This window comes from Neophocaena asiaeorientalis, unplaced genomic scaffold (assembly GCF_003031525.2).
Source record: "Neophocaena asiaeorientalis asiaeorientalis breed wild unplaced genomic scaffold, Neophocaena_asiaeorientalis_V1.1 scaffold198, whole genome shotgun sequence".
Taxonomy (NCBI): Eukaryota; Metazoa; Chordata; class Mammalia; order Artiodactyla; family Phocoenidae; genus Neophocaena; species Neophocaena asiaeorientalis.
Genome location: NW_020175221.1, coordinates 7036788 through 7108876, shown reverse-complemented (window position 1 = coordinate 7108876; position 72089 = coordinate 7036788). Strand labels below are relative to the sequence as shown.

The following is a 72089-nucleotide window of genomic DNA, read 5'->3' as shown; positions in this document are numbered from 1 at the left end:
TCTCTATACATTAAGAAAAACCCAAGTAAAATAAGATACATGTTTGTTTTCTACTTAACACTGATAAATTCGAGAAAATACATTTGTATTTTTAAAACCGAGTAAGTTAGTCTTGTTTACCAAAGATTTCACTTAATTATGGGAACTTGGAATCTTAAAATATTTCTGCTTTAGCTCCTATAGGAAGAATTTTTTTTAAGTTTAATATAGTTAAAGTATTATGAGTCAATTTCTTTTATTTTCCAGGAATTTTAGGAGTATTTATCTCTATAAATTCTCTAATTTATCTCTGTAAACCAATCAGAATTGAGCTCCTTTAAGAGACTTTATAATTTGTTAATACTCTCCATAGAGTATTAACATAATGCTTATACATAGTGGTGGGTAAAGCCCTTTCTGAATTATAAGTACATGAAGAGCTTATAGCTTCATTTCTACCACTTCAGCCACAGGTAAAGAGTAAACACAGAAATACAAAAAAATTGCAATCTAACTACCAAAGCTAGAATTCTTTTTAGATTCTTAATTGATTTTAGTTCACAATGGACTAATAGTCAAAAAAGGCTAACAAGATGAATTGTCTATTATTTTTCACGCAACAAAATATGTAACTATAATTCATTAATCCATTTACAAAGATCACCAGATAGTCTGCTTATAAAACTAAATTTGCATTATTGCTGCCACCAAAGGGGTATAGCTTATTGTCTGAAGGAGAAAAAATACCAAATCAGTAGAGGAAAAAAACTAGAGAAGTGTCAGGGGAGTTAAATTTTTTATTACCATTTGGGATTCACAGTGGGAACCAAGAAAAGATGAAATCGAGGCTTTAAGCTGCACAGTAGTATTAGGTAACTGACTATCAAATTTATCAGTTTTGGCATTGGGCATCTTGTTGGATTGAAAGGTAATTTTTGATAAAACATAAAATCATTACTCTCTGATAAATAAAATGACTATGTCTCAAGGATATAACTCATTTATTACTGTAAGAATCAGTTGCTCTATTGATTTCCTACCTGGTTGTCTAATAGATAGCTGTGATTTACTGATAATTAAATATCACCTCTAAACCTTCCTTTCTTACAGTCCTCCTATCTCACTTAGTGTTTGTTCCATTCTTCCAGTTGCTCAGACAGAAAATCTGAGGAATCCTTGAATTCTTTCTCCAGTGTGCACATCTGATCTGTTAGCAAAATCCTCTTGTTTCTATCTAGCATCAAAGTATATCAGAACCGGGCTTCCCTGGTGGCACAGTGGTTGAGAGTCTGCCTGCCGATGCAGGGGACGCGGGTTCATGCCCCGGTCCGGGAAGATCCCACATGCCGCAGAGCAGCTGGGCCTGTGAGTCATGACCGCTGAGCCTGCGCGTCCGGAGCCTGTGCTCCGCAACGGGAGAGGCCACAACAGTGAGAGGCCCGCGTACCGCAAAAATAAAATAAAATAAAATAAAAAGTATATCAGAACCCATCAGCTGCTCAGTTAAAACAAAGATCAGATCTTTCCACTTCTCTTCTCCAAACCCAGTGGCTTCCCTTCTCAAAGTAAAGATCTTTCAATGGTTTTCAAGGCCCTTCATTCATGATATGGCCTCCATTACCCCTCTGTCTTCAAATCCTACTGCTCTCCCTTGCTCATCCTATTCCAGGCACACTTTGCTCGTTACTATTCCCCACACATAGCAGACATGGTTCTGCCTCATTGCCTTTGTTCTTGATGTTCCCTCTGCCTAGAATATAAAAACCGCATGGGGACCTCTTTTCTGTTTTGTTTTGTTTTTTTTTTCTTTGAGCACACCAAGAACACCCATACCTTAGATCCGATCCTTTATATTTGTTCTTACCCTCTGGCTTGTAATACTGTTTCCTCGGGTATCTGAATAGTTCACTTATTTTAGTAATATCTCTACTCAGATGTCATCTAATTAGAGAGGGTACATCAGTCCACTTGGGCCCTTTATTCTGATTTTTTTTCTTTTTTAGACTTAATGCATAATATTTGTTATTTGCCTCCCCACAGTGAGTGCAGGGGCTTTGTTTTATTGCTGTGTTTTCAACACCTAGAATAGTTACTGGCATCTACTAGGCACTAAATATTTGTTGAATAAATGAAGCCAGCTCATAGGAAGATGGGGGAGTGGGATTATGAAATGTAATACCTTCTTACTTTAAGGCTATAAATATCTTTCCTGTCTAACATTTTATAGAAAAGTTCCTTGTGTGGAAATGTCTCTGGCCCATGCTTGAATTTCAGCCAATTAAGTACTTACAAAATAACAAGTAAATATTCTTTAATGCGTTAAGGCCCTGGGATAATTTTCTGTATATATAAGATACTTTGGGGATTAAGGGGTTTGAATTAAGAGATAATGTTGGAACATGGAATATTGTAGAGTTTGTCAGCCCTGGGTTGGATGCCATTATTATGAATACCTCTGGTAGTCAAGGTAGAATAAAAGATTCTATGATCTTGGGAAGTAAAGAACAAAGGCATTTATTTATAGAGAGGGAAATGAAGGGCCTGAGACAAATTTGTGGAACTGTTAAGAGTTGGCAGGTAGATATCATTTATCTTTCCCTAAGTCTCTACTTCTTGGTTGGCTTAGGAAGGCAAAGGGCAAGCTGATTTTTTTTTTTTAGTCCTAAAGTAGGAAAAAGTCCTTGTCTCTCTATCTTTGACATTCATCCATTCAGGAAATATTTGAGTTACTATTACCTATTAGGCCTCAGTCTAGGTGCTAGGAATACAGTGGTGGATGAGACAGTTTCCTACTCACCCTACCCTTTTCTTTTCTTTTCCTAATTTTGTAGTTTGAATGTTAATCATTGTTTCATTGTCTTGTAGGAGATGAAAGAACTATGGTCTTTGTTGAAACCAAGAAAAAAGCAGATTTTATTGCCACTTTTCTTTGTCAAGAAAAAATATCAACAACAAGTATTCATGGGTGAGTAGATTGATATGATTTCCTAGTAAGGAGGTAACTATGTTTGTCATTTGTTAAGAAATGTCAGTATATTTAGTATAAAATCCTAGAATTAAGATCTCAAGATCTAAACTGTTATTCTTCATCTTCATTTTAAGTTTTTATAAGAACCAAGTGGCGGGGATGGGCGAGTTAAAGGTGTGTCTTAGACTTCTTATTATGAGGATTGGTAACTTCTCAAGACATCTATTTAAAAGGCTCTTTGATAGTTAGAGCTAGGTGTTTCTTCAGCTGAATCTAATCTTTCTGACTAATCAGTGAATATATAGAATTTGGAGATTATGCTCTTTAAAAAGCAGCAATTTTTTTTTCTTTTTTTACTGCTCAATCGACAGTACTGTATTATTCTCCATCTGAAAAAAAAATCACTCAGAATTAAATAAGAAAAGTTTCAAGACAAACTTTAAAAGGCACTCAACAACTATGTGGAATTGGCTTTGCCTCTGCAGGTTGTTTGGGTACATCCTTAATATGACAAAACTTGTCACACTCTTCCACGTTCTTAAATGTTGGTAAAGGGGCTAGACTAGAAAATGACATTCATAGTTGCCAAAATCTTTCTCATACATCAGGGCATGCCAACGACCCCACTTCTTCTCAGGTAAGAACACCACCTCCATCTTGGTCCTCTTTCGGGGGCTGGACTCCACCTCTCTCTCTGCCATGTTGAGCCCCGCTTGGAACCACTACGGCTCCCAGCGCTGTTGTGGTGGAACCTCTCGGGCCCCCGGCCCCCACCCACACTCAAAAAGCAGCAATTTTTGAGGTGGCATTCTGATCAAGTAGTATATTTTTTGTCAGGACTAGAAAGAGATTATTAATAGGTAAGGTTTGATGTTTGTCATATTTGAGTTTGTATCTTGGCTCTGTGTATTAGCTGTCACCTTACCTCATCTGCAAATGGGGTTAATTGTCCTAACCTCAAAGTATTATTATGAGAATCAAATTAAATTATGACTTGAATGGAATTAGTATAATACTTGGTATGTAAGAAGTAGACATTAATGTTAAATGTTGCTATTTTTTACTGTTATTAAAAAGAAATTTATGTGTCGAACTTCAATGTTTCTTTTAAATAATTTTCTTAAGTGCTGTCCTAATACATACTTTTATCTTCTTTCAAGTGATCGAGAACAGAGAGAGAGAGAACAAGCCCTTGGAGATTTCCGCTGTGGAAAGTGCCTAGCTCTTGTTGCTACTTCAGTAGCTGCCCGAGGGCTGGATATTGAAAATGTTCAGCATGTTATCAATTTTGATCTCCCTTCTACCATTGATGAATATGTTCATCGAATTGGGCGTACTGGTCGTTGTGGAAATACTGGCAGAGCTATTTCCTTTTTTGATCCTGAATCAGATGGCCATTTAGCACAGCCTCTAGTGAAAGTACTGTCAGATGTAAGTTTTTAATTTTTTTAAAAAATGTTATTTATTTATGGCTTGTTGTGCTATTGTGAAGTAACTATAACATTCAATAATTTACCTATTCCATTATTTTCATCCCTGGAAAAATAATAGTTCTCTAAAAGTTTTATATACATATTATATAGTATTGGTCTTAAAGGTGAGTTTGAGATTTATGCTCAGACACCTTCCTTTCCCAATTCTGCTGGCATTTTAAATTCTAATATGGGATCTTCTGAGATTTTTGTAGGAATTCTTTATTTTTTGAATTCTGACCACATTATTAAGTAAGAAAATAATAGAGGTGTGGTTGCATATCTTTTCTGTTGTCAGTTTATAGGCAACATCATTTTTATACAGAAACAGTGAGCATACTAATCATTAAATATTTATGCTTATTCATTGAAGTGAAGAGCTTTGTTTTTCCACTTGCCAAAACTATTGGCTTAAAGTTTTCTTGAAATCCTCTGTGCATTTAGGCTTTCCAGGTTTATACGTACCGTTTTTCAAATGGATTGGAGTCAGTTGGAATGAAATTTTTTATATATTTGGGGAAGACATGGTAGAAAGCTTGAATCTCAGTCTAGGCAGTATAACTTTAAAGCTACATAAAATTAAATGTTTGTTTGTTTGTTTCTTTTTTTTTTTTTTTTTTAAAGAATTACCAGGGCAAGAGCTCTTTGAACACAGCACGGTTTTCTTCTTCACAAGCTCCTAATCCAGTAGATGATGAGTCATGGGATTAAAGCTAAAACAACCTTCAAGTTTGTGGTACAGTTTTGATGCGGAGAAGAAAATAGTTTTGATTTTTGATTTTTTTAATAGAAGTATGAAACCTGACACTCTTGTTTCTCCTGTCTTCTGTTCTTACTCCCACCCTTAAAAAGACATCCTTGCTGACTAGTTATGTGAAATGCTAAAACTTACAACGTTGCAGTTACTGATACAAATGGTGTTAACTGGAAAGATTAAAGCATTCTAAATGTCTTGCTTATTTTTACTGTATTCTTCAGGAGTTTTAGACGTATTTTATGTCTAAATGCCATGTCTTAGTATAGTGTTTATTGATCCTATAACAAACAGGACAAACGATACACTTTTGGTTAAAAATTATTGAGTCCTATTTTTACTTAAAAGGAGCCTTTAAACAGTAGTGAGTCACTGAAATATAATGACATGATTTTCATGACAAATAGACAAGCTTTTAAAAGTAATTTTGATTTTATATCATCAGATACGTGATGAACATAGTTAAATGTTTGCAATGTGAGCTCTGTACTCAATGATACAACTGTTTGTAGTTATACTATATAGACATTCCTTGAAAATAAAGGATGAAACTCTTTTCCCCCTAAGTTTTCCGACAGCACTTTTAATTTTTCTTGTTACAGGTCATAGTTCTCAACTCCTGTCTTTTGAAATTTTATTGAGTCTTGTGAAACCAATGAAGTGAACAAAAAGTCATATAAGTTGAATATAATATACATTAATACACAGATGTAATAATGAATGTCATTCTTTGAACTCAAACTATATCAATAAAAAACACTGCTGTTCACTGTTATAATTTTTTGATATTTTAATATTGAGGGAAAGTACTCTGTTTTTTTCATTTACCATTATATATTTTAAACTTACTATGTCTAGAATGTAAGAAATTCTTAATAAATCATTAAATGAGTGAGCCAAAACATTAGGACATAAAACAAGTGAGATGTAAATATTTAGGGGGACAAAAATAACCAGTTTCAAATGTATGTTTTTATTGCTTAAAATACAGAGCAACATTTCCCCAACATATATGTCTTGTTATAGGAATTTGGTTAATAAATGAAGCATCACATATGAAAAGAGGAGTGGAATATTCAACAGGTTCTGTTGGGATAACTAGTTAGATGCCTACCCCATGCCATATTAAAAATAAGCCCTATGTGAATTACATAAAAAATTACAACTACAGAAAAATACAGTTAAATATTAAACCTTTGAATTGGGAATGAGAGTTGACATTAAGCTCAAAGGACAGAAATCATGATGGAAACAACAAACAGATTTGATCACAAAAGAATTAGTTGCTTATGTAAAAGGGTTAAACAGTAGACAAGGAAAAGTATTACTGTGACTACAGTGGATTATCAGTGTATAGTTATTTATATGTGGATATTTAGGAATTCTATTAGTCCAATGCGCAAAGAACAGGCAACTCAAAAAGGGAGGTTCAATTTTAAAAAACATGGGACAGGAATTCCCTTGTGGTCCAGGAATTCCCTTGTGGTCCAGTGGTTAGGACTCTGTGCTTTCACTGCCAGGGGCCTGGGTTTGATCCCTGGTCAGGGGAACTAAGATCCCACAAGCTGGAAAAAAGAAACAAAAGGGGAAATATTTAACTTGTACTGTTAATCTCACTTCTGGGAAAGGCTAATTTCCAGTTTGTTTTGTTTACAAAGAGCATTTATAAGTCATTTCTTTTTTTTTTTTTTTTCATTTCCTCAAAGAGCTTCTTGGTCATAGCCTGATTGCCTTAAAACTTTTTTGAATTTGCTTGATTTGTCAGATTTACCATAATAGCATTACTGAAACAAATGTAAAAAGAGAAAGAAAATCATACATGATCCTACCATCATTATAAACCAACTGTAAATGTTCCAGTGTTCAGTTACTTTCCTTATTTCTAGGTATAGATTTGAATAAGTTCTTTTAAAAATATCAGAGTAATGGATACACATATGACTAGAAAATAAAATTCTATAGAAAGACTAATAATAGAAAGCAATATTCTGCTGTCTCTCCCTTTTTTTTTTTTTTTTTTGCGGTACACGGGCCTCTCACTGTTGTGGCCTCTCCCGTTGCAGAGCACAGGCTCCGGACGTGCAGGCTCAGCGGCCATGGCTCACGGGCCCAGCCGCTGCACGGCATGTGGGATCTTCCCGGACCAGGGCATGAACCCATGTCCCCTGCATCGGCAGGCGGACTTTCAACCACTGCGCCACCAGGGAAGCCCGCCTCTGCCTTTCTAAATTGCTATTCCACATCCCACAAATACCTTTAATCATTTACAATGGTTGCCATCATATCTTTTGTTTTTGTCTCACCAAGTTCAGACTTCTATTGACTTCGTGTGTGATAGATAAAGATCACTCACCTCACTCTTACTTCCTTGGTAACTTTATTATGTTTTTCAAGTTTTATTGAGATATAATTGTTATACATCACTATATAAGCTGAAGGTGCATAATGAGCATAATGGTTTGGCTTACACTGTATTGTGAAATGATTACTGCGGTAATCATCATCTTATATAGTATATAAAATAAGAAAGCAAAAGAAGAAAAAAAATCGTAACTTTAATATAGTTAGAAGTACACTTTGTGAGATGATTGATAAAGGCACCCTTTTCCTTCCCTCTATTTCTGTTTTTATATTACAGCATCTGTAAACTATACATTTACATTTCCAAAGTTAATATTTGCATTCTATTCTATAACAAAAAGTCTCCCTTGTTATATCTACAGGTTGATTCTAAAATTGGAAATCAATAGACAAGGTTTACATTATACAAATATTGTTCTCTGAATGGGCCAGTTAACATAGTCTGATTATCTTTACTATTTTTCCAATTTTGTCACCTCTGTGTTTCAAGGGAGAATTATTATAATTATTATAAATGCCAGGGTCAAGTGAAAATTTATCAAAACCATTTCACATACCAGTTTGCTTTAACCTTGGGCCATACTCTTAGAGCAATTTATTTACCCTGTAGTTTGATTGTCTTTCTTTTTTCTTGTTGGGAGAAGAAACATGCCCTTTTCATCATATTATTACCTTTCTGGGTTCAAAGTTAGTATTGTCTGGAAGCTATATCCTCAAATATGTTGGTGGTGTTAACTTTTATGAATGGACATTTTAATTTTGGCGAGTACTTGGTGTGCTTTGCAGATCCCTGGGAGTGTGTTGTATTTCTTTGATAATTTTTCCTAAGCTTTCTCTGTTCTTTCTTTATGGAACTTCTATTAATTTTGCTAGAACTGCAAAATTAATCTCTAAATCTCCTATCGTTCATGTTTTTTCATCTTTTTGCTTATGTTGTGGTAGAATACTTACCATCTTTAAACGCGTTTAAAACATTTTTAGCAATTTTATTTCCAATCTTATTTTGTTTTTCTAAATGTTGCTTAATAATGAATGTTCTCCTTTACTAATACTTGTTTAATCCTTGTAATTTAACCTGAGAAATCTTTTTTTTTTGCATTAAGCATTTGTTTTCCTGCTGCTTGGCATCAGAAATCTTAAGCCTTTGTCAGCTTCTAAGTTGTATGTATATTGAATGCTGGCTTTAGTCAAATTCAGTAATCTGTTCATTTTTGTGCATTTCCCCCCAACCCCTAGAGTCTAGTGCCCTCTCCTCTCTCTCTAACTCTGTTCATCAAGGCCTCCTCTCAAGAGAAGGGATAAGTTGAGATGTGAATAATAAAGCTTAGATTTTCTTCTATTGAATTCTTTGCATTTTAAGGAGTCAAAGGTTCTGGCCTAAAGTGGGAAGCTCAAACTAAAGTGGGAAGCTCAAAATGTGGAATAGCAAGTATTAGCTGTACCAGTGAAGGGATAAAGATGAAGAATGGTCCTGATTTCGTACTGGGTACATGACTTACTGCATCTGTCTGTTAGGGTCTTGGGGTAGAATAGTCCTCGTTTTCTGATTTAACTTTTCAGCATTGATAACATTTCATCATAGGGCAGCAGCATAAGTTTACCCTTCCACATTTCCCCTAGCTTTACACTTTGAGCTGTTTTTATAATCTCTTTATTGGTCCCCTAATTCGGGAGAAGACAGCTCTTCATGTTGTTTGGTTTGTGTGCTCTTTATAGATTTTTAAATATGTTTAAAATGGCACTATTGAAATTTCAGCCACACAACAGCGTGCATGATGCTGTGGTCGACAGGGGTTGTCTGTGTTCAATGTAGGCTTTAGATTTCCCCGCTGTACCCCACGCAGAACAGGAAACCTAGTACCTCCTTTGTAAAAGTCCAGAATGGACTCGTATTATGTCCCACGGTGCTGGTGGTGAGATAAGGCGCTCGTTTTACGATCCGGCCAGCAGAGAGCCAAGCCTTGGCGGCCAGATGGCTGTGTGCGGCCGTGGCCACCTCGAAGCAGCCAGTGCTGGAAAGCAGCTTCGTCTGCGTCCCGCCTCCGGCTCGTGGAGGCGGCCCCCGGGGGCGGCCCTGACCTGGTGGTCCTTCCTCTCCCGGACCTGGCAGCGTTCTCTCCGCGGCCTCGGCTGGGGAATGCCAACTAGTACTGGGGGCGTGGGGCGGCAGGAGCCTTCCCCCCCCGGGGCGGAGCCGGAGGTTGGCCTCAAGGGATCTGAGGGACTGCGGCGATGAGCAGCTGTTACGAAGGCGTCCCTGCCGCCGAGAGCTCCGGCTGACCAAGTCCAGGTGAGTGTGGGGCGTTCGCGCGTGGTGGGCTGGCACCGCGGGGCTTTCCTCCGGCCTTCCCTTTAGAATCGCAGCTCCTAATCACTTTGGACCGCGTAGGTTATCGACCCAAGTTTTACTTCAAATCCCGGGGGATTTATCAACCTATGTAAAACCCATTCGTAGACCCAGTGAAAGGCCCCAGAACCGAAGATTGAATGACTCCTGCTTTAGAGACAGTTGGTGGTGCCCCGAGGAATTCCTCGTGAAGAGAGAATGGGGGTGGGTGGGTGTGGGTTGGAGTGGGGGAAACAGCAGGGTTAGCGTGCTGAAACACTGCGGAGGCTGGAAATTGCGGTGAGCAAATGATTTGTCTTAGAGCTTGGGGTCTGGCGATTCAGGTTAATCCTTTAAGCGACTCATTACTTATTTTACTGTAATTTAGGAGACTGCCAAATTATCAGCGTAGGACATTGAAATCTTTTCTCTGGGGGATTTTGCATGTGAGAATTCCTTGAAAGATTTTTTTCTGCTGTCAGTATTTTCTGGATTTGGAGTCTCATGTGTTTGTAGAATTCTTTTTCAGCATTCAGGAACAAAACCCAACTTTTTCTCCCCTTCTGTGTATATGAACTTGTTAATTCTCCCAAAGTCTTGGCTATATCTATTTAACCTGATTTTCTCCTTAGTTTTGGGAGGGGGTTACCATGTGGGGGGTAAATTCTCAACAGAGGTAAGAGCAGTTTAAAATACTCAAAAACTTGTATGTGTAGGATGAGAAGCTCCTGTGTGACAAGGTAGGTATGATGCTTCATTATAAAGAACTAGTTGGAGTAACCTTAACACTGGCTTTAATGTTGACTTGGTGTTGCCTAGCACTATCAGTGATCTGCTTTATGCCTCAGTTTGCTTTTATATAAAAGAAAGACAGTAACTGGATTTTTCTTCATTCGGTGTTCACCCAATGAAGATGCACACAGTCAGTGTATGCAGTTACAATAAAATACTTTTAAAGAGGCAGCTTTGTGTAAGAATGCAGGGTATCATAGCCAAATGCTGGTGCACTTGTATTTTTATGTTCATATTCTAATATTGAATTAGCTGATACATCTTTTTAAAAATTTTTAAAAAAAATTTTATTTTTTGGCTGCGTTGGGTCTTCGTTGCAGCATGTGGGCTACTCTTTGTTGCAGTGTGCGGGCTTCTTATTGCGGTGGCTTCTCGTTGCAGAGCACGGGCTCTAGGTGCATGGGCTTCAGTAGTTGTGGCGCACGGGCTCAGTAGTTGTGGCTCACGTCAGTAGTTGTGGCGCATGGGCTTACTTGCTCTGCCACATGTGGGGTCTTCCCAAACCAGGGATCGAATCCATGTCCCCTGCATTGGCAGGCAGATTCTTAACCACTGTGCCACCAGGGAAGTCCCTAGCTGATATATCAACGTTCAATAAATAGTTGATTCTCGAGAAATACGTCAGAGATCACATTTGCAACTATAGTGCTTGAATTGCTTATAAATATCACAGGGGCATGAGTGACACTTGTTAATTGACTATTTCTGCATCTTACTATATATCTCATCTATCGATTGTTTCATCAGTCATAGGATGCTCCACCACCAGAGCATCTACAGATACTAATCAACTAATGCATTTGTGCCAGTTAAATGCAGTGCAGGTTCTGACAATTTTAACGTGTTTGTTCTTCAGCTGAATTATCTTACTATATTACTAGTCATGGGGGATGGTGGAAAGTTTGGATTCAGTCATTTATTTCAATTCTGTAGACAGAATTACTGCTGCTATAGTGCAACAAAGTTAAAACCAGCATTTGAAGTACAGAATGTTTTGGTGCCAAAATAAGTACAGTTTATCATAATATGGATATTATGAATGAAATATGTAGAGGGAATGATGCTAATCACATATTTAAAATAAGTAGTAACAGTCTTCTTGTAGTTTTCTCTGTATATAATTGGGTAGGAAAGTGAACCCTACTCAAGTCAGAAGACTCAGATTGACCTAAGTTTGAACCCAAGCTCAACATCTTACTATTTGTGTGCTTTGGGACAGGTTAACTTTTTAATCTTTTTATTTGAAATAAGATTTTCATATTATAAAATGCACAGATATTTAGTGTATGGCTTAAATTTTTACTTACATATACTTAAAACCATTGTGTGAATCAAGATGGGTAACATTTCTATCACCTTCTTGTCCCTTTGCACTCAACTCCCTTGCCCAGAGGTAACCACTATTCTGATTTTTATAACCATAAATTATATTTGTTCCTGAATTCTATATAAATGGAATCATATAGTACGCTCTCTTTTGTGTTTGGTTTTGTTTAGGATAGTATTTGTGAGATTCATCCATGTTGTGTGTATCAGTAGGTCTTTTTTATTGTGTGGTGTTCTGTCATGTGAATATACTATAAATCGTTTTTCCAATTTCTTGTTGATGAGCATTTGAGTTGTTCCCAGTTTTTAAAAACTATAAATAAAGCTTCTATGAGTATTCTACTACAAGTCTTTTGGTGAACACAGCCCTCAGTTCTCTTAGGCATGTACCTAGGAGTGGAATTGCTGGATCATGGGGTAGGTATGTGTTTAACTTTATTAGAAACAGACAAAGAGTTTTCCAAAATGGTTGAATCATTTATTATAGCTACCAGCATTGTAAGAGTGTTCCATTTGCTTCACATCCTCACCATTTTTTGGTATTGCTGGCTTTTAAAATTCTAACCATTTACTGTGGTTTTAATTTATGTTTACCTGATGATTAGTGATGTCGAGCACCTTTTCATGTGTCGGTCATTTATTTCATTCTTTCTTCACCTGTTTACATGTCTACCTGGTCACAGTCTTGGCAACAGTACACCTGGGAGTGGTAAGAGGGGTGGAGAAAAGGTGGAATCAAGGGGTGGGGTGCTATCTTGCTGCTTGGTGGTGACACCAAGAATTGTGAAATGGTTTATCTTTTTTTGAGTCACTGATTATATCTACTAGGATGACACTAGCTGCTTTTACAACTCCCAAAACTTCAGTGACTTAACAAGATAGAAGTAGGTTTTTGCTCACCTAACTATCCAAGGAGGGGTGTTCCTGCAAGGTAGGTGGCCTCTCAAATTGTTACTTAGGACTTCAGGCTTCTTCCATCATGTGGCTCTGCAATCTTTGGTACATGGCTTCCAAGGTCTTTATGCTTCTCTTCATCAAACCAGGAAAAGGGGAAGAGGTGGGTGGGGGAAGGCAGAGGTGCACATATGGAAGATATTTATGGATTAGGCAAGGAAATGGCATATATACCTCTTCTCACATTCCACTGTTGAGAATTTAGTCACATCTAATTGTAAGGGAGACTAGGTAAAGTAGCCTTTTCTGTACACCCAGGTAACTGGGAATCAGCTAGCAGTCTCTGCCAATACTGGTGAAATGGGATGTTCTTAGGAACAGTCACTGGATTTCTGTACTAAACTCAGGACAAAGACTAAATTCTTGATTTGTTTCAAGTAGCAAGGATCCTGTGTAAACTGCTAAGAAGATATTAAATAAGATACCTCCCCATTCTGTGTTTTTGCAACCTGCCTGTGCTGTAGGAGTTGGGAGAGTGACCATAAAAGATAATGATAACTTAATAAACCCACTTTGTGCTGGCTTAAAATGCTTTGGTGAAAGCTCTTATCCAGTGTAATTTTATTTATGTAATATCTTACATTTATGAAATGTAATTTAGGATAAGGTAACAAAATTTATCTTTCATTAATATTTCAGGACTTTTTGATATTAAAACTTTAAAAAAGTGTTTAAGTATTTTTTAGTGACTTATTAGAACACTACTTCTAAGACTGTCCATGGGGAAATGCAAAGTTGTTTCTTTCACACCTTTCCCTTGAGCTACTAAGATACTCCTAATATATTGTAGTTGCTAAGTCATTCCACTGATCTTTTGTAATTAAAATCGTCAACGAATAAGCGGTTGCCTTGAATTATTTAAACCCTGGGTCAGCAATCTTTCTAGCTCTTGAGTCCAGTGCACATCATTGTTAGAAGGAAGAGAGGGAGAAGAAAACAAGGGAAGAAAGAAGGGAACAGAAAGAAAATGAGTGTGAGGTGAGGTGCAGTAGAGCTTCCTAAGTAGCCCTGCTTTTAAGCCTTCCTTGGGCAAATCATTGCTCTAGAGCAGTACTGTCTGATAGAAGTATATTGTGAGCCACATATGTGATCAATATATCCCAAATATCATTTCGGTATGTAATCAATATAAAAATTAAGGTACTTTACATTTTTGTACTAAATCTTTGAAATCCAGTATATATTTTATAATTACCTCATATCTCAATTTGGATGCTGTTTTCATTGGAAATACTTAGGATCGATATTTAGATTTTATAAACTATACTGAATATAGCAAATTATGATTCATGTACCCAATATAGATTCACATACTCAAGTTGTTCCAGACATACTTAAGTTTTCCAGTAGCTGAATCATGTTTCAGGTTTTAAATTTAGATTAAGTAAAATAAAATTTTTAAAAATTCAGTTTTTCAGTTGCACTAGCTATGTTTCAAGTGCTTAGTAGCCGTATGTAGTTAGTGGCTATGGCTACTTTAGTGACAGTGCAACTCTAAAGTCTAGACTAAGTTAACTGTAAGCTCTAGGAAGGCAGGGACTTCTGCCTGGCACTGAGAAAGTGCTCAGGAAATATTTGTGGTTTGAAAATAATATCCTATTTTAAAGTTGGTAGAGTTGAAAGTGAGACTTAATAAATAAACTAATTTAATTGAATAGCTGGAGGGAAGCCAGGCTTCCAAAGCTACGTCTTTGTTTCCAAAATTTAATTATTCCTAATAAGCATTTAGTGTGGAGCTATTTAGGCCAGAATGGCTATACATTTTTGGAGCATGCCTCTTTCCACTCCAGTGGCTGGCAACTCTGGTCAAATTCATATTAATTGCCACATAGTGGATTAGCTAAACAACTATGGGGGAAAATAGTCAGTCTGATCTTTTTGTACTTCATTGGTTTGAATTTGGGGAATATAAGCTAAAGGAAGATGAATGAAGTCAAAATAATTAAGGTTTTAATTCTGAAAAATAATCATACATCCTGTTCTGTGTTGCTCGGCAGAGGAAACTATTTTGTTGTTACAGGGGCAGACACATCTAATTTAACAACAACAACAACAAAAATCTAACTTGCACAATGTTCCATAGTGTGAAAAAAGGACTATATTCTTTGAGAATGGGAGTTTTATGTTTTAACATCCCTATGTTTTTTCCCACTAATTACGCAAATTTTACTAGTTTGGTGCTCTACTCACACTTCTTCCACAGAGCCTTCCTTGGTTACTATAGTTCATAATGCTTCCTCCCATTCCTGGATTCTTTTCTCATAGACCCCAATATTTTGTCATCCAAATATATATCTACAGTGTTGTGAATTGTTTCCCATTTGACTCATGTCATGTCATATCTAGCCATGCCAACTCAGTGTTCTCAGTGTTTAATGAGTAGTAGTTCCTCAACATTTGCTTGAGTACACAGAAAACAAGTGGAAATCCTGGCTGATAGACTTCTTAAGAACCTGACTGTTCCCATGGTTTGTGTTCAAATTGCTTTACTGCATTCTGTTTGACTTGAGTAGTGGCAGCAGCTTGGCTGAGGCGGGGAGAGAGAGCTGAACTGCCAGGTATTGGGAGTACTGGATTAAACAACAAGCCAAAGTGAAAATGACAGTCAAGTCATTAATCACTTACTGAGTTTGTATAAACAAGGGTCTAAACTAAAGAAAGACTCCCTCTGTTCCACTTTTCCCTATGGAATGGCCTACTGGTTGAGGGTCAGGTGGATCAGCACAGATGTTGGGGGTTGTCTCACTGTTCAGGGAGCCCTGAACAAAAGGCACCTGGAGATTTATGGACCTAGGGGCTGGGAGAAGGAAGAAGGAAGAGCTAGGAGTGGGAAAGTACTGAGTCGGGTGAAGAAAATTGTCTTCAAGTTTTCCACCATAGGAAGACTTCCAAATAGAGACGCCTGTGCCAGGAATGCAGATGTGTGTAAGAGCATGGCCATCCATGGGGACCTGAGTCCTTGTATGCAACAACTTTCAGAAATGGCAATGCATTGTGTATTGATTTTGTACCAAATCTGATATGGAGAAGGCCTCTTTCTCCTGTGAAGCCTGCCAGGGAAAGCCTTTGTAATTGCCTATGGTCAGCCTGAAAAGTCAGGTTTTTTGGGCTGGGAGGTGGACTCCTTACATATGAAATCTAAATACTTCTATTCTCAGGACCTGAAACTACTCTCATCTATTCTAGGAGGGACATTTCCTCATGTTTTAATATCTTTGAAATCAGAATGCATTTTACAGTTGACATCATCCAGGTAACAGCTGTGATCTAACTGATGCTTTTGGATAAAAATCAAGAAAGTACCAGCAGACAGAGAGCAAGAAGGCCAAGAAGGAGAATATGGAGCTCACCTCCCCTGATGAACACATAGAAATACATCTACATGTGGAGCAATTCTCATAGAAAACAAACTGGAGACTGGCAGACTTATGTAACCAAGGCTGTAAGATCCACATGGAGTAGAGTAGGAAGGAAAGAAAAGTGGTCAGGTCAGGACCTGTGTCCCTGGGAGGAGACACAGAAGAGGAGCAGGATTATGTGGGCTCAGATCCTCCCTGGGGAGTGAACAGTTCAAACCGTGTATTGGGTGCCTTAGCCCTGAGGTCTGACACTGGGAAGACAAGTCCTTTTAGCTGGTGTGAAAACCAGTGGGACTAACAATAGAACTGTTAGGAAACTAGACTTGGCTCACGAAGAGCATGCACATGCTTGCTTACTCCTGAAACAAGGCAGAGGACGTAGATTGAAACTGCCTGGGACTTAGGCTGGTTTCCCTCGACCACTCAGTGCATGCCCCGGCCGATGCCAAGCACCTGCTCCAGCTCCTCTTGCTCTGCAGTGCAGCTTCCCACTAGGGTGAAGGCTGCTGTTTCTGAGGAGAGTACACAGTTGTGGGGGATGGAGTGGCTCAGACCCAGCACAGCACCCATATAGGGTGAGGGCAGGCATTACTGGCATTTATGGGGGCAACAGATCGGGAGTGGTGTGGAACTCTGGTGTGCTGGGACTGCCCCAGTGTGCACCCTGGCCTGCACCAGTCACCAACTCCCATCACTCACTTGAGTCCCTCTTGCTCCAGCACTGCTCCCCTCTGGGGTAAAGGTGCTGATGCTGGGAGGGGGAAAGCACAGACTTAGAAGGAACAGAACCAGCTCAGACCTGACCCTCAGGCCTTTCGTTCCAGCGGTTTGGGACCTGCCCCTGACCCCAATAGAATGATGTTGCATTGAGCAGAGGAGATGCCCTGGCTCACACCTGGCTCTGACTCTAACCCCTCCATCTCCAGCCCCACCTCCCACCAAGGTGATAGCTGCCAGCACACCCTGGGGTAAGACGTGACTCATGACCACTTCAGGTCCAGCTCTCCCAGGAAAGCCACCGGGCACATGCAGACAGTATAGGCATGCTCCCACACAAGGACGCCCTTGCAAGACTGGGATAGGTAACTGGTTCACCTAATTTCAAAAGAGAAAGTTAAGCAAAATGAGAAAGAGGCATTTTTTTTTTTCAAATGAAAGAACAAGAAAAAGAAAAAACCCTGAAAAAACTAATGAAAACGATAATTTATCAGGTAAAGAGTTAAAAGCATTAGTAATAAATGCTAACTGAATTAGGCAAAAGAATAGATGAACACAGTGAGAATTTTAATAAGGAAGTAGAAATGTAAAAAAGAACCAGTCAGAACTGAAGAATACAATAACAAATGAAAAACACACTTGAAGAAATGAACAGCAGACTAAAGTGATACAGAAGGACACATAAGTGATCTGGAAGATAGAATAAGGGAAATCACCCAATCAGAACAGCAAAAAGAAAAAAAATGAGAACAGATTAAGGGACCTGTGGGAAAACACCAAGTATACTAATAGTCACATTATAGGCATCTCAGAAGAGAGAGAAGAATGTACTGAAAATGTAACTTGATTAAACTGTGGCTGAAAAATTCCTGAAACTGAAGAAGGAAATAGATATCCAGATATAGGAAGCACAGAGTCCCCCAAAAGATATGAACACAAAGAGACCCACAATAAGACATAATTAAAATGGCAAAAAGTTAGAATTCTAAAGGCAGCAAGAGAAAAACAAGAGTCACTTGAAAGGGAGCTCCCATAAGGCCATCAGCTGATTTTTCTGCAGAAACTTTGCAGGCCAGAGGGGAGTGGCATGATTTATTTAAAGTGCTGAAGGGAAAAAGCCTGAAACTTAGGATACTCTACTGAGTAAGGTTATAATTCAGAATTGGAAGATAAAGAACTTATTAGACAAGTAAAAAAATGAAAAGAATTCATCAACACTAAACCAACCCTAAAAGAAATGTTGAAGGATTTTCTATAAGTGGAAAAGAAGGCTACAACAAGAAGTAAGAATTTATAGGAAAGGAAAAATCCAATTAGTAAAGGCAAATACATAGTAAAGGCTGTGAATCACTTTAAATAACCTAGTACAAAGATTAAAAGATAAAAAAATTGTAAAATCAACTATAACTACAAAAAAGGGATAAACATGAATATGTAAAATATGACATCAAAAATACAAAAATGCAGGGATGGGGAGTAAAAAAATGTAAGTCTTTTAGAATGTGTGTGAACTTAATGACTACCAGTTTAATTAAAACAGGTAGATATAGGTCAACATATGAACTCCATGGTAACTGCAAATCAAAAACCTACAATAGATACACAAAAGCTAGAGAAAAAAGAACAAGCATACCACTAAAGCAAATAATCAAACCACAAGGGAAGAAACTAAAAAAGAAGAAAACAGAACTACAAAACAACCAGAAAACAAGTAGCAAAATGGAAATAAGTATATTTAAATGTCCGTGGACCAAATGTTCCAATCAAAAGACATAGAGTGCCTAATTGGATAAAACAGTAAGACCCATGTATATGCTGCTTACAAGAGACTCACTTCAGAGCTAAAGGCACACATGGAATTAAAGTGAGGGTATGGAAAAGAATATTTCATGCAAGTAGAAACGACAAGAAAGCTGGGGTAGCAATACTCATATAAGACAAGATAGACTTTAATTTTTGAATTTTATTTACTTTTTTATACAGTAGGTTCTTATTAGTCATCAATTTTATATACATTAGTGTATACATGTCAATCCCAATTGCCCAATTCATCACACCACCATCCCCACCCCACTGTGGCTTTCCCCCCTTGGTGCCCATACGTTTGTTCTCTACGTCTGTGTCTTAAGTTCTGCCCTGCAAACCAGTTCATCTGTACCATTTTTCTAGGTTCCACATACATACGTTAATATACGATATTTGTTTTTCTCTTTCTGACTGACTTCACTCTGTATGACAGTCTCTAGATCCATCCACGTCTCAACAAATGACCCAATTTCGTTCCTTTTTATGGCTGAGTAATATTCCATTATATATATGTACCACATCTTCTTTATCCATTCGTCTGTCAATGGGCATTTAGGTTGCTTCCATGACCTGGCTGTTGTAAATAGTGCTGCAATGAACATTGGGGTGCATGTGTCTTTTTGAATTATGGTTTTCTCTGGGTATATGCCCAGTAGTGGGATTGCTGGATCATATGATAATTCTATTTTTAATTTTTTAAGGAACCTCTGTATTGTTCTCCACAGTGGCTGTATCAATTTACACCCCCACCAACAGTGCAACAGAGTTCCCTTTTCTCCACACCCTCTCCAGCATTTGTTGTTTGTAGATTTTCTGATGATGCCCATTCTAACTGGTGTGAGGTGGTATCTCATCATAGTTTTGGTTTGCATTTCTCTAATAATTAGTGATGTTGAGCGGCTTTTCATGTGCTTCTTGGCCATCTGTATGTCTTCTTTGGAGAAATGTCTATTTAGGTCTTCTGCCCATTTTTGGATTGGATTGTTTGTTTTTTAAATATTGAGCTGCATGAGCTGTTTATATATTTTGGAGATTAATCCTTTGTCCATTGATTCATTTGCAAATATTTTCTCCCATTCTGAGGGTTGTCTTTTTGTCTTGTTTATGGTTTCCTTTGCTGTGCAAAAGCTTTTGAGTTTCATTAGGTCCCATTTGTTTATTTTTGTTTTTATTTCCATTACTCTAGGAGGTAGATCAAAAAAGATCTTGCTGTGATTTATGTCAAAGGGTGTTCTTCCTATGTTTTCCTCTGAGTGTTTTATAGTGTCTGGTCTTACATTTAGTTCTCTAATCCATTTTGAGTTTATTTTTGTGTTTGGTGTTAGGGAGTGTTCTAATTCCATTCTTTTACATGTAGCTGTCCAGTTTTCCAAGCACCACTTATTGAAGAGACTGTCTTTTCTCCATTGTATATCCTTGCCTCCTTTGTCATAGATTAGTTGACCATAGGTGCGTGGGTTTATCTCGGCTTTCTATCTTCTTCCATTGATCTATGTTTCTGTTTTTGTAAGATAAGATAGACTTTAAAACAAAGTCTATAACAAAAGACAAATAAGGTCATTATATATTGATAAAGGGATCAATACAATAAGAGGATATAACGTTTGTTAACATGTATGCACCTTACATAGGAGCACCAAAATGTATAAAGCAAATGTTAACAGATGTAAAGGGAGAAATTAACATTAATAATAGGTGACTTTAACACCCCACTTATATCAGTGGACAGATCATCCAGACAGAAAATCAACAAGGAAACAGTAGTATTAAGTGATACATTAGATCAGTTGGACTTAATAGATATCTATAGGATATTCCACCCCAAACCAGCAGAATACACGTTCTTTTCAAGTGCACATGGAACGTTCTCCGAGGTAGATCATATGCTATGCCACAACACAAGTCTCAACAAATTTAAGAGGATAGAAATTATATCAAGCATTTTTTCTGACCACAACAGTATGAAACTAGAAATCAGCTACAGTAAGAAAAATGGGGAAAAAAACCCAAACACATGGAAACTAAACAACAAGCTACTAAAAAACCAATGGGTCAATGAAGAAATAAAAAGAAAATCAGAAAATACCTTGAGACAAAATAAAAGCACAACTTTCCAAAATCTATGGGACACAGCAAAAACAGGTCTATAAAGGGAAGCTTATGGCGATACAGGTCTACCTCAGGAAACAAGAAAAATCTCAAACAACCTAACCTACCATCTAAAGGAATTAGAAAAAGAAGAACAAACAAAGCCCAAAGTCAGTAGAAGGAAGGAAATAGTAAAGATCAACAAGGAGGGCTTCCCTGGTGACGCAGTGGTTGAGAGCCCGCCTGCCAATGCAGAGGACACGGGTTCGTGCCCTGGTACGGGAAGATCCCACATGCCGTGGAGCGGCCAGGCCTGTGAACCATGGCCGCTGAGCCTGCGCGTCCGGAGCCTGTGCTCCACAATGGGAGAGGCCACAACAGTGGGAGGCCCACGTACCGCAAAAAAAAAAAGATCAACAAGGAAATGAAAAAGAGCCCCTCCCCCCCCAAAAAAAACCAATGGAAAAGATCAGTGAAGCCAAGACCTGTTTTTTTGAAAAACAAAACAAAACAAAACAAAATTGATAAGTCTTTAGCCAGGCCCATCAAGAAAAAAACAGGACCCAAATAAAATAAGAAGTGAAAGAGGAGAAATAACAGCTGGTACCACAGAGCTACAGAAAATTGTAAGAGAATACTATGAACAGTTATACACCAACAAATTGGACAAGCTAGAAGAAATGGACACATTTCTTTAAGCATACAGTCTTCCAAGACTGAATCAGGAAGAAATAGACAATCTGAACAGACCAATCACTAGTGAAATTGAATTTGTAATTTTAAAAACTTCCAGCAAACAAAAGTACAGGACTGGAAGACTTCACAGGGGAATTCTATCAAACACATAAAGAACACTAATACCTATACTTCTCAAACTATTCCAAAAAAGTTGAAGAGGAGGGAACACCCCCCAATTCATTTCGATGAGGCTAGTATTACTCTGATACCAAATCCAGACAAAGACACTACAGAGAAAAAACAAAATCACAAGCCAGTATCTCTGCTGAACATAGATGCAAAAATCCTCAACAAAATATTAGCAAACCAAATCCAACAATATATAAAAAGGATCATACACAATGATCAGGTAGGATTTATTCCAGGGCTTCAAGGATGGTTCAGTATTTGCAAATCAATCAGTGTGATACACCACCTTAACAAAAGGAAGGATAAAAAAATTACGTGGTCATCTCAATAGACTCAGAAAAAGCATTTGACAAAATTCACCATCCAATCACAATAAAAAAACCTCTCATTGAAGTTGGTATATAGGGAACATACCTCAACATAATAAAGGGCATTTATGACAAACTCATAGCTAACATCATTCTCAATAGTGAAAAGCTGAAAGCTTTTCCTCTCAAATCTGGAATAAGACAAGAATGTCCACTCTCGCCACTTTAATTTAACATAGTATTGGAAGTCCTAGCCACAGCAAACAAGAAAAAGAAAAGTCATCCAAATTGGAAGGGAAGAAGAAAAACTGTCTCTGTTTGCAGATGATGTGATACTATATATGTAGAAAACCCTAAAGTCTCCACCAAACTCTTATCAGAAGTAATAAATGAATTCATTAAAGTTGCAAGATACAAGATTACTATACAGAAATCTGTTGTTTTTCTAGCCACTAGTAATGAACTTTCAGAAAGAGAAAGCAAGAAATCAATTCTATTTAAAATCACATCAAAAGAATAAAATACCTAATAATAAACATAACCAAGGAGGTGAAAGACCTGTGCTCTGAAAACTTTTTTTTTTAGGCCATGTGTGAGGGCATGTGGGATCTTAGTTCCCTGACCAGGAATTGAAGCTGCATCCTCTGCATTGGAAGCATGGAGTCTTAACCACTGGACCGCCAGGGAAGTCCCTGAAAACTATGAAACATTGATGAAGGAAATTGACGATGATACAAAGAAATGGAAAGGTATCCCATGTTCATGGATTGGAATAATTTTGTTAACATACCCATACTACCCAAAGCAATCTACAGATTTAATGCAATCCCTGTTTAAAATACTCATGACATTTTTCACAGTAGAACAAATAATCCTAAAATATATATGGGACCACAAAAGACTCTGAATACCCAAAGCAATCTTGAGAAAAAAAGAACAAAGCTGTAGGTGTTACGCTTCCTGACTTCAGACTGTACTACAAATCTACAGTAATCAAAACAGTATGGTACTTGCACAAAAACAGACTCCCAGATCAATGGGACAGAACAGAGAGCCCAGAAATAAACCCACACACTTATGTTCAATTAGTCTTTGACAAAGGAGGCAAGAATATACAATGGAGAAAAGATAATCACTTCACCAAGTGGTGCTGGGAAAACTGGACAGCTACATGTAAAACAATGAGATTAGAACATTTCCTCACACCATATGTAAAAATAAACTCAAAATGGGTTAAAGACCTAAATATAAAACTTGAAGCCTTAGAACTCCTAGAGGAAAACAAAAGCAGAACACCATTTGACATAAAGTGTAGCAATATTCTTTTGGATCTGTTTCCTAAGGCAAAAGAAATAAAAGCAAAAATAAACAAATGGGGCCTAATTAGACTAAAAGCTTTTGCACAGCAAAGGGACCCATCAACAAAGAAAAGACAACCTACTGAATGGGAGAAAATATTTGCAAATGATATGACCAACAAGGAGTTAATATCCAATATATATAAATAGCTCATACAACTTAGCATCAGAAAAACCCAATAGCCCAATTAAAAAATGGGCAGAAGACCCGAATAGACATTTTTCCAAAGAAGACATACAGATGGTCAACAGGCACAAGAAAAGATGTTCAGCATTGCTAATCATTAGGGAAATGCAAATCAAAACCCAGTGAGATATCACCTCACACATGTCATGGCTATCATTAAAAAGTCTACAAATAACAAGTGTTGGTGAGGATGTGGAGAAAAGGGAACCCTCCTATGCTGTTGGTGGGAACGTAAATTGGTGCAACCACTATGGAAAACAGTATGTAAGTTCCTCAAAAAACTAAAAACTAGAGATACCATATGATCCAGCAATTCCACTCCTGGGTATGTAGAAGGAAAACACTAATTTGAAAAGACATATGCACTCCAGTGTTCAAAGCAGCATTATTTGCAGTAACCGAGTTATGGAAGCAACCTAATTGTCCATCAACAGCTGTGTGGATAAAGAAGTTGTGGTATATATATACAATGGGATATCACTTGGCCATAAAAAAGAATGAAATTGTGCCATTTGCAACAACATATCTTTAACACCTGGAATATATTATGCTTGGTGAAATAATTGAAACAGAGAAAGATAAATACTGTATGTTATCATTTATATGTGGAATCTGAAAAATAAATGAACGAATATAACAAAACAGACTCACAGTTATAGAGAACAAATTAGTGATTACCAGTGGGGAGAGACAGGGGTAGAGGATTAAGAAATACAAACTATTATGTATAAAATAAGCTACAAGGTTATATTGTACAGCACAGGGAACATAGCCAATATTTTGTAATAACTTTAAATGGAGTATAATCTATAAAAATGTTAATCACTATGTTGTACACCTGAAACTAATATAATTGTGTAAATCAACTATACTTCAATTTTAAAAAAAAGCAAGTACAGAATCAAAAAGTCTTAATCTTGGTGAGATACAATATCTTTTTATATTTTCTTACCTATCTTTCTTTTAAACATTTCCTACACAAGATCTTGAATTTGGCAGTTTATGTCTTTGGCATCTCTGTTTTAGACTGTCCTAACATGTTCTGTTGAGATAGATTGAGGTGTAGGGTATAGAATCAGAAGGGAATACAATGGACATTCTGAAGCAGAGAGGCCAATGTCTAATTTTTCTTTGATGATTGTTCCTCCGTATTTAATTATGAGAGCTTCCCATGGCTAAGTAAATTATTTCTCAGTCACCTGAGAAGAGTAAGTTTTCCTTTTTCTTTTTTTGGCCCAAAGTCCTTATCTTGTAAAGGTCAAAGTAGTAAAACACCTAACTGTCAAGTCTTATGTCCTCTTTTTTTCCCCCACTCACTAGTGTTTTCTAGGGATTGTTAGCACCTCTAACCATGCCAAGGTTTTCTGGGAATGACTTGAAATCTTGCTTAGTAGTTTTGGGAAACATGATATGACTGAAAATGAGACTTTACTAATTTCACTAGCTCATGGGTCTCACTAACTGGAGGGAGTCCTGAAGAGACTACACATATGAAAGGAAACTTTCACTTTACTGTGTGTCAGGACTGCCATGAGCTGTTTCACAACCTCTGCCAGGGCAGAACAAACTAATTAAACTGTGGAATGTTTAAGGATCCAACTGGAGCCATTTCCCCAAATCTGACTGCTAAGCCTGTCTAGGAATAAGGACTGGGGATAAGATTCTGATGATATCACAACAGTGTCCCTCTTCACTTGCATTTATCTTTTTTAAATTTTTTAAAATTTTTATTTATTTATTTATTTTTGGCTGCATTGGGTCTTTGTTGCTGCGCATGGGCTTTCTCTAATTGTGGCGAGCAGGGGCTACTCTTCATTGTGGTGCTCGGGCTTCTCATTGTGGTGGCTTCTCTTGCTGCGGAGCACGGGCTCTAGGCGTGCAGGCTTCAGTAGTTGTGGCATGCGGGCTTCAGTAGTTGTGGCATGCAGGCTTCAGTAGTTGTGGCTCGCGGGCTCTAGAGTGCAGGCTCAGTAGTTGTGGTGCATGGGCTTAGTTGCTCCGTGGCATGTGGGATCTTCCCAGGCCAGGGATTGAACCCCTGTCCCCTGCAAGGGCAGGCAGATTCTTAACTACTGCTCCACCAGGGAAGCCCCTGAATTTATCTTTAATGCAATTTGGAAACCAAATTCAACTGGTAGATAGCAGGAAGCCAAAGGATCCTGAAAGACCACATAAGAAATGTGGTGGTGAACCAAAGCCGTTTTGTAACAAGGAGAGGAAATCCTGAGACAGTGGCTCTGACAGCCTCACCTGCTATGGACTGAACCAGAGGCTTGGGCAGTGGAATCTCATTGGAAAAAAATGGACTTCATTTTCCTTATTTTTTATTACCCCATTTTACCTTTTCTGTATATTTCTGTCTTCTAACACTCCTCTTAGCCCTGAGTTATTCTGATGTGCACCCCTGCTTAAGAAGCACTGGCTAGATTTTACTTTCTATAGAAATATCACCTATAGGTAAATGTATATTAGCACATTCTCTTTTCTACTTTTTCTCTTGAAATCTGTTTTAGTTATCTATTGCTGCATAATAAATTAGCCCCAAACTGAGAGGCATAAATCAACATTTATTATCTCACCGTTTCTGTGGGTTAGGAATCTGGGCATGACTTAGCTGGGTCCTCTGGTTCTGCGTGTCTCACAAAGCAGCAATGAAGGTGTTGGCTGGGATGGTCATCTCAGGACTTGGTTAGTAAGGATCTGCTTCCAAGCTCACTCAAGTGGTTGTTGGCAAGATTTAGTTCCTTTCAGGTTGTTGGACTTAAGACCTCAGTTTCTCACGAGCTGTTATCAAAGGTTGCCCTGTGAGTTCCTTGCCATATGTGCCTCTCCATAGCGCAGTTTACAATGTGACCACTAGTGTCATCAGGGTGAGCAAGTGAGAGGGCAGGAGAGAGTTGAGAAAGAAAAAAGTTAAAATTTTATAACCTGATCACAGAAGTGACATCCCATCACTTTTGCTGTGTTCTGTTAATTAGAAGTGACTCACCGATTCCAACCTACACTCAAGAGAGCATTACACAGAGCATGAATAACAAAAGGCAAGATGATTGGCAGACATTTTTATTTTTTTAATTGAAGTCTAATTGACATACAACAGTATATTAGTTTCAGGTGTACAACATAATGATACGGTATTTGTATACATTAAGAAATTATCACAATCTGTGTAGTTATGCTCTGTCACCATACAAAGTTAAAAGAATTTTTTCTTGTAATGAGAAATTTTAAGATTTATTTTCTTAGCAACTTTCAGACTTGCAGTACAATATTGACTATAGTCACTATGCTGTACATTACATTCTCATGACTTTTTTTTTTTTTAAATGTTGAGCCTTCTTTTAATTTATTTATTTTTATTTTTGGCTGTGTTGGGTCTTCGTTTCTGTGCGAGGGCTTTCTCTAGTTCTGGCAAGCAGGGGCCACTCTTCATCATGGTGCGTGGGCCTCTCACTGTCGTGGCCTCTCTTGTTGCGGAGCACAGGATCCAGACGCGCAGGCTCAGTAGTTGTGGCTCACGGGCCTAGTTGCTCTGTGGCATGTGGGATCTTCCCAGACCAGGGCTCGAACCCATGTCCCCTGCATTAGCAGGCAGATTCTCAACCACTGCGCCACCAGGGAAACCCGACTCATTTCTTTTATAACTTGAAGTTTGTACCTTTTGATCCCCTTCTCCCATTTTGCCCTCCCCTTAACTCCTCTCCACTCTGGCAACCATCAGTCTGTTCTCTGTATCTGAATTTTGTTTGTTTTGTTTTTAGATTTCACATACAAGTGAAATCATGCAGTATGTATCTTTCTTTGTCTGACATATTTCACTTAGCATGGTACCCTCAAGGTCCACCCATGTTGTCTCAAATGACAGAATTTCATTCTTTTTCTATGGCTGAGTAGTATTTTACTGTATATTTATACCACATCTTCTTTAACCATTCATCCATTGATGGACACTTAGGGTGCTTCCGTATCTTGGCTATTGTAAATAATGCTGCAGTGAACATAGGTGTGCATGTATCCTTTCGAAATACTGTTTTTGTTTTCTCTGGATAAATACTCATAAGTGGAATTGCTGGATCATATGGTAGTTTTATTTTTAGTTTTTTGAGGAATCTCCATACTGTTTTCCATAGTGGCTGCATCAATTTAAATTCCAATGGGAGACGTTTGAGAAGCTGTCTACCACAGAATGTAAATTATTACATGAATGATATACAGTTTGGAAATTGGAACACATAGGGGTGTGACTCCTATTCCATAACTCTTGAAAGTAATATAACAACTTTAAAAATTCAGCCTGAATCTGATAGTCCCTATCCTGTTGGAATGGCAGGAAATTTGATCTCAGGCATTATTAGGGATCACCTTCACCCCAACACATAAACTCATAGTTATGCTGAGGTTCCAGGTTCGTGAGCACCACCAAAGTCCTGGGGAAGCCCTTCAGATCAAACTCTTGAAACCTAGAAAATCCTTTACCTCTCCATGGTCTGGGGTTGGGTGGGGGTTTTCTTCCTCTTATTCTCTGCTGCCTCTCTAGACACTCTCTTCTCCCTTCCTTGAGGTACCTCTCCCATTAATCTGAGCCCTCCCTAAAGACTGGAAGAGTCATTGACTTCAAGTGGACATTTCCAGCCTGTTCACATTCCCGAGTAAAAGAAATAACAAGGGTCCTGTCTTCTTGCTTATAATGGGGAAGGAAGGAAACATAAGAGAGATGCATTAACATCTCAAAATTAGCCTGTTGGACAAGATGAAACCTCTTAGACACTGTTTAAATATTGTTTCACCAAACTATTAATATGGTTGTTATTTTTAAATCTTTTTATTTTATATTGGAGTATAGTTGATTAACAATGTTGTTTTAGTTTCAGGTATACAGAGAAGTGATTCAGTTATACATATACCTGAATCTATTCTTTTTCAAATTATTTTCCCATTTAGGTTGCTACCTAATATTGAGCAGAGTTCCCTGTGCTATACAGTAGGTCCTTGTTGGTTATCCATTTTAAATATAGCAGTGTGTATATGTCAATCCCAAACTCCCTAACTATCCCTCCCCTCCCCCTACTTTCCCCCTGGTAACCATAAGTTCATTCTCTAAGTCTGTGAGTCTGTTTCTGTTTTGTAAATAAGTTCATTTGTATCATTTTTTAAGATTCTGCATATAAGTGATATCATACAGTATTTCTGTTTCTCTGACTGACTTCACTCAATATGACAATCTCTAGGTCCATCCATGTTGCTGCAAATGGCACTATTTCATTCTTTTTAATGGCTGACTAATATTCCATTGTATATATGTACCACATCTTCTTTATCCATTCCTCTGTCGATAGACATTTAGGTTACTTCCATGTCTTGGGTATTGTAAACAGTGCTGCAGTGAACATTGAGGTGCATGTATTCTTTCAGACTGTGTTTTTCTCCAAATATATGTCCAAGAGTGGGATTGCTGGATCATATGATAGCTCTATTTTAAGTTTTTAAGGAACCTCCATGCTGTTCTCCACAGTGGCAATACCAATTTACATTCCCACTAACAGTGTAGGAGGGTTCCCTTCTCTCCACACCCTCTCCAGGATTTATTGCTTGTGGATTTTTTGATGGTAGCCATGCTGACTGGTGTGAGGTAATATCTCATAGTAGTTTTGATTAGCATTTCTCTAATAATTGGTGATGTTGAACATCTTTTCATGTGCCTCTTGGCCATCTGTATGTTTTCTTTGGAGAAATGTCTATTTAGGTCTTCTGCCATGTTTTGATTGGGTTGTTTGTTTTGATGATATTAAGCCGCATGAGCTATGTGTAAATTTTAGAGACTAATCCCTTGTCATTCACGTCATTTGCAAGTATTTTCTCCCATTCTGTGGATTCTCTTTTCGTTTTGTTTATGGTTTTCTTTGCTGTGCAAAAGCTTTTGAGTTTAATTAGGTCCCATTTGTTTATTTTTGTTTTTATTTCCATTACTCTGGGAGACAGATTGAAAAAGATATTGCTGTGATTTATGTCAGAGAGTGTTCTGCCTGTTTTACTGTAAGAGTTTTATAGTGTCCAGTCTCAAATTTAGGTCTTTAATCCATTTTGAATTATTTTTGTGTATGGTGTTAAAGAATGTTCTAATTTCATTTTTCTACATGTAGCGGTCAAGTTTTCCCAGCACCATTTATTGAAGAGGCTGTCTTTCCTCCATTGTACAGTCTTGCCTCCATTGTTGTAGATTAATTGACCGTAGATTCATGGGTTTATTTCTGGGCTTTGTATCCTGTTCCACTGATCTATATTTCTATTTTTGTGCCAGTAGCATACTGTTTTGTTGACTATAGCTTTGTAATATAGTCTGAAGCCAGGCATCCTGATTCCTCCTGCTGCATTTTTGTTTTTTTTTTTTCCTCTAGGTTGCTTTGGGTGTTCAGGGTCTTTTGTGTCTACATACAGATTTTATGATTTTTTTGGTTCTAGTTCCGTGGAAAATGCCATTGGTAATTTGATAGGGATTGCATTGAATCTGTAGATTGCCTTGGGTAGTATAGTCATTGATTCTGCCAATCCAGGAACATGGTATATCTTTCCATTTGTTTGTGTCATCTTCAATTTCTTTCATCAGTATCTTGTACTTTTCAGAGTACAGGTCTTTTGTTTCCTTAGGTAGGTTTATTCCTAGGTATTTTATTCTTTTTGATGTGATGGTAAATGGGATTGTTTCTTTAATTTCTCTTTCTGATCTTTCATTGTTAGTGTATAGAAATGCAAGAGATTTCTGTGTATTAATTTTGTAACCTGCAACTTTACCAGATTCATTGATGAGCTCTAGTAGTTTTCTGGTAGTGTCTTTAGGGTTTTCTATATATAGTATCATGTCTTCTGCAAACAGTGATGGTTTAACTTCTTCTTTTCCAATTTGGAGTCCTTTTATTTATTTTTCTTCTCTGATTGCTGTAGCTAGGACTTCCAAAACTATGTTGAATAAAAGTGGTGAGAGTGGGTATCCTTGTCTTGTTCCTGATCTTAGAGGAAATACTTTCAGCTTTTCACCATTGAGTATGATGTTAGCTGTAGGTTTGTCATATATGGCCTTTATTATGTTGAGGTATATTCCCTCTATGCTCACTTTCTGGAGAGTTTTTATCATAAATGGGTGTTGAATTTTGTCAAAAGCTTTTTCTGCATCCATTAGATGATCATATGGTAGGTATTCCTCAATTTGTTGTTGTGGTGTATCTCACTGATTGATTTGCGGATATTGAAAAATCCTTGCATCCCTGGGATAAATCCCACTTGATCATGGCGTATGATCCTTTTAATGTGTTTTTGGATTCTGTTTACTAGTATTTTGTTGAGGATTTTTGCATCTATGTTCATCAGTGATATTGGCCTGTAATTTTCTTTTTGTGGTATCTTTGTCTGGTTTTGGTATCAGGGTGATAGTGGACTCATAGAATGAATTTGGGAGTTTTCTGTCCTCTGCAATTATTTTGGAACAGTTTCAGAAGGATAGTTAGCTCTTCCCTAAATGTTTGATAGAATTCACCTGTGAAGCCATCTGATCCTGGACTTTTGTTTGTTGGGAGTTTAAAAATCAGTTTCAATTTCAGTACTTGTGATTGGTCTGTTCATATTTTCTATTTCTTCCTGGTTCACTCTTCAGAGATTGTACCTTTCTAAGAATTTGTCCATTTCTTCTAGGTTGTCCATTTTATTGGCATACACTTGCTTGTAGTAGTCTCTCATGGTCCTTTGTATTTCTCTGGTGTCCATTGTAACTTCACCTTTTTCATTTCTAATTTTATTGATTTGAGTCTTCTCCCTTTTTTTCTTCATGAGTCTGGCTAAAGTTTTATCAAGTTTGTTTATCTTTTCAAAGAACCAGCTTTTAGTTTCATTCATCTTTGCTATTGTTTTCTTCGTCTCTATTTCATTTATTTCTGCTCTGATCTTTGTAATTTCTTTCCCTCTACTAACTTTTGGTTTTGCTTGTTCTTCTTTCTCTAGTTGCTTTAGGTGTAAGGTTAGGTTGTTTATTTGAGATTTTTCATGCTTCCTGAGGTAAGATTGAATTGCTATAAATTTCCCTCTTAGAACTGGTTTTGCTGCATCCCATAGGTTTTGGATCATTGTGCCTTTGTTTTCATTTGTCTCTAGGTATTTTTTTATTTCCTTTTTGATTTCTTTAGTGATCCATTGGTTGTTTAGTAGCATATTGTTTAGCTTCCACATGTTTGTGTTATACAGTTTTTTTCTTGTAGTTTACTTCTTTTTTTTATTTCTTGTAGTTTACTTCTAATCTCATAGTGTTGTGGTCAGAAAAGATGCTTGATATGATATCAGTTTTCTTAAATTTATCATGGCTCGCTTTGTGGCCCAGCGTGTGGTCAATCCTGGAAAATGTTCCACGTGTACACAAGAGGAATGTGTATTCTGCTGCTTTTGGATGGAATGCTATATAAATATCAGTTAAGTCCATCTGGTCTAATGTATCATTTGAGGTCTGTGTTTCATTACTGATTGTCTGTCTGGATGATCTGTCCATTGATGAAAGTGAAGGTTAAAGTCCCTCACTATGATTGTGTTACTGTCGATTTCTCCCTTTATGGCTATTAGTATTTGCCTTATATATTGAGGTGCTCCTATGTTGGGTACATATACATTTACAATTGTTATGTCTTCTTTTTGAATTGATCCCTTGATAATTATGTAGTGTCCTTTTTCGTCTCTTATAACAGTCTTTATTTTAAAGCTTAATTTGTCTGCTATGAGTTTTGCTACTCCAGCTTTCTTTTGATTTCCATTTGCATGGAATACCTTTTTCCATCCCTTCACTTTCAGTCTGTATGTGTCCCTAGGTCTGAAGTGGGTCTCTTGTAGACGGTGGGTCTTGTTGTTGTATCCATTCAGCCAGTCTATGTTTTTTTGTTGGAGCATTTAATCCATTTATATTTAAGGTAATTATCGATATGTATGTTCCTATTTACATTTTCTTAATTGTTTTGGGTTTGTTTTCGTAGGTCCTTTTTCTTCCCTTCTTTTGTTCTCTTGTGGTTTGATGACCATCTTTAGTGTTGTTTGGGTTGCTTTTTCTCTTTTGTGTGTGTATCTATTGTAGCTTTTGGCTTTGCTGTTCCCACGAGCTTTTGATGCAGCAATCTTTATATGTGCAATATTGTTTTAAGTTGCTAGTCTCTTTCTCCCCTAGAGAAGTTTCTTTAACATTTGTTTCAAAGCTGGTCTGGTGGTGCTGAATTCTCTTAGCTTTTGCTTGTCTGTAAAGCTCTTGATTTCTCTGTCAAATCTGAATGAGAGCCTTACTGGGTAGAGTATTCTTGGTTGTAGGTTCTTCCCTTTCATCACTTTAAATATGTTGTGCCACTCCCTTCTGGCCTGTAGAGTTTTTGCTGAGAAATCAGCTGATAACCTTATGGGAGTTCCCTTGTATATTATTTGTCATTTTTCCCTTGTTGCTTTTAATATTTTTTCTTTGTCTTTAATTTTTGTCAATTTGATTACTATGTCTCTTGGCATGTTCCGCCTTGGGTTTATCCTGCCTAGGACTCTCTGTGCTTCCTGGACTTGAGTGACTGTTTCCTTTCCCGTGTTAGGGAAGTTTTCTGCTATTATCTTTTCAAATATTTTCTCAGGTCCCCTCTCTATTTTCCTTCTGGGACCTCTATAATGCAAGTGTTGATGTGTTTAATGTTGTCCCAGAGGTCTCTTAAACTGTCTTCATTTCTTTTCAATCTTTTTTTCTTTATTCTGTTCTGCAGCAGTGATTTCCACTATTCTGTTTTTCAGGTCACTTATCTGTTCTTCTGCCTCAGTCATTCCGCTATTGATTCCTTCTAGTGTATTTTTCATTTTAGTTATTGTTTTGTTCATCTCTGTTTGTTCTTTAGTTCTTCTGGGTCTTTGTTAAACATTTCTTGCATCTTCTTGATCCTTGCCTCCATTCTTCTTCCACGATTCTGGATCATCTTCACTCTCATTATTCTGAATTCTTTTTCTGGAAGGTTGCCTACCTTCACTTCACTTCGTTGTTTTTCTGGGGTTTTATTTTGTTCCTTCATCTGGGACATATTCCTCTGCTGTTTCATTTTGTCTAACTTTCTGTGATTGTGGTTTCCATTCCACAGTCTTCAGGACTGTAGTTCTTCTTCTGCTGTGTGCCCTCTGGTGGATAAAGCTGTCTAAGAGGCTTGTGCAAGTTTCCTGTGGGCGGGGCTGGTGATGGGTGGAGCTGGGTCTAGTCCCTCTGGTGGGCAGGGCTGTGATCAGTACAGTTTTAATCTGCTTGTCTGCTGATGGGTGGGGTTGTGTTCCTGCCCTGTTGGTTGTTTGGTCTGAGGTGACCCAGCACTGGAGCCTACAGGTTGTTTGGTGGGGCTGATGGTGGCCTTCAGGAGGGCTCACACAAGTGAGTACTTCCCAGAACTGCTGCTGCCAGTGTCTTTGTCCCCACAGTGAGCCACAGCCACCCCTCACCTCTGCAGGAAAACCTCCAATACTGTCAGGTACGTCTGGCCCAGTCTCTTATGGGGTCACTGCTTTTTCCCCCTGGGTCCTGGTGCAGACGAGACTTTGTGTGCACCCTCCAGGAGAGAATTTCTGTTTCCCCCAGTCCTGTGGAAGTCCTGTGATCAAACCCTGCTGGCTTTCAAAGCCAGATTCTCTAGGGACTCCTCCTCCCATTGCTGGACCCCCAGGCTGGGAAGCCTGATGTGGGTCTCAGAACTTTCACTCCTGTGGGATAACTTCTGTGGTGTAATTGCTTTCCAGTTTGTGGGTCGCCAACCCAGTGGATATGGGATTTGATTTTATCATAATTGTGCCCTTCCTACTCTCTTGTTGTGGCTTCTTCTTTGTCTTTGGATGTAGTGTATCTTTTTTTGGTAGGTTCCAGCATTTTTTTTTTTTTTTTTTTTTTTGTGGTACGCGGGCCTCTCACTGTTGTAGCCTCTCCCGTTGCTGAGCGCAGGCTCCAGACGCACAGGCTCAGCGGCCATCGCTCACAAGCCTAGCTGCTCTGCGGCACGTGGGATCCTCCCAGACCAGAGCACAAACCCGCGTCCCCTGCATCGGCAGGCAGACTCTCAACCACTGCGCCACCAGGGAAGCCCAGAAGTGATTTTTTTTAAGTTATAATAATGCACTCTGCTTCCCAGCATAAGTGGGTTAAGTGCCACCCTGGCTTGGGCTGGGCTTAAAAGCAAAGGAAAAGCCCCTGGACAACCAGAGAGGAAATATTCATATAGCTCTATGTGGATAAATTACAGACCACCCTCCCTGTTCTCACTTGTGCTGTAGGGGACAGAGACGTTTGATTCAGATCCTTTGAACCAGCTGGACATCTGTGGGACACCATCTGATACAGGGAGGTGAGTGCTGCAGAGTTTGATAACCCAAACACTTGCAGATTAGGTCTCTTCTATTATGTAAGGGTGTTTTTCTGCTTTCTTCAGTAAAATTATGGGTCAGAATTAACCTTAGAATTGCTCCTTAGACTGGTTGTGATGGTTACAGGGAATCTAATCGTTTGGCAGTAAATATTTTAAAATGCTGGAACTGGAGTGGGAAATCATGGAGGACAGTGGTCAGGGGCTGGGGAAAATATATGAACATAATGGATTTAACTTTCTGGAAACTCTAGGCTATAGAAAATTAGACCTAGGAGGTTCAGAGGAAAATCCTTGTGTGTATTGGTGTTTTGTGGCAGGAGGACTGAGGGAGACTAAATCACTAATAGTTACTGCTTAATTTTGGTGGAAAGAGTCTGGGCTTTGGAATAAGACAATCATAGGTTCAAATCCAGCTAAGCCATTTACAAACTATAAGATTTTTGGACTGATTACATAATATTACTGAGCTTCAACTTCCATATCTGTAAAGTGGAGGTAATAATACCAGCTCTGCAGAGATTTTAAGAGGGACAGATGTAGTTTGTAATGTAATCAGCACTTTGTAGACTCTCACTATTGTCATGGTTGTGTTTTTGCCAATCTTGCTGTTGGCTGTCTCAAAATGTTCATTGTGTGAAAGCACCCTGAACCTCAAATGGGTTTATAGACTTTGAAATTGAATGTAGTTATCTGACAGTTCTTTTAAAAAATAGTTGAGATATAATTGACTTATATTAGTTTCAGATGTACAACATAATAATTTGATATCTGTATGTATTGTGAAATGATCACCACAATAAGTCTAGTTAACATCCATCACTATACATAGTTACAGAATTTTTTTCTTGTAATGAGAACTTTTAAGATCTACTGTCATGGGACCTCCCTGGCAGTCCAGTGGTTAAGACTTCACCTTCTAAGGCGGGGGGTGTGGGTTCGATCCCTGGTCGGGGAACTAAGATCCCACATGCCTCACGGCCAAAACCAAAACGTAAAACAGAAGCAATATTATAACAAATTCAATAAAGACTTTAAAAATGGTCCACATCAAAAAAAAAATCTGTTGTAGCAACTTTCAAATATACGATACAGTATTGCCAACTATCGTCACCATGTTGATAGCTCTTAATCTCATTTTGGGCAAGGTACATAATCCAAAAAGAAAGGATAATATTATTTATTAGGTTGAAATTGCCAATATTTGACTGTTTTAGACTTATGAAAATAGCAGTTTTGTATGATTCAACGTAAAAGTGTATTGCTCTCCCTAGAATTTACTACTCCTTTGCTCATCCTTTAAAGACCAATCCCACACTCCGCATAGTTTGTGGCACAGTATGAGTATCAACATACATTAATTGAGTGAATGTATGAATAAATGAATGAATGAATGAGTGAAAGTAAGGTCAGCCCTGGGAAAAATCACATAGTGATACATTTTTATACAAGTGAAATCAGATAAAACAGCATCCAGGACACAGCCTTGAGCGGGAACTGAATTGCCAAAGGACAGCTGAGGTGGGGGGGGTGTTTGTGTGTGTAATGGGAGCCTGCTAGAGAGTGGAACAGCCATGCCATTGCTTTTGCTTCGGTCATATGAGACAGGATGTGGGGAGGCAGGGATAATTTAACGTCAGCTGGCAGGGGCAGTGTCTCTTCCTTTGTTTTCTCGCTCTTACCTTGTCTCTAGCCACTGCTATAGCCAGCAGTAATTACTTGGATTTATTTCCAGTCATTCTACTCCAAACAGTAGCTCCGACTTTGAAGATAAGACACCACAAATTACTTAAGTGGCATCACTTTATATTCTAAGAGTCCTTTGGCTCAGCATGGAATATTCATAGCATTGTTTGAGAATTCCAGGACTCCATTAAATGCTGTATTCAAATGAGACACCACTAATGAGAAACTGTATATTTCTAGGAGGTGCCCTCTTAGTGAAGACCAGTTATTCACAGCTGCTGCATTTTAAAAGTTTAGGGCTGATAACCCAGGCAATGAAGGAAATGGTTTGATGTTTCTCCTTAAGAGCACAGGATAATCTTTGTGAATTTTCTACAGCCCGTAGTCTGGCTGCACCCAGAATTGCTCAGATTTGGGAGGGTTGATTCACCTCATGTAAGACTTCATGATACTGATATATTTAAACAAAGGCGGGATAGTCTTTTCTAATGACTAGAAGAAGGCTTATATTCTTTTTTCAGGGTCTCCCCTTCTGCTAAGTTAGTAACCGGAAAGGGCTTCATAGAATCAGAGCAATCATGGAGATTTTGGGTTTTGAGGTATATTTCATCAAGGCTGTGGTGAAGTCTGAGGTCTATAAAGTTGCCCTCTTATAGAGTATAGCTGACGCTTGAACAACATGGATTTGAAATGTGTGGGTCCACTTATATGTGGACTTTTTTTCAATGGTAAATACTATAGTACTACACTATTCGTGGTTGGTTGAATCCAAGAATGCGGAACCTTGGATGGGGAGGAACCACGTATATGGACAGAAGTTATGTGGGTGGATTTCTGACTGTGTGGAGAACCAGCACCCCTAAAGCCCACTTTTTTCAAGGTCAACTGTATATTGCTCCAGCAACAGAAAACTTCATCATTTCCTCCCACGGATCGTACTGGATGAACACTGCCAACTTTTGTCTTCTTTAACCATCAGTGTTTTACATTCTGTGGTGACCTCTCTTTTCTGTTCCCCAAATCTCCTTCCATTTAGGATACAATTAGTTGAATAGATTCAAGCAGCTAAATGGCAATGTTGATTTTCCAGATCCAACTCTCTTGAGTTTATACCCAGGCTTCCTTGGATGGAGTTTGGAGAGAATTCAAGTTCTTCAGTTACCCTTTTACCAATACATTCTTGATTTACTCCCACAGTTAACTAGGATAGCCTTTGTGCACAGATTTTGCTGGTTGAACTCTCAGTTGAACTTATTTCTGAGTTCCTGGGAGGCACCTCACATTTGTTCGCATTTACTACCAACAAGCCGTCACATGTGGTGGTTCTCTGCTGTGCGAGGGCAAGTGGAAAAGGCACTGGAGGACAAACAGGCATTATCATCATCCTGGCAACGCTTGTTGGCTTTCCCCAGTTGTCAGCTCTTTCCTCTCCATGGACGCTCTGTGCTCTCCTTGTACTACTGTAATTACAACATTTACCAGGTGATACTTTCTATTACTGTCCATGCTGCTGTCTCTGCAAGTAGATCACTGGTCCTCAAGCCTTTTTTCTTCTGCAATTTTTCCAGCTTTGTCTCTGGGTATAACTTAGTACTGTTGCTTTTTCTTTCTTTTTTTTTTTTTTCTTTAAATTTATTTATTTATTTATTTTTGGCTGCATTGGGTCTTTGTTGCTGCATGTGGGCTTTCTCTAGTTGCAGTGAGCGGGGGCTACTCTTCCTTGTGGTGCGCGGGCTTCTCATTGCGGTGGCTTCTCTTGTTGCGGAGCATGGGCTCTAGGTGTGTGGGCTTCAGTAGTTGTGGCACATGGGCTTCAGGAGTTGTGGTGTGTAGGCTCAATAGTTGTGGCTCGTGGGCTCTAGAGCGCAGGCTCAGTAGTTGTGGCGCATGGGCTTAGTTGCTCCGTGGCACATGGGATCTTCCCGGACCAGGGCTCGGACCTGTGTCCCCTGCATTGGCAGGTGGATTCTTAACCACTGAGTCACCAAGGAAGCCCTGTTGCTTTTTCTTAAGGCCTAAAAAAAGTTCACAAATAATAGGTGAGTGTTCTCACTATAAAGGAAGCAAGCAATAGCTACAATTAATTAAAATATTTTATATACATAAAATATTCAATATTTAATATTGATAAGATTTTTAAATGCAAAATCCTGTATTGGAATAACAGTTTGAGCTTTAGCACCCGTAATTATTTATTTATTCAATTACTGAGAATGTCAGCCTACATGGTTGGGCCTCCCTACCTTTCCAATATGCTTTTAGAACTTGTAAAGGCATGTCTTTTGGCTAAGAATTAGAGAAAATTAAGACAACATTGTGAATAGTTAGACGTTAAAAATACTGTTACTGGGAATTCCCTGGCGGTCCAGTGGTTAGGACTCTGCGCTTCCATTGCAGAGGGCACGGGTTCGATCCCTGCTTGGGGAACTAAGGTCCCACATGCCGCGTGGCCAAAAAAAAAAAATGCTATTACCATTATAATTAATTTTCAAAGAACACATTTATTCTTCACTGAACAACTTAAAAAATTTCCCCTTTAAGTTTTATACTCATTTCAATCAAAATGGTTCTTTTTGGAGAGACTAGCTATAGCTTTTGAATAACGGGCATTAACTATTGCTGTTATGTAACCAGTCTCTTATTGTTTCATGATGGTATTTTTACTATTATGGATCCAAGTTCTCATTCTGCTTTATTTTGCCTTAGGCATTTTCAATTAGGTATTTCACTTGGTTTGTGTGTGAGAAAATGTTATCCCTGTGGTTTTGTCCAGAAGTGCTGCATGGGATTTTTTCTAAAATGATTTATTTTGTTGAGCACTCTCCTTTGTTCCCCCCATGATGATATGTCAGCTGAAAATGTAGCATTTATTTCTTCCTGAAAGGGAGGTATTGCTTTTACATTTGCTATATCCTGAGACTATCTCACCGTCTCATCTGGGATGAGATGAGGGGCCAGTGCCAATAGTCTTTTATTCTAATTATTCCACGAACAGTAGTGAATGTCTACCGTTGAAGGCACTGCCTTCAACACTAAGGCTTCATAGAGGCATTAGAGAAGCTCCACTCTTCAGAAGCTCTCTATCTGTAGAGAAGCCAACAGATAAACTACTGAACGCCATTCTGTGTGCCGTGTGCCACAGTACAGATGGCATGGAGGGTGGGTGGGACACGGGAGGACTGGCTGGCCGAGTCCATCTGGGAGTTGAGGGAAGGCATTTAGAGGTTAGCCTTGAGCTGGGTCTGGAAGGATGGATTAATTTTCAGGAATAAGGAGGAAATGACATTCTAGGCAGAAGGAGCCACATGGACAAAGTGTGGAGATGCGGAATTGCAGGGTGCTTTTGGGAAATTATGAGATGTCCCATTTGGCTGGAGTGCTCAGGAACTGAAGCAGAAACTGGAGGACTGTACTCTTTCTGGAGTATATTCTTGGTGGCTGGTGCACTTCCTCTATTATATAGTAGAATGACTTGTGGACGAAATAAAATGTTGACTGGGGTTAATGGAGTAATTATGAAGGGATCTGGGTGATGATAACCAAATAAATAAATAAAACAAAATAAAATATAATATAAAATATATAAAATAAAATACCTTCCCTCAAAATTCCCAGAATCTGTTTGTCACTGGAAATAGAGTTGTTGAAAAGAGATAGGAAGCAAACTCAGTCTTGACTGATGATATTTTCAGTTTTCTTCCCAGCCTCCCTGCATTAACTTGGGGACAATGTGGGGCTGGACACTGTGGATGCTCCCTCTACTCTGCAAATTTGGCCTGGCAGGTAGGTCAGCCTGTGCCCTTTTATGGATTATGTGATTCTTTTTGCATTCTTTGGATAAGAATTGTTAACTTGAGAACAAAGGGACGACACCTGGATATAGGCACACATGGATGAACACTGGGGGATTTGTGGGCTCCCTGAATTTGCGTGGGGGTCTGTATGCATGTTGATATATATTTATGCATGTGCAGATTTTGCAAGATCATATTTTCAAGGGGAGCTACAACCCTCCAAAAGATCAAGATTTGGGCTTCCCTGGTGGCGCAGTGGTTGAGAGTCTGCCTGCCGATGCAGGGGACGCAGGTTTGTGCCCTGGTCCAGGAGGATCCCAAATGCCGCAGAGCGGCTGGGCCCGTGGCCGCTGGGCCTGTGCGTCTGGAACCTGTGCTCCGCAACGGGAGAGGCCACAGCAGTGAGAGGCCTGTGTACCGCCCGCCCCTCCCCCCAAAAAAAGATTAAGATTCACTGTTTTAGAGTAATGGTTGGTGCTTACCTTGATAATTTCTGTGTTAAGTGCATTGGTTTCATATAAGACGCACACATAAAAAAATACCATTTTCACACCATTTGCTGTAAATTTCAAGGATAAAAAGAGAAATGAAACACCATATACCTACAATGGTCCAACTCAAAACTATGGGCCTAATAACCATACAACACCTTGCAGGTCTAAGATGTATTACTTTGATCACATATTATGGTAAAAAAATATTAAGACCAGATTAAAAAAAGTGGGGATTGGGCACTGGGGAAGTAGAGAAAACATGTAGTATACATACTAGTCTGCTGAGGCTGCCATAACAAAATACCACAGACTGGGTGGCCTGAGCAACAGAAGTTTATTTTCTCACGGTTGTGGAGACTGGAAGTCCAAGGTCAGGGTGCCTACAGAGTTGATTTTCTCTGACACCTCTCTCCTTGGCTTGTGGATAACCATCCTCTTGCTGCCTCTTCACATGGTCATCCGTCTGTGTATCTTAATCTCCTCTTACAAGGACACCAGTCAGATTGAATTAGGGCCCACTTTAATGGCCTCATTTTAATTAATACCTCCTTAAATGCCCTATTTCCAAATGTAGTCACCTTCTGAGGTACTGGCAGAGAGATGTGAGTTTTGAGGGGAGGGACATAATTCAGCCCATAACATGTAGTAATTGGGGGTCACCCAGAAGGCAGTTGTGATCTGGAGATAATGAGAATGTCTTGCAGACCTCTGTCCTGGCCTGGCCTGCCCTGCAGCTCCCTGGAGTTACACATGTGTCACTCCAGAGCTTTGTAGATAATACAGGCAGGTAGACCTGTGTCTCTCTGTCTCATTCAGCCTCTTTTGGCCACCTCAGAAATCAACAGTTGCTCCCAGTTAATCCAATTTAAAGTTCTGGTGATGAGGATCAGGACACCTTTCCCCTCGACTTGTCTTTTTTGATCTTAGATCTTTGTCTTCTCTTACCATGTTTCACTTAATAATTTCCTACATAACTGACTCCAATTTCCACACTACTTCCCTTCTAGACTATTCTTCGCTTGGTCTCAGCCTTGCCCTTCTTTTATTTCAAGACATTTTTCAGAACAAACACTAACTTTACAACAGTACCGAAGTGATAACGAGCATAGCGGGAAGAAGGGAGATCAAGAACAGCTTTTTAATTTTGAAAAATATTCCTTTTGCATGTGGGAAATTCTCTGATAAGCAAGAACATTATCCTTATCTTTCTTACAGGAAAGTTATGACTATTTCTCCTTATTTCTAAAAATAGGGGAAATAGTTATTTCTAGAAATGTAGAAATATGGTTATATGTTTTTTCTTAAGAAGGGGAGAAGGATAGATGTGTGAGAGGGGCAAATCTAGACTTCAGTTGTCCATGTTTAAAAAACAAACATTCTGTTTTAATTTTAAATTTACACAAATATTGTGAACATAGTGTAGAGAATTCTTATATACCCCTCATCCAGTTTCCCTCATTGTTACTATTTTATAATACCATAGTGTATTTGACAAAACTAAGAAACTGATACTAGCACACGACTATCAAGTAAATTCCAGACTTTATTTGGATTTCACTAGTTTTTCCTTAATGTTCTCTTTCTGTTCCGGGATCTAATTCAGGGTAGCATACTGCATTGAACTGTCATGTCTCCTTAGTCACTTCTGGTCGGTGACACTTTTTTAGTTTTCCCTTATTTCTCATGACCTTGGCAGTCTTGAGCAGTACTGCCAGTACTCCTGTTTTTGTTTTTTTTTTATTGTTTTTTTTTCTGCTGTACGCGGGCCTCTCACTGTTGTGGCCTCTCCCATTGTGGAGCACAGGCTCTGGACGCACAGGCTCAGCGGCCATGGCTCACGGGGCCAGCCGCTCGCGGTATGTGGGATCTTTCCGGACCAGGGCACGAACCCGTGTTCCCTGCATCGGCAGGTGGACTCTTAACCACTGCGCCACCAGGGAAGCCCCCTGTTTTTTTTTTTTAACATCTTTATTGGAGTATAATTGCTTTACAATTATTGTTGTGTTAGTTTCTGCTGTATAACAAAGTGAATCAGCTATATGTATATATATGTCCCCATATTCCCTCCCTCTTGCATCTCCCACACACCCTCCCTATATCACCCCTCTGGGTGGTAAAAAAGCACCGAGCTGATCTGCCTGTGCAATGCAGCTGCTTCCCACTAGCTATCTATTTTACATTTGGTAGTGTATACATGTCAGTGCTACTCTCTCACTTCGTCCCAGCTTACCCTTCCCCTTCCCTGTGTCCTCAAGTCCATTCTCTACGTCTTCGTCTTTATTCCTGTCCTGCCACTAGGTTCTTCAGAACCGTTTTTTTCTTTTTTCTTTTTTTTTTTAAGATTCCATATGTATGCATTGGCATACAACATTTGTTTTTCTCTTTCTGACTTACTTCACTCTGTATGACAGACTCTAGGTCCATCCACCTCACTACAAATAACTCAATTTCATTTCTTTTTATGGCTGAGTAACATTCCATTACTCAGATATGTGCCACATCTTCTTTATCCATTCATCTGGTGGTGGACATTTAGGTTGCTTCCATGTCCTGACTATCGTAAATAGAGCTGCAATGAACATTGTGGTACATGACTCTTTTTGAATTATGGTTTTCTTGGGGTATATGCCCAGTAGTGGGATTGCTGGGTCATTTTTCCTGATCTTAGTGGAAATGGTTTCAGTTTTTCACCATTGAGAATGATGTTGGCTGTGGGTTTGTCATATATGGCCTTTATTATGTTGAGGTAGGTTCCCTCTATGCCTACTTTCTGGAGAATTTTTTAAATCATAAATTGGTGTTGAATTTTGTCAAAAGCTTTTTCTGCATCTATTGAGAAGATCATATGGTTTTTATCCTTCAGTTTGTTAATATGGTGTATCACATTGATTGATTTGCATATATTGAAGTTTCCTTGCATTCCTGGGGTAAGACCCAGTTGATCATGGTGTGTGATCCTGTTCCTATGCTGCTGGATTCTGTGTGCTAGTATTTTGTTGAGGATTTTTGCCTCTATGTTCATCAGTAATATTGGCCTGTAGTTTTATTTCTTTGTGTAGTTTTGGTATCAGGGTAATGGTGGCCTCATGGAATGAGTTTGGAAGTGTTCCTCCCTCTGCTATATTTTGGAAGAGTGTGAGAAGGTTAGGTGTTAGCTCTTCTGTAAATGTTTGATAGAATTCGGCTGTGAAGCCATCTAGTCCTTGGCTTTTGTTTGTTGGAATATTTTTAATCACAGTTTCAATTTCACTGCTTGTGATTGGTCTGGTCATATTTTCTGTTCCTTTCTGGTTCAGTCTAGGAAAGCTGTGCTTTTCTAAGAACGTGTCCATTTCTTCCAGGTTGTCCGTTTTATTGGCATAGAGTTGCTTGTAGTAGTCTCTTAGGATGCTTTGTATTTCTGCGGTGTCTGTTATAACTTCTCCTTTTTCATTTCTAATTTTATTGATTTGAGTCCTCTCCCTCTTTTGCTTGATGAGATTGCCTAATGGTTTATCAGTTTTATCTATCTTCTCAAAGAACCAGCTTTTAGTTTTATTGATCTTTGCTACTGTTTTCTTTGTTTCTATTTCATTTATTTCTGCTCTGATCTTTATGATTTCTTTCCTTCTGCTAACTTTGGGTTTTGTTTGTTCTTCTTTCTCTAGTTCCTTTAGATATAAGGTTAAATTGTTTATTTGAGATTTTTCTTGTTTCTTGAGGTAGGCTTGTATAGCTATCAACTTCCCTCTTAGAACTGCTTTTGCTGCATCCCATAGGTTTTGGATTGTCGTGTTTTCATTGTCATTTGTCTCTATGAATTTTTTGATTTCCTCTTTGATTTCTTCAGTGATCGCTTGGTTCTTCAGTAACGTATTGTTTAGCCTCCATGTGTTTGTGGCTTTTGCTTTTTTTCCCCTGTAATTGATTTCTAATCTCATAGCATTGTGGTCAGAAAAGATGCTTGATATGATTTCAATTTTTTAAAATTTACTGAGGCTTGCTTTGTGACCCAAGATGTGACCTATCCTGGAGAATGTTCCGTGCGCAGTTGAGAAGAAAGTGTAATCTCTTGTTTTTGGATGAAATGTCCTATAAATATCAGTTAAATCTGTCTGGTCTATTGTGTCATTTAAAGCTTCTGTGTCCTTATTTATTTTCATTTTGGATGATCTGTCCATTGGTGTAAGTGAGGTGTTAAAGTCCCCCACTATTATTGTGTTACTGTTGATTTCCTCTTTTATAGCTGTTAGCAGTTGCCTTATGTATTGAGGTGCTGCTATATTGGGTGCATATATAGTTATAATTGTTATATCTTCTTTGATTGATCCCTTGATCATTATGTAGTGTCCTTCCTTGTCTCTTGTAACATTCTTTATTTTAAAGTCTATTTTATCTGATAAGAGTATTGGTACTCCAGCTTTCTTTTGATTTCCATTTTCATGTTATATCTTTTTCCATCCCCTCACTTTCAGTCTGAATGTGTCCCTAGGTCTGAAGTGGGTATCTTGTAGACAGCATATATATGGGTCTTGTTTATGTATCCATTCAGTAAGCCTGTGTCTTTTGGTTGGAGCATTTAATCCATTCACGTTTAAGGTAATTATCGATATGTATGTTCCTATGACAATTTTCTTAATTGTTTTGGGTTTGTTTTTGTAGGTCCTTTTCTTCTCTTGTGTTTCCCACTTAGAGAAGTTCCTTTAGCATTTGTTGTAGAGCTGGTTTGCTGGTGCTGAATTCTCTTAGCTTTTGCTTGTCTGGAAAACTTCTGATTTCTCCATCGAACCTGGATGAGATTCTTGCTGGTTAGAGTAATCTTGGTTGTAGGTTTTTCCATTTCATCACTTTAAGTATATCATGCCACTCCCTTCTGGCTTGTAGAGTTTCTGCTGAGAAATCAGCTGTTAACCTTATGGGAGTTCCCTTGTATGTTGTCATTTTTCTCTTGCTGCTTTCAATAATTTTTCTTGGTATTTAATTTTTGCCAGTTTGATTACTATGTGTCTCAGCGTGTTTCTCCTTGGTTTTATCCTGTACAGGACTCTCTGCACTTCCTGGACTTGGGTGGCTATTTCCTTTCCCATGTTGGGGAAGTTTTTGACTATAATCTCTTCAAATATTTTTTCTGGTCCTTTCTCTCTCTCTTCTCCTTCTGGGACCCCTATAATGCAAATGTTGTTGCATTTAATGTTGCCCCAGAGGTCTCTTAGGCTGTCTTCATTTCTTTTCATTCATTTTTCTTTATTCTGTTCTGCAGTAGTGAATTCCCCCATTCTGTCTTCCATGTTACTTATCCGTTCTTCTGCCTCAGTTATTCTGCTATTGATTCCTTATAGTGTAATTTTCATTTCAGTTATTGTATTGTTCTTCTCTGTTTGTTCTTTAATTCTTCTAGGTCTTTGTTAAACATTTCTTGCATCTTCTCGATCTTTGCCTCCATTTATTTTCCGAGGTCCTGGATCATCTTCACTATCATTATTCTGAATTCTTTTTCTGGAAGGTTGCTTCTCTCCGCTTCATTTAGTTGTTTTTCTGGGGTTTTATCTTGTTCCTTCATCTGGTACATAGCCCCCTGCCTTTTCATCTTGTCTATCTTTCTGTGAATGTGGTTTTTGTTCTGCAGGCTGCAGGATTGTAGGTCTTCTTGCTTCTGCTCTCTGCCCCCTGGTGGATGAGGCTATCTAAGAGGCTTGTGTAAGTTTCCTGATGGGAGGAACTGGTGGTGGGTAGAGCTGACTGTTGCTCTGGTGGGCAGAGCTCCGTAAAACTTCAGTCTGCTTCTCTGCTGATTGGTGGGGCTGGGTTCCCTCCCTGTTGGTTGTTTGGTCTGAGGCAACCCAACAGTGGAGCCTACTTGGGCTCTTTGGTGAGGCTAATGACAGACTCTGGAAGGGCTCACACCAAGGAGTGCTTCCCAGAACTTCTGCTGTCAGTGTCCTTGTCCCCACGGTGAGCCACAGCCACCCCCTGCCACTGCAGGAGACCCTCCAACACTAGCAGGTAGGTCTGGTTCAGTCTCCCCTGGGATCACTGCTCCTTCCCCTGGGTCCCGATGCACACACTACTTTCCGTGTGCCTTCCAGTAGTGGAGTCTCCGTTTCTCCCAGTCCTGTCAAAGTCTTGCAATCAAATCCTGCTAGCCTTCAAAGTCTGATTCTCTAGGAATTCCTCCTCCCATTGCCAGACCCCCAGGTTCAGAAGCCTGACGTGGGGCTCAGAACCTTCACTCCAGTGGGTGGACTTCTGTGGTATAAGTGTTCTCCAGTCTGTGAGTCACCCACCCAGCAGTTATGAGATTTGATTTTACTGTGACTGCACCCGTCCTACCGTCTCACTGTGGCTCCTCCTTTGTCTTTGGATGTGGGGTATCTTTTTTGGTGAGTTCCAGTGTCTTCCTGTCGATGATTGTCCAGCAGCTAGTTGTGATTCTGGTGTTCTCACAAGAGGGAGTGAGAGCATGTCCTTCTGCTCTGCCATCTTGGTTCCTCTCTATATAATCTCTTTATCAGTTATCTGTGTCATTCCCAGCTTTAATATATGTGAATGTTATATCTTCGAGGACATGAGATGTCACATTCCAATCCAGATTTGAGTGATAAATTATATTATGATGGGGTCTATTGTAGTTTTATTTTACATTACCTTTAGTCATCAGATCCAAGGGAAGTTTTATTATTTTATTTTTACTTTTGCACTAAATAATTGAGATTTTATTTTTTCACAAAGTACAAAGCTTTGCACCACATTACAGTAGTGTTCTAACACAAGAAAATCCCAGTGTTTTCATTGGGAGTGGAGGAATGATTTATATATAGGATACTGATTTTATAGATTGCTAGTTACTTTTGACCTTTGGTTGATTCCAGTCCTTCAGTCACGAAATGAAGACATCATTGCAATGTTGCCATCCCGCCACTCTGCCCCTCACTCCTGCTGCCTCCCTCAAGCAAATCCTTTCCAACTGCATTTTCTAAACAGGCAGCCTAGCTCATGTCACCATCTACTGCTGCAACTGCCTCCAGTCTGTGTTGAGCACCTCACTCTTGTTCCTTCCAGCTCCACATGGCCTGGATCTGTGGCGAGTCCTGGGACTAGCCGAGGTGGATGGAAGAAGGCCAGTGCAGTTGCTGTGGAAGGTGACCTCCCTCTGGGTTATTTATTTACAGTTTCTGTTTAAAAGCCTTGGTCTCTTACGCCTCTAAGAACCGTGATTATTGGCATTTTACCTCCTTAATTTCCTTCCATAGAGGCTTTGATGCCCCAAATCTCACAACGGTTTCCCATCTCCAAAAAGCCCTATAAGTCATTTTGTAGATGGCCTAAATGTGAATTACAGACCCTGGCCCCTCTTATTTGGTCTGAAATGTTAACATTTGGGACAGGTACAAAGTGTAAGTGCAGGAGGCACCTTGATCTTCTGGAGAAGACTGTCACTGGCTGGCCTCCACTAGAAGGCAATGTAATATATAGCCCCACCGCCACAGTGGAGAAGAGCACTGACTTGCGGTGAGCTTACTGGTGTGTCCTGAAGCTACTGCCAACGTATACTGCACAAGTGACTTCCTGAGTACTGGGATAGTGGGGTGCAAGGATAGAAGAAGCGTCCTTTGTAGGATGGAGGCCGGGGAGTGAGGAACAAAGGAGGAGCCAGGTGGGTAATGCAGAGGAGATGAGCGAGCAGGAAGAGATGAGAGGAGATGGTAAGAAAAAGGACAGAAAAGGAGGGGAAGAAGCAGGAAAGGAAAAGGGCAAACAGAGGGAAAAAGCAGCCAGGAAATAGGAGAGAGGAGGTAGGGAGCTGGGGGAAAGAAGAGAGGGAGGAGAGCAAAGAGATGCCAAAACTCTTTGGTGTGTCTCCAGAATTCTCAGGTAATACTCATCGGGTTATCTCATACTTGCTCAAGTTCAGGCAAGTTTAAAATCCTTTTGAAAATGGAGAAATCACCCTGTTTTTCCAAATGACATTCCAATCCCAATCACTTCAGGGTTGGAGCATTCTTCTACCTTTCTCCTTTCCCTTCCCACCCCAAGGGCTGAGGGGCACCCTCAGAGGCAGCAGGCAAGGGAAAGCATAGCCAGTGGCATTGGGAAATCTTTGAGAATCAATCCCAGATGTTGTGGGTTCTTTCTCAGTTATCAAGTGTGGAAACGAATGATTCTGTCAACGTATTTTTTATATAGATTTTATTTTTATTTATCTATTTTTGGCTGCATTGGGTCTTCATTGCTGCACACAGGCTTTCTCTAATTGCGGTGAGTGGGGGCTACTATTTGTTGTGGTGCGTGGGCTTCTCATTGCTGTGGCTTCTCTTGTTGTGGAGCATGGGCTCTAGGCGCATGGGCTTCAGTAGTTGTGGCTCACAGGCTCTAGAAAGCAGGCTCAGTAGTTGTGGCCACAGACTTAGTTGCTCCGTGGCATGTGGGATCTTCCTGGACCAAGGATTGAACCCATGTCCCCTGCATTAGCAGGTGGATTCTTAACCACTGCATCACCAGAGAAACCCTGTCAACATATTTTTGAGGTAGGAAAGTAAACAGTGGCACGTACCGCGTGAGGCCAGACCCACGTGGGTCAAGTAGGCCAACCTGTGAAGTAGGTGAGATGGACTTCAATGCCCTCCTTCCCCTCGCCTGGGGGCTGGTCTTCCTTTTGCTTCAATAGGAGAGTTTTCTATGAATTAGAGCTGCTTAAAAAAGAATGGACTAAAATTAGATAGTGGTGATGATTACACAACTCTGTGAATATACTAAAAGCCAATGAATTGTACACTTCAAAAAGGTGAATTTTCTGGTGTGTGAATTATATCTCAATAAAGCTGTTATTGGCACAGGGTATGTTATGCATCCTGGAAAGGTAATTACCTGATTGTAGTTTAGCACCTTATAGTTACTATTACCTCCCAACCCGATTCCCACCATTTATGACTGTCTCAATGCCTTTCTTTCTTTGCTTTTGGCAATAAATTTTGTTTCCTCTGTGTTCAGAAGGCAAAAGGAGCCCCGGTCCTGGAGAAAACTCTTGGCTACCAACATATGGTATTTTCCAGAAAACAACACTAACCTCACAGAGACAATGAACACCACTAACCAGCAGCTTAAATTGTATCTGGGAGGCAAGACCTACCGGCTATATGTGATTTCTTACAATTCTCTTGGGGAGTCTCCAGTGGCCACGCTTAGGATTCCAGCTATTGATGAAAAGTGTAAGTATAACATAAACTTCTTACTTAGATGCCTGACCCCATCCAAATGTCCAAGGAGTACTCCCTGTCCTCTCAGAGGCTGCTGTTTCTCTAGAGTCAAAATGATTCTGAAGTGAGGACTTTTTAGGTTATGGGGGAGCGATCATAATCTTTGAGTAATTCACGAACCTCTTGAAATAAAGTTCCTTTGGAACAAAGCCTGTGTTGAAAATCAGAGACTTCATGAATCATATGATACAAAGTCATGAGCCTAGAAGTTCTACATGCAGCCTGTATTTATTTTGTTCTGAGTCAGTGTAAGCTGGGTTAAGTCATAAAAATCTGTCACATCTGCCACATTTATCCTCAGTGGCTGAAACCTCTCTTTTGAAATCTTCCCGTCACAGGATTGGCTGCACCCCAGGCGTGGTTTGCTCACTCCTGTTTTCTTCCTTTTCTCCTTTCCATTTGACTATCAAGTTAGGGAAATTTCTAATGTTTATACTTTCCAATAAATTGCTCGTTACACCTTTAATTAAGTAATTTTAGGAATGTTACTGCTCCCAGGTAAACTCATATTTTGTATTCTGTTTTGGAATAAAATAGCTTCTTTGAGTCTTAGTCAAGGAATTGCAAGCAATGGATTCCCTCTTCCCTGCTTTATTTTTCTCTATAGATCTTACTATCCTCATTCTATAGATTTTCTCATTTATTTTGATTATTACCTATCTCTCCATCAATAGGATGCAAGTTCCACGAGAGCAGAGATTTTTCTTTTTGGTCTCTTTTTCTCTTCTTCTCATTTTCTTTCTCCTCCTGGTCCTCCTCTCCTCCTCCTCCTCCATTTCCAAAATCTAGAATAAACACAGAGCAGTTGGCATAGAAAAGATGCTCAGTAACTATTTGTTGAAACACACCATAGCTAGGGAATGCACTCTCCAATTCTCCATCTCGCTCTGTTTGCTTAGATCTAGAATTATATCAGGCATTTACACTACCAGCGCTAAACTTGTCTGCCTGTGCTTTCTTCTTTCTCTTCTTTTTTTTAATCATAGTAGTTTTTATTTTTATTTATTTTTAAATTTTTAAATATTTATTTATCTGTTTTTGGCTATGTTGGGTCTTAGTTGAGGCACGTGGGATCTTTCGTCGTGGCACGTGGGCTCTTCGTTGCGGTGCACGGGCTTCTCTCTAGTTGTAGCGAGTGAGCAGTCTCCAAAGTGCGCAGGCTCAGTAGTTGCAGTGTGCTGGCTTAGCTGCCCCATGGCATGTGGGATCTTAGTTCCCTGACCAGGGATCGAGTCCGCACCCCCTGCATTGGAAGGCAGATTCTTAACCACTTGGACCACCAGGGAAGTCCCTCTTCTTTCTCTTCTTAAACTTAACCCATGTCTTCTTTTGCCTCATTTTAGAACTCCTAGATATATATTTCGTGTGTGTGTGTTTTGAGCTACAGTCAGTATTTGATATTGTTTTAGTCAGTGTTTGCCACAGCCCTTAGTTCCTGGCATCCTAGTTCCTGCCTGTCCAATACCCCTGGTGATGAAGTTTCCGACAAATGTGTGTGTCACTGAACACACATTCTGTGTTAACAGAGGCACTGATGAATAGTAATCGTAGTTTCCTGGTGTGGCCCTGTAGTGGGAGGCAGGAAAGGGTAGGGAATAAAAAACATGGGCTGTGGAGTCTAGCAGCTCTGGATTCAAATCTTTGCTCTTTCACTAGATACCATAAACATTGGGCAAATTATCTAACCTCTCTAAACCTTAGCTACTTATTAAATGGGCTTTTAGTTATACCTCCCTCATAAGGCTACTGTGAATATTAAATGAGACTGTGTATAGAATGCTTTGTCTAGTGCTAATCATTACTATTGTGATTCTTAGCAAAATGTCTAACTAATTGAATTTCTATTAGACATGGATTACCAACTTCAAAAATATCATAAAATACACATTAAGATTATGCTAAATTCACACAGCGTCTTTTATTTTTCCCAATTCTGAAGGTATTTGCTTTATGTCATAAGTATTGGCACAATCATCAGTTATAATGGTTCCAGACCAAGTGTAGGCAAACTATAGCTTGTGGGTCAAACCTGACCTGACACCTGTTTTTGTAAATAAAGTTTTATTGGAACACAACCACACCTATTCGTTTTTACATCGTCTATGTCTCCCTTTGTGCAACAATGGCAGATCTGAGTAGTTGCAACAGAGGCCTGCAAAACCTAAAATGTTTATATTTGGCCCTATATAGACCTCTTTACAGGTCCTGGTCCTAGACATATATAAGAAAGTAATGCTCTACAGAATTTTGTTTAATAAAGTAGAGTCAACTGGAGAATAGTTATAAAAATAATAATAATTGTAAGTTTAACAATCATTAAGTAAGTATAATTATCCAATATTGTCCATTAGGATATATCAGACATTGTGCTAAGATGGTATAGGTTAATCTGATTTTAGCCTTGAAATGACCCATGGGGTAGGTGCTATTAGATTCACTTTATAGCTGATGAAGCTGAGATTCAGGAAAGCTTAGTAATTTGCTCAGAGTCTCTCAAGTGGAATTCAAGCCCAGGTCTGCATGATTCCAAACTTGTACAATGTACTTTATCCAGAGCCTTGGACTTGGTATTAATAAAGTGACTTAGAAATCTGGCTGTGTGACACTGAACTGGTCAGTGTGTGTGTGTTCTGCTCGTTTGTGTGAACTGCTGTGAAATCAGACTTTCAGCCTGACTGGAACAGCGACTAAGGCTGCTTAGAGGCTATGAGCAGGGGAGGGCAGGGAGGAGAAAGCAGGAGCCCTAAGGCTCAGGTGGGGTTGATTTCCTGGCTCTGTGCTCCTTGCCCCCGCTCCAACTTCACATTTTCCCCATGCCTCAGTTGCCCTTCCTCAGAGCTACCCTTTCAGGTAGACAAATTCTCTGGCCTTACTTCTAGACCAGAAGCTGGAGTCTCTCATAAAGGCCTGGTTTGGGGAAAGGCTCCGCCAACTGTGGCCTTCAGGAACAGAAGCTCCTAAATATACACACACCCCACTGGGGCTTGCTGCATAGAAATAGCAGAATTCAGTACCCCCCAGCCCCCTACATCAAATCTCTACCCTTGCCTAGGCTTCCAGCTTCAAGAGGAATTTTGGTTGAGGGACTCCGTCTCCTCTTCTGCCCTCATCCAGGACTATACTTTTTTTGTTTTTTTTTTTTTTTTTTGGTACGCGGGGCCTCTCACTGTTGTAGCCTGTCCCATTGCAGAGCACAGGCTCCGGACCTGGCTCATGGGCCCAGCCGCTCCGTGGCATGTGGGATCTTCCTGGACCGGGGCACGAACCCGCGTCCCCCGCATCGGCAGGCGGACTCTCAACCACTGCGCCACTAGGGAAGCCCCAGGACCATCTTTGATGTTCATTTAAACATACTTCCTGTGGATTTCAATTTTGTAGGCTCAGGTGTGTTGTAGGTGGTGAGGAGTAGATGAAGGAAAGAGCCACACATTGTGGTCTTCTGAGCCCCACTCCTTTATGCCCTCCTTCCCTGCTTCCCTACATCTCCAATAGTCCTCTCTTCTGTGTGTTCAGAACATTGCCAATAAGGGAGCTCTCTGATTTGATTAAATCCCTGGTAAGGGATTTGAAGCCACATGTTCAACTTTTCTATTAAAGGAACCCTGCGGACTGTTTCCCCACCTGCGTTTTTTGCTAGGCCTGCAGAAAACATAGTCATTTACATATTGGTCCACACCTAGGTGCTTTGGATGGATGTGTCTTTCTGCTACAGACACAATTCTTTCTACCTTGAGAATAGGACTCCGTAGCCAGGTTGTATAGCGCCAGCCTAGACAATTGAAATTTGAAACCATCACCCTGGTATGATTTTAGGGTCACCATCTTCCAGCTTCCCAGCCACAGAATTACAGGTGCCTGAAATTCTACCTTTAGAGATTCATTCTTTGTCTCAGGCTTGCTTTCCTTTTGACTTGCAGAGACACGAGAGCTACCCTGTAAGTCATCTTAGTTATCAACCTTCTAGTAAGATTCTTTGCTGGAAATAGGTAAAATTGGGGAAGATAACAAAACATGAAGAAGGCAGTTCATCAAATATTGAGGGTAAGGAAAAGGGACACAATAAAAGCAGTAAAAACAGTATCATAGGGGAAGGCTGCAGTGGGGATCCTGAACTTTGACCTTCTTTACACTTGGGGCAGTGAATGGATGTTAATGTTGTTGGTGCATTTGGAGGATGAGTTAGGTGTTGTGAAGCAGTCCTCTTTTCTCCTTTCAGCATTTCAGTGCATCAAGGCCATGCAGACCTGCTTCACTCAGGACCAGCTGGTGATGGAGTGGCAAAGCTCTGCTCTGGAGGTAGATACATGGATGATTGAGTGGGTCCCAGATTTGGACACAGAGTCCTCGACCATTTCCTGGGAATCTGTGTCTCAGACCAGGAACTGGACAATCCAGCAGGGTAGCCAGTGCGGAGCCCACAAATTCCCTCTGTGTAGGATTCAGTTTCATTTTCATCAGTTTTTAAATCCTTAACTTTGGCTTCAAAACTGTAAATGTGAGTAATGAATTTGACAAGCTAGGGCAAGCTTAAGGAAGTGTACTTCTTGACATTTCCCAGCAATACTAGAATAGGAAACCATAGGTATCAGACCAGGCATCTGGCGTGTTTCCAGGTGGAAAACACCATCTTGACACCCACCATCAGAGAGCTCTTCCCAGATATCTTGATCACGTGGATAACACCAGAGTTTGTATCCCATCTGTCCTACCCAGGGCACTCCTTCAGTTCTGGTTGCCTGTTTAAGATCTAGGCCCCTTCCCCAGGTGATTGATACAGGGAGTAGCCTTCTTTTCAAGAAAGCCCCTGCTCCATGTAAGACACATAAGTGAGGCTTTACTCTCCAACCATTTCTTAATAGCATCCACATGAAGAGTTATGCTTATGTAGGGATGCAGACAGAAGAGGTACAATTTATGGTACCTGAGTTCTCTAGGGTGATACGCTATTGAAAGAAGGGTTAAGTTTATTCTGTAGTGCCCCCAAATCATGTAACAAAATCAGTGATGGAGGAGAGACTGGAGCTCTTACTTCTCCTTTCCTGGGTGGCTCTGTCATTTTGTCAGAGTGGTACAGGTTTAGTTCTAATAATTAATTTTAAAATGTTAGAAATGGAATAGACATTAGAGACCATCCAACCTAACTTCCTTATTTTCCATATATGGAAACTATAGAAAAATAAAATATCTTCTGTAAGTCATAGGCCATAAGTCTTAGTCTAGCTTTCCTTCTTCTATGCCATGCTCTGCACCTAATGCTTGTTTCTCTCTCTTCCCACTCTCTCTGTCCCCCCCCCCTTTCTTCCTCTCCTTTCCTCTCCATCTCCCTCCCTCCCCAACCTTCCCTCTCTCTCTCTCTCCCCTCCCCTTTTTCCACAGATGAACTAAAACCTTCCCGGTGCTATAACATCTCTGTGTATCCAATGTTGCAAGATCGAGTGGGTGAGCCATATTCTATCCAGGCTTATGTCAAAGAAGGTGGTATGTATGGACAAGTTTCTGTTGAGGAAAGGAAACACTGGGGCCTGTCCAACATTTACACAAGGCTGTGAAGGCCTGTAGCTTGTTCACAGTTGCTTTAGTGCCCATCCATGCTGCACCTTAGCTCATAGTAAGCTATGTATGTTTGACCCAGTTGTGGTCACGGTATGGATTCACTGAATTTTTTTTTTTTGGCTGCGCTGTGTGGCATGTGGGATCTTAGTTCCCCGACCAGGGATCGAACCTGCACCCCCTGCATTGGAAGCGTGGAGTCTCAACTACTGGACCACCAGGGAAGTCCCTGGATTCACTGAATTTTAAAGCTGGAGTAGACATTAGAGATCATCAAGTCCAAGCCCTTCATCTCACAAATGGAAAATTGAGGCTCAGAGAGGTGAAATAACTTGCCCAAAGTCACAAAGAAACTTAGTGCAAATAGCACTGTAAGCAGAAACAACATTTAGCTAAGACCAAGTTAGGAACCCTAAGAGTTATTCGTAACTTGGAGATGCTAAAAAATTATTTTTAATTGTGTAGTGATAAGCCAGGGTTTTATTGGCAAACCACTCAGACTTTATCTTTTTGAAAGTTAACATCTTCCAGATTCAACCTTAGGAAATATATCCTGTCACTCAGAGGTAGCCCATGGAGGCATACTCTTTAATTGTTTGATAATAGCTATTACAGGTATGAATGAAAGAGCTGGGCTCCAAATCAGAGTGAGAGGTCTTGTTCTCTGGTCTTGGACACTGCTTCCTTTCCTGTTCAAGATGGATGATTCTAGACAACAATTTTCTCAAACAAACCAATTCATCCGTTCCCTACTCTTCCCCCACCTCCCACCCCCAGCACTGATTAGTCTGAGGACTCGCCAGAGACTTTGTGGGGCAAGGATCTGCTGGGGTGTAATTCGGTGTTTATTATTTATCTCCCTGTCCTATAAAGGTCCATCAGCAGGTCCCATGACAAAGGCGGAGAACATTGGTGTGGAGACAGTCACAATTACATGGAAGGAGTCCCAAGAGTCAGAGAAATGGTTTCATCAACAACTGTACCATATTTTACCAAGCTGAAGATGGAAAGGAATTCTGTAAGTGAGCTTATAGACAAGTTGAAAGAGAACCCCAAGCCCCAGATAGATGCTATGGATAGACCTGCTATAGGGGTGACTCCCATGGCTGGTGCCCTGCCACCTTGCAGGAATCACTCAGCTTCTTTGAGCTTCTCTGAAAATGGGGCCAAGGGCACCCACCTCTTGAGTTTTTAGAGTCAGGTGAGAGTGAAATGACTGTACCTGAGAGTCCGGTAGGAACCAGAGGGCTTGATATAATTTGTGCCTGTCAGGCCGTGAACAGGTGGGCCTTCTGGGAGCTTCCTGACCTTTATTCCAGAGTGGAGCATAACCTGGATTAAACGCTGGAGGGGGACAGACCCTGTTTGGTGGCACTTACTTCAGTGCAGGACCCTTTACCATGACTCCTACTGTCCACTGCTTTTTTCTTGCGTCTACAATATTGCCTAACATCCTAAGTTCTGGGCTAGGCTTGGATTCCCATTTAGGCTAATTTGTTGTTGTTACAGTAAAATACATATAACACAAAACTTACCACTTTAAACATTTGAAAGTGTACAATTTAGTGGCATTAAGTACATCCATAATGTTGTGCAACCATTACCACTACCTATTTCCACCCCAGATAGAAACCCTGTACCCATTCAGTCACTACCTTACCCTTGTCCCACAGTCCCTGGCAACCACAAAATTGCTTTCTGTTTCTATGGATTTACCTTTTCTGGATATTTCATATACACAGAATCATACAACATGTGGCCTTTTTTTGCCTGGCTTCTTTCACTTAGCATAATGTGTTCAAAGTTCATCCATGTTATAGCATGTATTAGCACCTCATTCCTTTTCATGGCTAAATAATTTTCTATTATATGGATAAACATTTTGTTTATCCATTCATCAGTTGATGGGACATTTGGGTTGTTTTCATCTTTTAGCCAGTGTGATTAATGCTGCTATGAACATTGGTGTACAACTATCTGTTTGAATCTCTGCTTTTTATTCTTTGGGGTGTATTACTAGGAGTAGAATTGCTGGGTCATATGGTAATTCTAGTTTAACTTATTTAGGAACCACCAAACTCTTTTCATAGCAGCTACACCAATTTACATTTCTACCAGCAATATATATGAGAATTGTAATTTCTCCAGATCCTTACCAACACTGGATATTTTCCATTTAAAAAAAAGTGTGGCTATCCTAGTGGGTGTAAAGTGTTATTTCAGTGTGGTTTTGATTTGTACTTCCTTAATAACTAATGATGTAGAGCATCTTTGTACTTGCTCTTTGGCCATTTGTGTATCTTTGGAGAAAGTCTTTTCAGACTCTTTGCCATTTTTATTTATTTTTATTTTTTTTGCGGTACGTGGGCCTCTCACTGCTGTGGCCTCTCCCGTTGTGGAGCACAGGCTCTGGATGCGCAGGCCCAGTGGCCATGGCTCATGGGCCCAGCCGTTCCGCGGCATGTGGGATCCTCCCGGACCCGGGCACGAACCTGTGTCCCCTGCATCGGCAGGTAGACTCTCAACCACTGCGCCACCAGGGAAGCCCTGCCATTTTTTAATTGGGTTGTTTGTCTTCCAGTGTTGAGCTGTTAGAGTTTTGTGGGGTTCTTTTTAACATATTCTGGATACAGATTCGTTATCAAATATATGATTTGCAAATGTTTTCCCATTCTGTAAGTTGTGTTTTCACTCTCTTGATAGTGTCTTTTAATGCACAACAACTTTTAATTTTGATGAAGTTCAGTTTAATCTTTTTGCTGCTTGTGTGTTTGGTGTCATATTTAAGAAATCATTGCCAAATTCAAGGACATATAGATTTATCCTATGTTTTCTAAGCGTCGTATAGATTTAACTCTTATATTTAGGTCTTTGATCCATCTTGATAGGCTGATTTTAATCAGAACATGAATAGAGAGATTGGGGTATGAGGTGGCCAAGCTTGGAAGCCCAGGTTCCAATGCTTTTATTTCAGTGCCACTAAAGCACAGTTTTCACTTGGGTTTGGCTGTGGTGTTTGACTTTTATATTTTTTCTTTAGTCAAGACAGTCAACTCCAGCATTTTGCAGTATAGCCTGGAGTCCCTGACACGAAAGACCTCTTACACTGTTCAGGTCATGGCCAGCACTAGTGCTGGGGGAACTAGTGGCACCAGGATAAACTTCAAGACATTGTCAATTAGTGAGTACTCCTTCAGTCCCTGGGAATGTCTCCTTGGCCTTTCCTTTAGGCTAGTCACAGATGATGTTTCCCAAAGGCAGGGGGAAGGCAGATGAAAGGGAGAAGTGAGAAGAACCATTTGCTCTCTGACTCATTGGCCTTCCTGGAAAACATATGGGTGAGGAGGGAGGAGGGAGAGCAGGAAAATTGAGAGCTGAATTTGGAAAGATGGGTCATTTTGCTTCTTCCTGGGTAGCCCCGAATCTTCTTAGGGAGGAGGGATCAAGTGAATGCCAACTTCACTGTCACTCCAAACCAGCTCCCACCTCATGGCTATCCCCAAGTTCATAGTCACCAGTCCCTGTGTGTCAAACAAGGGAAAGCCTTGGTTGATCAAGCACCATTGGCCCACTTAACCTCATTGTTTGTGGAGTTTTTTTGAGTAAAAAAGTATATAATATGTTCTACTAATCAGCTTTTATATTAAAAAATGAGAGCAATAGGGCTTCCCTGGTGGCGCAGTGGTTGAGAGTCTGCCTGCCGATGCAGGGGACACAGGTTCATGCCCCGGTCTGGGAAGATCCCACATGCCACAGAGCGGCTGGGCCCGTGAGCCATGGCCGCTGAGCCTGTGCGTCCAGAGCCTGTGCTCCGCAACGGGAGAGGCCACAACAGTGAGAGGCCCGTGTACCACCAAAAAAAAAAAAAAAAAAAAAAAAAAATGGGAGCAAGAAAAATTTAATAAATACAACAATAATGTAAAATATAATGTGATTCATACGATGGTTATGGGGAATATTCAAAAGGGAAAGAAGACAGGCTGAAGAGGGAAATGAAGAAGAAAGAAGGAAGGAGAATGGGAGAAAACAGAGAAATAGAATGGGAGAAACAGAAATCTCTGTCTTTGAATGACAGAGGTTTGATTTTAAGGATATACTAACACTTTAAAAAAATATGAAGCTTAGAAGTGAAGGAACATTGCAAAATTTTCAATAAAAGCTATAAATAGTCTAAGTATTCTTGAAAGTCTCCTGGTCATCATCACACATCCAAAAGAATAAAAATAGCTTGTGGTTCTGGAAAATGTGAGTAAAACATGTGTTTTTACACAGAAAACATGTTCTGTTTTTATTGACTAACATTGTCTTTTGGGAGTTCTTTTTGATATTGCTCTTTAAAGTCTTTTAAAATCATGTTATATTTTCACAACACTAGGCACAAATTGCATTATCTGATGGAATTTTCTCTATGGGTCAGATTGAAGGCAAGAGCCTGCCTTGGAGACTAGAAGTTTCTTACCCTTGGTTCTTTTGTTTGTTTTTCATTTTTTTTTATTGGAGTATAATTGCTTTACAATGTTGTGTTAGTTTCTGCTGTACAGTGAAGTGAACCAACTATATATATACCTATTTCCCCTCCCTCTTGGACCTCCCTCCCACACCCCCCCCATTCCCACCCATCTAGGTCGTCACAGAGCACCGAGCTGAGCTTCCTGTGCATGTTCCTGCTAGCTATTTGTTTTACACATGATAGTGTATATATGTCAGTCCTAATCTCCCAATTAGTCCCACCCTCCCCTTCCCACCCTGTGTCCATATATCCATTCTCTACATCTGCATCTCTGTTCCTGCCCTGCAAATAGGTTCATCTGTACCATTTTTCTAGATTTCACATCTATGCATTAATATGCAATATTTGTTTTTCTCTCTCTGGCTTACTTCACTTTGTATGACAGACTCTCTAGGTCCATCCACCTCACTACAAATACCCAATAAAACCTTCCTATAGGAGTTCACTGTGTTCTGTGGTTTAAGCGGGTGTGCTTAATTGTTCTGGAATTTCTGATCAATTGAAATTAAAAAATCTTGTTGCAATAATAGTGGTTTTGCCACTCCCGGTTGTTTGAGATGGATCTGTCCCGTGTTTGGTTGGGGTCTTATTCAGTGTGTGTTGCCACCGGCTGCTTACAGGTCAAGCAGAAATTCTCTTTTACCAGCAAGTTTCTGCTTTTTATTTTTAGAATAAATCATCAGGGAAATGAAGAGAGGATGATTTTGCTTTGGGTTGTGGTCTAGAACTGATTAAATAATTTAGTGTCCCTGGCACACACTAAAAATCATACACTTCAGTTTTGATCTCAGTGGCATATTTGTTTGCTTATGTTTATTATTGCAGATGTTCAGTAGTTCATTACTTTCTCTTATTTTTTTTTCTGAAAATTTAATTTACGGTTGTAACTACAGTGTTTGAGAACTCAGCATCCTTGTTTTCTACAAATACTGATTAAAACAAAATGCTGTAAAATGTAAAACATTGTAGTTACCTTCCCATGTCTTTGTTGTATTTGTGCTGAAATGTTTTCACATTCCTTTGTCTGGAAGAAATCCTTTGCTTTCGTTTTGATTATGTTGCTTACCTTGAAATCAATAGGTTTTGGTATTTTCTCTTGGAAGATTTTATATATTTTTGGGAATATGTAATATATATAATAAAAGATAAATATCATGTAAACAACAACAACAAAAAAAAACCTCATACCTTTTTATGGTTGAGTAATATTCCATTGTATATATGTACCACATCTTTATCCTTTCATCTGTTGTTGGACATTTAGGTTGTTTCCATGTCTTGGCTATTGTAAATAGATCTGCAATGAACATTGAGGTACATGTGTCCTTTTGCATTATGGTTTCCTCAGGGTATATTCCCAGTAGTGGGATTGCTGGGTCAAATACTAGTTCTATTTTTAGTTTTTTAAGGAACCTTCATACTGTTTTCCACAGTAGCTGTATCAATTTATGTTCCCACCAACAGTGCAAGAGGGTTCCCTTTTCTCCACACCCTCTCCAGCATTTACTGTTTGTAGATTTTTTGATGATGGCCATTCTGACCAGTGTGAGGTGACACCTCATTGCAGTTTTGATTTGCATTTCTCTAATAATTAGTGATGTTGAGCAGCTTTTCATGTGCCTCTTGGCCATCTGTATGTCTTCTTTGGTGAAATGTCTATTTAGGTCTTCCACCCATTTTTTAATTGGGTTGTTTGTTTTTTTGATATTGAGCTCCATGAGCTGTTTATATATTTTGGAGATGAATCCTTTGTCTGTTGCTTCGTTTGCACATATTTTCTCCCATTCTGAAGGTTCTGTCTTTTCATCGTATTTATGGTTTCCTTTGCTGTGCAAAAGCTTTTAAGTTTAATTACGTCCCATTTGTTTATTTTTATTTTCATTACTCTAGGAGGTGGGTCAAAAAAAATCTTGCTGTGATTTATATCAAAGTGTGTTCTGCCTATGTTTTTGTCTAAGAGTTTTATAGTATCTGGTCTTACATTTAGGTCTCTAATCCATTTTGAGTTTATTTTTGTGTATGCTGTTAGGGAATGTTCTAATTTCATTCTTTTACATGTAGCTGTCCAGTTTTCCCAGCACCACTTATTGAAGAGGCTGTCTTTTCTCCATTGTATGTTCTTGCCTCCTGTGTCATAAATTAGGTGACCATATGTGAGTGAGTTTACCTCTGGGCTTTCTATCCTGTTCCATTGATCTATATTTCTGTTTTTGTGCCAGTACCATACTGTCTTGATTACTGTAGCCTTGTAGTGTAGATTAGTCAGGGAGCCTGATTCCTCCAGCTCCATTTCTTTCTCAAGATTGCTTTGGCTATTCGGGGTCTTTTGTGTTTCCATACAAATTGTGAAATTTTTTTTTCTAATTCTGTGAAGAATGCCATTGGTAATTTAATAGGGATTGCATTGAATCTGTAGATTGCTTTGGGTAGTATAGTCAGTTTCACAATATTGATTCTTCCAATCTAAGAACATGGTATATTTCTCCATCTGTTTATGTCATCTTTGATTTCTTTCATCAGTGCTTTATAGTATTCTGAGTACAGATCTTTTGCCTCCTTAGGTAGGTTTATTCCTAGGTATTTTAGTCTTTTTGTTGCAATGGTGAAAGGGATTGTTTCCTTACTTTCTCTTTCTGATTTTTCATTGTTAGTGTATAGGAACGCAAGAGATTTCTGTGCATTAATTTGTATCCTGCCACCTTACCAAATTCATTGATTAGTTCTAGTAGTTTTCTGGTGGCATCTTTAGGATTTTCTATGTATAGTATCCTGTCATTTGCAAACAGTGACAGTTTTACTTCTTCTTTTCCAATTTATATTCCTTTTATTTCTTTTTCTTCTCTGATTGTCATGGCTAGGACTTCCAAAACTGTGTTGAATAGGAGGGGCAAGTGTGGACACCCTTGTCTTGTTCCTGATCTTAGAGGAAATGCTTTCAGTTTTTCACCATTGAGAATGACGTTTGCTGTGGGTTTGTCACATATGGCCTTTATTATGTTGAGGTAGGTTCGCTCTATCCCATTTTCTGGAGAGTTTTTATCAAAAATGGGTGCTGAATTTTGTCAGAAGCTTTTTCTGCATCTATTGAGGTGATCATACGGGTTTTATTCCTTAATCTGTTAATATGGTGTATCACATTGATTGATTTGCATATATTGAAGAATCCTTGCATTCCTGGGATAAATTCCACTTGATCATGGTGTATGATCCTTTTAATGTGCTATTGGATTCTGTTTGCTAGCATTTTGTTGAGGATTTTTGCATCTATATTCATTGGTGATATTGGCCTATAGTTTTCTTTCTTTGTGACATCTTTGTCTGGTTTTGGTATCAGGGTGATGGTGGCCTCGCAGAATGATTTTGAGAGTGTTCCTCCCTCTGCAGTTTTTTGGAAGAGTTTGAGAAGAATAAGTGTTAGCTCGTCTCTAAATGTTTGATAGATTTCACCTGTGAAGCCATCTGGTCCTGGACTTTTGTTTGTTGGAAGATTTTTTTTTTTTTTGGCGGTATGCGGGCCTCTCACTGCTGTGGTCTCTCCTGTTGCAGAGCACAGGCTCCGGACGCACAGGCTCAGCGGCCATGGCTCACGGGCCCAGCTGCTCTGCGACATGTGGGATCTTCCCGGACCGGGGCACGAACCCATGTCCCCCTGCATCGGCAGGCGGACTCTCAACCACTGCGCCACCAGGGAGGCCCCTGTTGGAAGATTTTTAATCACAGTTTCAATTTCATTACTCGTGATGTTACTCTTGGTTCTTATAGATCTCCCTGCTTCTGTCTTTGATCCTCTACCATCTGTTTTCCACACAGCAGCCAGAGTTTAAAATCCTAGACCCCCTGCCTAAAACCCACCAGTGGCTTCTGTTGTATTTTGAATTCAATCCAAACTCCTTCCCATTGCTTTCAGGACCCTTCCTCATCTGTCCCTTCCTGACCTCACCTCCCACCACTTCCCGTTTATGTTCCCATTTATGCTTTTCCTTCTGCCTGGAATGCTTTCCCCAGCATGAATGTGGGCAGTTCCTTCTCATTATTCACATTAGCTCAGATTTCACTTCTCCAAGGAGTCTTCCTTTGCCACCCTATCTAAAGATGCTAACCCCCTACCCACTTTACCCTACTCTGTATCACCCCATTTTATCTGAAATAATCTTAGGTTATTTATTGTCTGAATTCTTGAGCCAGAAGGTAAGCTCCTCGAGAGTAGGGATCTTGTGTTTCTTGCTTCTTGCTATTTATTTTATTACCCAGAGAGTTTTTGGCAAATTGTAAGTGCTCAGAAAATGTTTACTAGATGAATGAAGTTGGAGGATGAACATGGGGAACACAATTTCTGTCAGTATTATTCAGGGAGAAGAGAAATTGAATGAATTTGAATTAAATTGAAAGAAAACGTTTAGGGTATATGTTGCTGAAGCTACTGGAAGAAAACATTAATCTTTGATTTTTGTCAAGAAAGTAAGGGGCTCAACCTGCTACTGACTTTTGTTCTCCTTTTCTCAAAGGTGTCTTTGAGATTTTCATTATAACTTCTCTGGTTGGAGGTGGCCTTCTTATTCTCATCATCCTGATGGTGGCATATGATCTCAAAAAACCCGAGTGAGTTTGTAGACAACAGTGTGGGCCCTCAAAATCGGGGGTGGAAAGGGGTGGAAGACACCATGGGTGGAAGAGGGCACACTGCCATTAAGGGGTGTCCATTCATTTATTGAGTTGATACATATGTATTGAATTTATTGTATGCCTTACACTGTGGCACATCAGAATTCTAACCAAACAGGAGGACTTGTACTCCCGACAGCGCTGTGCACCGGGCCTAGGGCTTTTTGAAGCCAGGGAAGTGCCAGCTGCCCCACAGGCCTTGTCTGCTGTGTTCGGCATCTGAGACTAGAGTTGAGGAGAAGATCCTCTCTCTGTGTGTCTAGAGGGCACCCGTGGCAGCAGCAAGGGCCCTCAAGGCCACCAGCCTCTCTCCCAGGCAGAGCAGGGAGCAGGGTGCCCATGGAGTTAGAGCACTGGCCAGCGTATGCCCAGCACAGGCGGGTCCTTGCTTGTGGCGCAGTGTTGGAGGGCTCGCTGAGGGCCATTTGTCCTGCCTGCTCTGGCCACTGTAGGGAAGGAAGCTTGTCTTCAGGGTCTTGTGCTTTCTCTCTCCAGAGAGCCTCATTCTACCCTGAAGGTCAAGGGCTCTCTCCCCATTAGACCGCTCTCTCCAGACTTACACAGTCGTGGGCCTTCTCTGCCAAGCAGCTGTGCTTAGTTATGGCCAAGCTAATGTCAACCTGAGTCAGCTTTGGGTTGTAAGCGAGTCATCAGCACACGTTCTCGTACATTTTGCACGTCCGACAAGCTCCCAGGTGGCACTGATGCTGCTGGTTGGGACCACACTTTGAGAATCACTGCTCTGAAGTGTGGGTGTCTTGTAAGGCTTAGCGTGTTACCTTTCCTGGGGAATAAATCTCAAGGAAATGGCTCTGTGGTGGTGTGATTTTCGGCATCAGAACCAGGGGGTGGAGATGCAGGGGTGGGAGAGCAGGGAAGAGTAAGAAAAGCTTTGCCTGGGGAAAGGTCTCCTCCCATCACGTCCCATAGTTGACTTGCAATTTCACTCCCCAAAGTACTTTGCTTTCCCAGTTTCTGTCAGGAGGCTGTGAGCTTGCCCTTATTCAATAGGGAGCCATACGATTCCCTGCATCGAAGCCCTGCTCTTTTGGCTTGGCCATGCAGTAGAAGTAAAATGCTTCTTGGACTCACTTCCTATTTTAAAATCTTATCTCTTATTAGCAAATTAAAGCACCTATGTTGGCCCAGTGTCCCCAACCCTGCTGATAGCAGTATAGCCACGTGGCGTGGAGATGATTTAAAGGTAAACACTCCTGTGTTTGTTAAGGAGATTGTTGAGCAGGCTGGTTGTGGGAGGTGGACAGGGTGATGGACTGAGGTTTGCATAGGGTTCACATAAAGAGAACTCGAGGTTAAAAAGTCCCAGGGAATGGCTGGCAGGACAGGTGGAATCAGCCTTCCTGGAATGACTTTGACCTCATTCTTTGGACAAGAGGAAAGGGCTTTACCAGGCTCATAGGACCCAGTGTTCGCCTGTCATAAAACTGGTCCTATAAAGGGTGCCACGGAAGAAACACTGGCCCTACCCTTAAGGACCTGACTGTCTAATTAGAAAGCAGGAGAACCCAGCTATAAGATTGGAGACCATTTAAAAAGCAGCCAAGAGCAGGTTAATCTAGAGACCACCTGGGGACCCGAGGGGCCGCTAACGTGCATTTCTGTCCAGAGGCTGGGGCAGGCTGCATCAAGTTGTTTTCTCAGATTGGAGACATTGGCAACGGGGTTTTCTAGGGAGTTATCCATAATAGAAACCTCCCATTTTCATACATTTTTAAATTGAAAACTGTTCTGAAATTTTAAGGTTTAATTTCTCGGTTAAGTAGAAAGAAGCCCAATCAAATATAACCTTTAAATCCTTGGTATTGAAAGACTGTATTCCTTGATACGGAATTTTTAATATTAGCCCCTGTTTCAACTCAGAAGTCTTTTTTTTAACACGGACGTGAAAATTATTTTTATTATTTATTTAATTAAATTTTGGTTGTTTCTATTTTCTTCTCTATCATTCATATGTTACCTTATCTCATTTCCTGCTTACCAAAAATTATTAAGAGAGTGAACTAATTCATAGGCAGTCTTGTCTGATGTCTAAAATGTTTTTTGAATCATCTGTAGGTCTGTCCTCTGTAGCAGTCACTTATTAATCACTCACTATATGCCAGGCAGTGAGCTAGGCTCTGGGGATACAAAGATGTCGGACACCACCCCCACCAGGAGGCCACCTTTGATTTTCTGGTGATGTTGGACAAGTTATTTGTCTTTGTGATAATTCTAATTTTGATGCTTCCATCTTCACTGGGATTTTATGAGCATATGATTATGTGGAAAATAGCCTTGAGCTCTCTAGAAGAAGAAATTGTTTGAATATACTGCATTCTTCTCAGAAAATGGACCACTCTTGCTAACCTCCCATGGAAGGGCACCACTTCTGGCCTCTAAGAGGGGGGCTGGTCCAGAGGTGGGGCTTTGGGTGTCCCAAGCCTAATAGCTTTTGGCTACATCATATGTGGCCCCCAGATGACCATTGGGGTGTCCCTTTCTCTTTTCCAGGATAAACTAAATCTGAAGGAGTTTGATGACTCTGTGAACACAGAAGAAGATGGGATTCTAAAACCATGTTCTGCCCCCAGTGACCTTATTGACAGGTTGGTGGTAAATTTTGAGAATTTTCTGGAAGTGGTTTCCACAGAGGAACCTGAAAAGGGTCAGGAAAATATCTTGGGAGGGGAAAAGAATGAGTACATGACCTCCCCATATGGGACTTATTGTCCCTCAGTTTCAGTCGAGATTCCACCGAGAGAATCGCAACACCTATGTCCTGGAACGCCAGAGGGGATCTGCTCAGAAGCCAAAGAGCATCCTCTCCCTCCTACCCAAGGTTTAGGGCCAGACCATCTCTGTGGGGAAGGAGCACCAAACCCATACTTGAAAAATTCAGTGACAACCAGAGAATTTCTCATGTCTGAAAAACTTCTGGACCAAACCCAAAGAGAAGTCTAAATGCCGCCACGGCTTGAATCCCCCTACATCTCAGTGTGCATGACTCACAGAGAGAAGACTTGGCTACAAGAGCTTCCTTGGCGTCTCCCCATCCCGCTTGTGTTAGAAAAAGTTTCGCACACCCCCGAGTGACTCGTTGAGCTTGGCTGGCCCAGACGTGTAGCTTGCTTGAGAAGAAAGGATGGTGGACTTCCCTGGTGGCGCAGTGGTTAAGAATCCGCCTGCCAAAGCAGGGGACATGGGTTCGAGCCCTGGTCTGGGAGGATCCCACATGCTGTGGAGCAACTAAGTCTGTGCGCCACAACTACTGAGCCCACGTGCCACAACTACTGAAGCCCACATGCCTAGAGCCCATGCTCTGCAACAAGAGAAGCCACCGCAATGAGAAGCCTGCGCACTGCAATGAAGTGTAGCCCCCACTCTCCGCCCATGCACAGCAATGAAGACCCAACGCAGCCAAACATAAATAAATAAATTAAAGATAAAGATTTAAGGTCTTCCCTGGTGGCACAGTTGTTGAGAGTCCGCCTGCCGATGCAGGGGACACGGGTTCGTGCCCCGGTCCAGGAAGATCCCACATGCCGCGGAGCAGCTGGGTCCGTGAGCCATGGCCGCTGAGCCTGTGCGTCCAGAGCCTGTGCTCCGCAACGGGAGAGGCCACAACAGTGAGAGGCCCACGTACCACAAAAAAAAAAAAAAAAAATTACTTCTTCATTCCGGAGCCGGTGCTCCACAACAGGAGAGGCCACAGCAGTGAGAGGCCCGCCTACCGCAAAAAAAAAAGATTTAAAAAGAAAGGATGGTGATCAGCCTGAGCACTTTGCAGAGGAAAAGCAATTTATTTTCTCTTGTTCAGATAACAAGCTCTCACTAAAGCCTCTGACGGATTGACTTGGAGGGGCAGTGGACACCAGAGGTGGTCATATCTGGCCTTCCTGAGGAATTGGGCCATGGGCACAGTCTTTGCTGGGACCACTCCTCGCAGCTCCAAGAGAGACTTTCCCTGTTGCCAAAGGACAGTTGCTTAGTTGGCTCTTGGGTGGTATGCCAGGAGGCAAGGCTCTCTCCCTCCACCTTGACCTCCCTGGCTCCAGGCTACACCTCTGAGGTAGCGCTGACACCACTTTAGAGATTAAGTCTCTCTCTCAACATAGGGGTGGGAGGTGGTGTGGCCCTCCTGTTGGTGTGCCTGAAATGCCTCATTACCCTCATTAAATCTCAAGTGTCTGTAGCAAAACCCCCGCCCAGGGCTCTTGCCCTTGGTCCACTGCATGGCTGGGGATGGAGGAACGAGGGAGGGCCTTGGCAGCGCGCTGGGGAACGGACTCTCGCTGGGCCAGCAGGTCCACACCACTGTCCAGACCACTGCCCAGTCCTGTAGACAGTTCCTGGAGGCCCTCGCTGCCCCTCTATCTTGCACCCAAGCCTAGGAATAGAAAGATACCAAAGACTGCAGCAGCTTTTTACAGGGACTCTGTCCCCTCACACTGGCTCAGAGCCCAGGAATGCTTACTAAACACACCCTTCAAAGGCCTCTTCCCAGAAGCAGCTGAGCAGGGCCTGTGGACATAGAATGCTTAGCACCTGTGCTGCTCCAACACCAGGACTCCTCTGCCTTCGCGCGGCAAAGCCCAGGGCTTGCAACCATGACTGGAGCCTCTAGCTCAAGTGCTAATGGCAGATACCTGGGAACTTATGGCTGGCACTGGGCTCCTACCCTGAGCACAGTGACATCACATGACTTCCTGACGTGTGGCTAAGACTCACCTGGCCATCAGGGGAGGTCGCTGAGAGCCTGGTGAGATGGGGGCAGCAGGGCACAGTGAGCCCGGCATTTGCCAGAGAGAAAGGCTGACAGTAATTTTCCTGAGTGCTTGAGAAGTCAGTGCTTGTGTAGCAGGCACAGACTTCACAAGCCACCGACTCAGGTGTGCAAAACCATCACTTTACTTTTCTAGAACTAAACTTAATTTCTGGCCCAAGCCCCTGGCCTTTCGAAGTGGCCATGGCCCAGTGCAGTGATTTGCGTCGCCTCAGGTTTGTAACTCGGTCTCACGGGGATTTTGTGCCCCATCCACCCTGGGACTGGCTCTGAACGCCAACGGATGTTCAGGAGAGCAGCACGGAGTCTGCTGCCCAGCGCTGGGCAGGGATGTGCCTCCCCACCTCCCCGCCACCTGCCACTGTCCTCAGCCAATTGCTGCATCCTTATCACAGGCACGAGCAGGGGGGATGCTTTCCCAAAGCTCTCCTCGTTAAATCTCCAGCGTCTGTAGCACCCTCCCACCCCCCAAATTCGTCACTCCTAGTTTACAGAACAGCAACTACTGATAAATCAAGGAATAAGGGGGGCCTGGAGCAGGGCTCTGCGGAACCTGTGTCCTGGGAGTGGAAAGGGACCAAACGAAGGGGATACATGGGGTCCTGGCTGTGGTGGGTTCTCTCTGCCCTGATACCTCCCCCACCCCTGACTGTTGTGATGTGGGCACTTCTGTGAGCCGCCAGTCCCTCAGAGTTCCAGACGGGGCCCTTTCCGCCTGCTTCTGATTTGTGAACTCACAGGAGGTCCTAGCTTGGTGTCCCAAAACTCCTCCCTCCCTCCTGTGACCCTCTGCCACCTCCAGCTGAGGGACGGTCGGGGGTGGGGGCGGAGGAGCCCCTCTAATCTTGTTTGTCTCACACCTGGGTGAGGCTTTTGAACCTGAAGTCCAAGAATTTGATGGCTGGGGAGAAGAAAAGGTCACAGGTGGCTTCTGTGAGTGGGTTTCAGAGATGAAGATGTTACCCTCTTCTCTCCTCCCCTTAATTATTCATTAAAGCCTGAATGAATAGTTTGCAAATACCACACTCTGGCCCTTCCTCTTTTCATTTCTTCTTCCCTTTTCTCACTTTCCTTCTTGCCTCCTGTCTTCTTCTTTTTTCCCACGACTCCCAGCAGCTTCTCATCTTTTTAACACTTCCTTTTTTTTTTTTTTTCCTATTTCTTGTTTCTTTTCTTTTTAGTCCTTTCTCCCCTTCCCATCAGCCCCGTTTGTTTGATTTCCAAATTTACTTTTGCTACCTTTGAGGGCTAGGGAAATCAGGGTCCTCTGTTTTGTTCTAGACGGTCCAAGATAGTTTCATAGGAGTCAGCATCTCCTCTAGTAAGAGGGGCAGGAAGCCCAGAAGCGCATTCTGCAAGCCACACACTTCGCTCTCCAGAGCAGATCACAGGACATGGCCTAAAAGAAGGCAGTGGTGACTTTACTGGAATCGAGTCATGAACTGTCTCCACTCCCAGTGTCCTGCGCTGCCTCTGTGACTGGAGAAGGTCATCTGCGTTTTCTCTGTTAACTGTCAGAGAGACGTTGAGAGGACACAAACAGGAAAACTTGTGTTTTAGCAAGGTCATTAAAAACTGATAAAATTCCCGTTAGAGTTTTCTAGGGCTCTGGGAACCATGCAAACAGCTCCGTTAGTGCCCTATCAATAGCCTTTCTTTTACAATAATATCAGGGAAAAAAATGTTAAAGAATGGCAGAGAAGCCAGTCTGTGGTTAAAAAAGAGAGATGATACCTTCATTCTTTCTCCGGTGGCTGCAGTAAAACACAGTAAAAGCACCAGGTGGGGGACGGGTCCGGGTGGGGAGGGGCGTGGCTTGAAAAGGGCCCCAGCCGTCCCCAGGCCGCTCCTACCTCATGCGGGGAAAGCCCGTGTGGCCTGCCGGGCGGGCAGGGAGCCCGCGCCCCACTCACTGCTGCAGCTGCAGGCACGCTTCAGCCCAGGGCTCAGCCAGCCAGCCCTCAGGCCCAGTGTGGGCCCTGTTTCTGTGGGCCCATGAGCCAGAAATGATCCTGACATTTTGAAAGGCTAGAAAACGAAGTGAAAGGAAGAGTAACGTTTTAATGAGGTGTGAAAATTCCATAGAATTCAAATTTCAGTGTCTACCGCTGAAGCCTACTTGGAGCACAGCCACGCCATCCTTTATGTGTCACCCGCGGCTGCTACCCACAGACAGAACTGAGTAGTGGTTGTGACAGAGAGTTTCTCCTACAGAACCTAAAATGATCACCATCTGGCCCTTTACAGAAATAGTTTGCTGGCCCACCCCTGTGTAGCCCACAGACCTGGGGCTCAGACTGCACAAAGCACTTTAACTTGGAAATGGTTGCTAATGAGAAAAAAAAAATCAGACTGTGTCATCCTGGGTTTC

General features: G+C 40.6%; 2 protein-coding genes across 2 annotated transcripts in view; both read left to right on the top strand.

Annotated features, from left to right (window-relative positions):
* Nucleotides 1-5739, top strand: part of DDX4 (DEAD-box helicase 4) — a 62804-nt gene extending 57065 nt beyond the window's left edge. Inside the window, exons 19-21 of the mRNA XM_024765378.1 lie at nt 2845-2944; nt 4108-4378; nt 5044-5739. Coding sequence (XP_024621146.1) covers nt 2845-2944; nt 4108-4378; nt 5044-5130 — 458 coding nt within the window. The 3' untranslated portion in view covers nt 5131-5739. The remainder of the gene's footprint in view (nt 1-2844; nt 2945-4107; nt 4379-5043) is intronic.
* A 34681-nt stretch (nt 5740-40420) lies between these two features.
* IL31RA (interleukin 31 receptor A) lies at nt 40421-67896 on the top strand. Its single transcript, XM_024765377.1, is given in 12 exon segments — nt 40421-40475; nt 48019-48098; nt 49948-49992; nt 49994-50165; nt 54430-54612; nt 55590-55691; nt 56637-56706; nt 56708-56781; nt 58804-58944; nt 64779-64872; nt 66058-66139; nt 67447-67896. Coding segments are annotated over 12 exon segments (1548 nt in total).
* Nucleotides 67897-72089: the final 4193 nt, after the last annotated feature.